Source organism: Taudactylus pleione, unplaced genomic scaffold (assembly GCF_031769625.1).
Source record: "Taudactylus pleione unplaced genomic scaffold, aTauple2 ptg000350l, whole genome shotgun sequence".
Lineage (NCBI taxonomy): Eukaryota > Metazoa > Chordata > Amphibia > Anura > Myobatrachidae > Taudactylus > Taudactylus pleione.
This window is the reverse complement of record NW_028284751.1, coordinates 1553700-1625788: the sequence shown is the minus strand read 5'-3', so window position 1 is coordinate 1625788 and position 72089 is coordinate 1553700. Positions and strand designations below refer to the sequence as shown.

At 45.7% G+C, this 72089-nt stretch overlaps 1 protein-coding gene across 1 annotated transcript; it reads right to left on the bottom strand.

Moving 5' to 3' along the window:
• Window positions 1-22822: 22822 nt before the first annotated feature.
• Window positions 22823-60783, bottom strand: PTGDR (prostaglandin D2 receptor). The gene is made up of 3 exons (XM_088444134.1): window positions 60700-60783; window positions 55127-56062; window positions 22823-23343 (listed from the first exon to the last, which is right to left on the bottom strand). Exons 2-3 carry the CDS (start codon window positions 55928-55930, stop codon window positions 23053-23055), a joined length of 1095 nt encoding a protein of 364 aa, XP_088300260.1. The 5' UTR covers window positions 55931-56062; window positions 60700-60783; the 3' UTR covers window positions 22823-23052.
• Window positions 60784-72089: the final 11306 nt, after the last annotated feature.

Sequence of the window (72089 nt, the reverse complement as noted above, 5' to 3'; positions counted from 1 at the left end):
TCTATACGCGTTTCCACGAAACATCCGAGCGGCTACTTTTCATCATTGTGACGGCCGGAACCTCATCAAATTTAAGGTGGGGACACTATCACCGACCATGGTTTCTCCCCGTCTGGCGGATTGAGTATACCACCACCTGGGGATAAGACGCTTTACATCTACTATAGCCAAACTTCTTCATAAGTTTGAGACGAGAGACTACAGTTAAACTATACGCTGAAAACTTTCTGATTTTATGTTACGGGCTTATCAGCCATTCAGTTTAATACTGACTTTAATAGAGACTGCAAGTTACTTTTTCCCTGGAAATAATTAAGCCCATAACACTGCAGCGATTTACATTCCGGGACTAGCTTACGAATGCTAATTTTAGCTATTTCTAATTTATGTATTAGTAACCCTTTTTTTATATGTAGGTTTGATGTCAGCTGCTAGTTGTTTAAATGTTTTATAATAAATGTTCACTTTATATATACTGATTTGAGTGTAATAAATTGGTACTTCCGAACTCTATGGTTGCTTTCTTTTTACATAGAATCTGGTAGCCTGGTTACTCTTATGAAAGCTGAACTGTTTAACCCATTATATCGTAAAGGAAAAACTGTTGGCGTGACTTGCATACATGGGGATACTCTGTATTATGTTACTGCGGAAGTGAACATAGAAATAGCGTGTGGTTCCGCTGTAGTCTCTGTGGGTTTGGTTCATGGCCTGATGTATGATGTGATATTGGGGAGAGACTTTGCCCACTACTGGAATTTGTGGGAAAGCTGATTTGTTACAGAAGTAAATAACCCCGACCCATTTGAGAAGGTTACTGATACAGTAGCAGTGGGGGTTTCTTCCAAGTCTGAGATGTTCTCTTTTTCTAGCATGATTGGTGAACCAGAGAATGCTGAGAGTGATGGTGGGTTCCCTGAATGATGAGCCTCCCACTGAGATAGGAAATGTTGTTCAACCAGTTGATCGTCTGCCTGATCTTGAAGTCAGAAAAGAGATCTTTGCCATTGAGCAGTTAAATGACCCTACTCTGGTAAAAGCCAGGGAGAATGTAAACGTGATTGATGGTAAACCCGTAGACCCTGATAGTCAGTTGTCATATCCTCACATGGCTGTACACCAGGATTTTTTTGTATCAGGTGACTAAGAAAGGGGAAGTTATTGTGGAACAATTAGTAGTTCCCAAGACATATAGAAGAACAGTGTTAGACCTGGCTCATGGTCACATAACTGCAGGTCACCTACTGACGTAGGGGTAGAAAAAAAACACTGAGTGAATTTTACAGAGGTTTTTCTGGCCTGGGGTCCATAAAGAGGTATCTGAATATTGTTCATCCTGCCCTGAATGTCAGTATCATGCTCCAAGGCCACATTTTAAAAGTCCACTTGTCCCATTACCCATTATTGAGGTTCTGTTTGAAAGAATAGCTATGGATTTGGTTGAACCTTTAATGAAATCTGCCCGGGTCCATCAATATAATTTGGTGATAATAGATTAATCTACCAGGTACCCGAGAGCGATAACATTGTGCAATACATCAACAAAAATCATTACTAGATAATTAGTCTTTAGCAGGTTGGGAACACCTAAGGAAATCCTCACTAACCAAGGTAGCCCCTATATGTTAAAAATCATGAAAGAGTTATGCCGCCTGTTTATAATTGAACAGTTAAGATCCTCTGCGTATCACCCCCAGACCGATGGGTTAGTGGAGAGGTTTAAAAAAAAAACTTTAAAACACATGCTAAGGAAAGTGATAGACAAAGATGGTAGAGATTGGGATTACTTATTGCTTTATTTGTTGTTGGCCATAAGAGAGGTTCCCTCCACAGGGTTTTCACCTTTTGATTTATTGCATGGAGACACCTAAGGGATTACTTGACATTGTCCGTATAAAACTGTTATTAAGCGTGTTTCCAAATGCAGGAAAGGATTGCTGCAGTGGTGCCGACAGTAAGAGAGCACTTGGAACATGCCCAGCAGCGGGTGTACAATCACAATGCCCAGTTACGTGTCTTTGCTCCTGGGGACAGAGTGCTGGTTCCCACAGTAGAAAATAAACTTTTGGCTAAGTGGCAAGGATCCTTTGAAATTCTAGAAAAAAGGGGGATGTTAATTATAAATGTACCACTTATTTACTATTGAGTAGGGAGATGGGGAAATGTGCGGTTGAAGGGAGAGTATCATATGTATGTAATATAAATGTACTATGTTATTCCACTGTCTGTATATTGTAGAGGTGCTGTTCTCACATAGGGCTCTATTTACTACAATCCGCATATTGAATATGGATTGTAGTGTGATATTACCGAGTGAATTCGCATTGCGAATTCAGGCAATATCACAGGGATTTACTATAAATCCCTTGCAGGGACAGAGCTTGCGATAAAGCTCTGTCCCTGCGGATCCCATCCGCACTCTAGTCGCGGTATTTTCGGAAAAAATACCGCGACTAAGAGCCCGCGCATGCGCCGACCCACCGTCACTGCTGCCCCCCCACCGGCGCTAAGCCCCGCGCCCATAGTATGATATTATTTTGGATAAATATATAATGGTGCCTTGATAACTAGAAATGTACTGAACTACAGTGGCACAAGCTCAGAAGGTGCCAGAAGGTTCTGGCTGCCTAAAACAGGTGAGGGCTAGTTCTGCCGACTGTGCAGAGGGACCGAGAGAAAGTGGCATTTGGAGCACAACTGAGCACAAACACTAAACGATATCATGAACGATATTGTTCAGCGCCGGTGTCCGTCCCTCATCCCCGAACATGGACGGGAGGTTCGGGCGATGAATGAAAATGGCCAGCGACAAACGGGAGCACGCATTGGTCGTTAGCGTTCATCGTTTTGGGGCAGATATTTTGGACGACTGAACAATATCGATATCGTTCCGTCGTCCAAAAATATCTCTGCGTGTGTACGCAGCTAGAACATTCTGACATAAATATAAGTATCTATCCTGATCAAACTCCCACAGATAATTTACAACATCAACCAGCCAGGCTGTGAAGCTTATCAGACTGTAGAGGAGAAGTACAACTGCATCAGTCAACTGCAGAGAGCAAAAGATTAATCCATCACTACTTTACCAGCTAAAACACACATTTTATATATATATATACCTCTACTTTCCATACTCTGCAATTATGATGCTAAACAACTACTTCGATGGGTGGAACATTATTGTGGTGACTTGGAAAACTTAAGGAATAATATAAAAGCTGCAAAATATATATATACTGTATTATCTCATTTCTGCCATCAGTTTAAAGGAACCAAACTGAGTATTGTGTTGACTGTTATGTAGTATGAAATTATATAATTCTGTATTGGAAACTACTGGTAGTGGTATAACATTGTCGCTAATGAGTTTAAGGTAGACTCATAAAGGACGTGATTTCCATAAACAATAATATTTCGATTTGTATATATTTATGTGGGATGTAGTCACTGTCAGGATTAGAACCGGCGGCTATTAAACCGTCTTTATTTCGGGGGGCGAGGCCTGGAAGCCGAGGAGGAAAGCTGCATGGCGTCGGGGCTCCGTTATGACTGAGCCTGCTGAACCAGTCCCTCCGGCCGTGCGCGGTGCTTCTTGGCTCTCCTACCGCCACAAACCATCTCTGCCCCCAAGGCGGGTGTTTCCATTGCCTAGCGGGATCCTGGTTCCCGGATTCGGGCTGCCGGACCTCGCGGCCTACTGAAGACGCGGTGCGTGGTGCTGGGTTCCGGCCCTCGCCTCCCGGCTCCTGCATCGCGCCTGGTCCACTGCCAAACCCCGCGACGCCGGCTCACAAACAGTCAGCTGGTGGGCGCGAGCAGCGAGGGGAACACACGGGGACACCGCTGGACGGGTCCCCGCGACCGCATAACACAATTGCAGAAGGCAGACGCTGGCTCCCTTCAAGGTCCTCTTACAGACGGCGCCATTTTGCAGACACTGCATATACAGGAGACAAGGTACTGTGTGTTACCAGTTAAAGCCCTATACTGGAGAACGTGCAGCTGCTTATAAACAGAAGTCTTGCAACTCTATACTTCTTTTGAAACCCCAGCTATAGCTGATGATAAATTTGGCAATATTTATATACATATCCTTTACTCTGGGGAATAGTTACAGTGCCAGCTTCTACCACCAGATGGTGCTCCAGCCCTATTCTTCAAGATACTTCACAATTATTTGAAATGTAAAGGATCTCCTGTCTATGATCACAGCCATTTCTAAGCAACACACTCCTCAGTATTATCATAACCTGGTGAAAATTAGGACCAATCTCTACATGGATAAGTTCATGGCTCCGCAACCCACCCCCAAGGCAAATCGAGCCAGGGGTAGTAACAAACGTACAGATCAACCTACAGACTCTGTGGAAAACATGCCACATACACATAGTTCCGAACCCGCTACTACTCATAACACAATGGGCCCGGTTCCTGCTCCTCTCTCATACGCAGAGATAGTTAGAGCCATTAAAGAAACAGTGGAACCACTACTGCAAAACCAAGCGGATAAATTCATGGGGGCACTGGCGGATATTAAGACGCAAATGTCTTCTGTCTCCCAACAAGTGCGTGAGAATGAAAACAGGATCGGAGTCAACTTTCATGAACTTTCGGAACTAAAACAACAAGTTGCTACCATGTCGACCACTCAACAACAATTACTATCCAAGGTAGACGATCTGGAAAATAGGTCCAGACGCAACAACCTGCGACTTCTGGGTCTTAAGGAAACGATTAAAGGCAACGATCTCACTAAATTTCTTCAAACCGATCTCCCTGAGCTACTCGGCATCTCGGCTGAACTGAATAATTTTGAGATAGAACGAGCACATAGATTAGGTCCTTTTCGCGATTCTAACACCTCACGCCCTAGAGCTGTTATCTTCAAGTGCTTAAATTTTCGTCACAAGGATCTAATATGGTCAACTGCTCGACAGAAGGGCCCTCTTCAGTGGGATGGCCAACGTATCCTCTTGTTCCAGGACTACTCCGCGGAGGTTGCCAGAGCACGCAGAAATATGTCCCCTGTCTGTTCTCAGCTCATCCAATCAGGGACTCACTTCGCGCTCTTATTCCCAGCTAGACTTCGCATTTTCTCATCTCAAGGCCCTAAAGATTTCACAGAAGTTGCTGACGCCCAGGCTTTCCTTAATGAAGTAAAAGAGTCCTCGGACCCCTCCACGATGGATCATAATGACTGATTACGGGAGGGTGTCCCATACCTATTTTGATGCCTTTACCAGGTTTTACCCTATTCTTCAAAAATATGTTTATAGTCTGATTTAGGATTATAATTACATATATACTTGTGACGTTGCTTTATAGTTATTATTAATACTATTGTTTTTTTTTTTCAATAGGCTGAGATCAATGACTATAGTTTTGGTTATATGTTTGCATTTGACTCGCAATCTCTGCATATAAGCGTCTATCTTTATTTTCTTTTTATGTCTATGTCCATTTGTCTATTTGTTTTTTTATACTGTATGAATCACGAAGCTCATGCCCTTCATAGCTTATTTATGACTTATACTAGAGCCGACATTCATATTATCATGAACCTGCCTAGCACCAACCGGTATTATGGGGAGTATATTAACATTTATACTACACTTTTTTACTATTTGCATTACCTAATTTCCAGACCTTGTGATGCCTTCCCACCTTAGGTTTTGCACCTGGAATGTCAGGGGGATTCACTCACCAGTGAAAAGAAAGCGCATATTGACATATCTTAATAAGCTTAAATCCGATATCACTTATTTGCAGGAGACTCATTTAACTCCCACAGAACACGCCAAGCTAAACACACTGCACCACCAGGTATTGGCGTCATCATCATTTGGTTCTAAGTCACGTGGAGTGGTAATCCTAATACGCAAGGGCATTCAATTCGATATTCATTCTTCTGATGTAGACCAAGAGGGCCGATACATTCTTATGGATGTCACGCTAGACGGCACTAGATATTGTTTGTGTAATGTCTATGGTCCCAATATATATGATAAATCTTTTTTCCTAGGATTGATTAACAAATTATATTCTTTTGCAGATTCTAAGATTATATTAGGGGGTGATTTCAATCTGGTCGCTTCCCCAACCTTAGATAGGAAAACTTTCTCTCATTCCTCCCCCAAACAACCAAAAATAGGTTTAAACTATATGGCCAAAGCATTGAATTTATTAGATGTGTGGAGAATGAGACACCCCACTGATCTGGAATATACGTACTACTCAGCCACCCATAACGCCTTTTCTAGGCTTGATTATTTTTACTTATCTAACTCAATATCCCCAATGATTATCGATACATCAATTGAAACTATAGCTATTTCGGATCATGCGCCGGTGTGGGTGGATGTACAGGGGAAATTCCTTTTGGGTTCATACTCCCAGTGGCGATTTCCAGCAAACTTAGCCTCATCCCTTAAATTTAAGTCAATGCTAGAGTCTGCTTGGGCCAGTTACGAAATGAACAACCAAATACATAAAGATAACCCAGGTTTATATTGGCAAACTGCTAAGGCGGTGATTAGGGGGGAAATTATCTCCTTTATGACAAAATATAAGGCTGAACAGGACGCCACTTATAGATCTGCACAGACGGCCTTAACATCCGCATTTCAAGCTCTAAGAGCTTCACCCTCACCACTGACTAGAGCCGCATATGGTGAGTGCAAGTTACACTTTGATCAAATCCTCACTCAAATGGATGATAAATATGTATACTCAGGTAAATTACATTTCTTTCGATACGGCAACAAACCTAGCCGACTCCTATCAAACATGCTGAGAGGTACCAAGCCACATAATAATATTGCAGCTCTCAAAGATGAAAGCTCTGCCATACAATTCAATGGCAAAAGATATTGCGAATATCTTTTTCCGTTACTACCAAAACCTCTATTCCCAAGACCCAATAGATATCACTAAAAGGGAGGCTTTTTGGGAATCACACACCCTGCCACAGATTTCATCTGTACAGGCTGATATATTGATTGGCAAAATTACACATGAAGAGGTAGATCAGGCTGTTAAATCTCTCAAGACGTTCAAGGCCCCAGGCCCAGATGGTCTGAGTGGGGAGTTTTTCAAAATATTACGTCCCCAAATCACAGAGACTTTAACTAATGTATTTAACGCCATAATGGATAGTAAAATAATCCCTCACTATTTTAATTCGGCCATTATAAAAGTTCTGCCGAAGTCAGGCAGGGACCCCCTTTTGCCTTCATCATGCAGACCCATTTCTCTACTTAACGTAGACTATAAATTATTGACAAAAATTTTAGCAGAGCGGTTGAAGTTGATTCTCCCGTCTATCATACACCCGGACCAAACCGGGTTTATTTGTGGCAGAAACTCTGTCACAAACATTAGGAAAGTCCTTACGGTGCTGCAGTCTCTGCATATGGGCGAGACGGGTGATCCCAGGTTCTTGTTGTCTTTAGACGCAGAAAAAGCGTTTGATCTGGTAACCTGGGATCACCTGTTTGAATCTCTGCGTCGGTTTGGTATGCCCGGCCTTTTTGTTGAGATCATACGATCCTTATATACTTCTCCCCTTACTCAGATTCTCACTAATAGATATTTGTCACCTGTATTCTGTACACAGAGAGGGACGAGACAGGGTTGCCCGCTTTCTCCACTTTTGTTTGCAATTGCGCTAGAGCCATTGGCGATAGCAATAAGACAGGAAACGGAGGTAAAGGGTATTACTATCAGAAACCAAACATGTAAATTGTCTTTATTTGCAGACGATATGATGCTTTTTATATCTGATCCCCTACGATCCATCCCTACACTTCTGGATCTAATTACCACATTTGGATCATTTGCAGGTTATCGCATCAATGTGAGTAAATCTGAGTTGCTCCCTATTGATGCAGCTACTTTTTTAGTTACACATCCCCACATAGCCTCTCTTTTCACAATTGCAACACATAAATTAAAATACTTAGGTATATTTATACCAGCTCAATTATCCTCTCTATATGCTTTTAATTTCTCTCCATTGCTAAATAGATTAAATTCCCAACTCCAGAATTGGAAAGATCTTAAACTCTCTCTACTCGGACGAGTAACTGTAATAAAGAGTGTGGTGTTCCCAAAACTAGCCTATCTTTTACAAACTTTACCCATTACTTTAACAAGGGCGGATGTACTAAAGTTTACGCAGATCTTTTTTAAATTCATTTGGCAGTACAAGAAACCCAGAATGCCGCGTTCCCGAGCTTATTTACTGAAAAAAAATGGAGGGCTGAGCATCCCAAGCATCTCTGCCTTTGCAAAAGCTGCCATATTCCGATATATAACTGATTGGTTATTACATACCGACCACTATACTAATCCTGACTTGGAGGAAACATTATTTCACCCATATGCCCCAGCAGCCTTGTTACACACCCCTAAAATACACATTCCTAAGATATTTCGTTCTAATATTTTATTCTGGGACACTTACACTACGTGGCTGAAGGTTAATACACATTTGGGGAAAAATCCTTTTTCATCCCCGTACATCCCCTTATGGGGTAACCCATGTTTTCCCCCTTCACTTGACATTCCTCTTTTTAAAATGTGGAATCAAAAGGGAATCATGTCCATCAAAGATGTATTTGATCCGGGTGGCAATTTGTTCTCTTTTGTACAACTACAGGATAAATATGACATCCCTCGTACACAATTTTTTATGTTTCTACAAGTACGTCATTTCATTCAATCCTTAGATAATCCTTTATGGATCTCAGTTAACACAGATACAATGGGTCGCATTCTACTCTTATGTCGCTCAACCAAATTCAGAATAGCTCATTTATATAAATACCTGATTGAAATTCCTATACATGCCTGGGCACCAGTTGCGGAAGCTTGGCACACAGAGATACCCGAATTATGTGACTTGGAGCCATTTATTGCGAATCTGGATTGTGTTTTACCCTGCCTTAAGTCAACGAGACTTCAAGAAATTCATCTTAGAATTTTAAATCGTACATATATGTCCCCGGCCCAACGGAGACATTTTGTGCCACTGGAGGAGGGAAATTGTGTGAAATGTGACTGCTCTAATGCCTCTCTCTCGCATAACCTCTGGTACTGCAGAAAGATCCATAGATTTTGGAATAAAATTTTGTGTTATCTAAATAATACAATACATCTTAAATTATCCAAAAATGCGGCAGCTCTTATTTTCGCAGAATTTTCAATATGGGAGTCTGAGTCCTCCTTGGACCCATGGAAACCTGCTCTGAGAGTCATGGTTACAGTAGCTAAACAACTTATCCTTAATTACTGGATCGCGAAATCAGCACCTACACTAATGGAATGGAAAACTGCGCTGCTGGAGGTCATTTATGCGGAGAGACGTATGGCTATCTTTAACATCGAAAGAGGGGTACGGATTTTTTCCAAAAAGTGGGAACCATACATACAATGTTTACCGGTCCAGATTCAGTATAACATATGGAAAGTCTTTGATCACACGGAATGGTTTATGCTAAGAAATATCACTTAAAATGCCCCTATTGTTGCTATTTATATGTCGCTCTCTGTGAATCCCCCCAGACAAGGTATCTCTCACCTTCTGTCAGTGATTCCCCCTCTATTTTACCTTTCTTTCTTCTTCTGTTTCTTTTATCACTTTAGTCTAACTCTCCCCCTTTTTCTAATATAATTCTGCATTGATGTAGATTATATTGACGCAACGATTGACTGATATACCGAAGTTGATGTGATAATTGGTTAACTCAAAATTCAATCGCTGCTTATACTGGCTCTATAAGTTGCATAGTTTGAGTGACATTGATTGTATATTTACTTGCATTTCTATACGGTGTACTATATCGATTTTTTATACAGTATTTGTAATTTTGTAATTTTCTACATTATATTATATTCAAGTACTTTGGGCCTGATTCAGAGCCGTTCGCTATTTGTGGTCGTTCGTTCAAAAACAAGGGGTGGCTATTCAAATGATCCGTTCGCAAATTGCAGTCTGTTCCCACCTCTAAGTCTGAACGAGCGAGCAAAACATACGCTCGTTTTTTTGATAAAAACGCCCCCTGGCCACACGCACCATACGTCATGTCCGCTATTTATTAGATTAATCGAGTACATCGTACAGCGTATGAACTGCTCGCTATTCTTGTGGTTGGTGTTTTCAACCGCTATTTTGCGAGCAGTTCTGAGTTAAAAAAAACCAAGTGACGTGGTCAATGACGCTGCTGTATTAATTATGCACTCCCTTAAAACACCCGTTTTGACCTTTAAGCACGCCTGCGTTCGGATCTCCACTCCCCGTTTTCAAGCACCTTCCCCTGTTACCACCCACATACGCCTCCTCCTGTCACTCAAAAAAGCAGGCACTCGCTATATAGCGTACCAACGATTTTCGGCCGCACTGACTGGTTCGCGCATGCGTACTAAAAACCGTACGCATGCGCAGATGTGCGAACATCGCTCGGAACGAGCGTACTGCCGCTAGCGAGTGGCTCTGAATGAGGGCCTTTGTTTCTTTGTACTTTGACATAATTTCAATCTATATTTGTACTATTTTCCAAAAAAGTTTGAAAAGATTAACAGTAGTTTGTATATTGTTTGTTCCAAGAAACAGACTAGTCGTTTATCAGATAATTTTATTTGATTTAATTCTTGGATTGTGCAATGTATAATTGTTTTATTGCTGTTCAATAAAAAGATATTTAAAAAAAAAAAAAACATCTTTATTTCAATCCCATTCCATTTATGTTATTGCCATTGCGACTAGGTCGTTGTCGCCGAGAAGGAGAGGAATAACATGTTGAGTGGTAACTCATTTAAAACTAAAATAAAAACGTTACTGTGGGTGACTTAAATAGGTCTTAGGGCCTGATTCAGAGGCGCTCGCTCTTTGCGAGCGCTTGCTCTGAATCAGGGTGGGTTTTTTTTTTTCGGCCTCCAGGGTGCTCACTAAGCTGTGGGTGACCACCCACAGCATTTGCGGGCGGCTTGGCGATGGTCTCGATTATCACGACCATCGGACTTGCGAGGAGACCCTGTGGTAGGGTCTCAGCACTTTAGTCGCCTACAAAACGGGGCGATCTGTCAATCAACATCAACAGCCGCCCCGTCTTGTAGCGAGACCGGTTGCGACGGAGCTGCCGTTGCAGTACGGGTCTCGCGCATGCGCACGCCGGAGGCACCGCATACGCAGTTGGGACCATAGACCCGCTTGCGAGCGCTGTGCGCTGGCGACCGGGTCTGAATCAGGCCCTTAGTCTGTAAAATTGTGCCAAATGTTTATTACTTCAAATTGTAACTAATGCAATAACTTTTCTGGTATGATTTATGCCTTATAAACGATTGCAAAATCTCTACATAAACTTTTTTTTATAGGAGTTACATTTTGAAGAGTTCCAGTAAAATAAAGTTTAAACTCTTTTGTGTCTGATACACTTGAACTGTGTGTTGTCTATAATTGTAGGGGTAGTAGAGGTTACCCATTATCACACACTTTCTACTAGAATTAGCGGGTTTCCCCAGCCAGCCACTGGTACTTTGCTGTCTAATAATTAAAGCTTGGGTGAAGGCACTTAGGGCCTGATTCAGAGCCTCTCGCGAGCGCACAGCGCTCGCAAGCGGCTCGATGTTTGGCCAGTGCGCATGCGCCGCATCCGGCGTGCGTATGCGCAAGCCCTGCCGAGCGACTGAACTTCAGTCGCTGCGGGGCTCACTACAAGATGGGGCGGCTGTCGGTGGTGAGTGACAGCTCGCCCCATTTTGTAGGCGGGTAGGGGGTTGGCTACACAAACGCAGGCGTTCCTTTAGGAATTATTAGAGCAGGGAGTCCACTCAGGCTTGCGGCCACCGAGATCCTACCCAGGGTCTCGTCGCAAGCCCGATGGTCGTGATAATCGCACAGCTTTGCGAGCGGCCTGGAGACCAAAAAAAAAATACGCCCACAGACCCTGCGAGCTGCCTGCGGCAGCGAGCAGGTCTAAATCAGGGCCTTAGTGTGAAAAGTGATACATTAATTAATTAATCAGTAACCGGAAATGACACATAAGTGCCAGTTACAAATGCTTTTGTATGAATTAAGTGTCAGGGCTATTCATCAAGTTCCGAGAAAGCATTTTATTTTGGAACTTGATGGTGTTACTGAACGGTATCCTGAGATGGCATTCAGCCCCTGAGATGGCATTCAGCCCCTGAGATGGCAACCGCTGCAGCCAGCAAAAGCATCTAATCCTAGACAGGCGAGAAGGAGCGGGAAGGGACGGGGGGACGGGTGGGGGAGGGGGAGAGACGACAGAGTGCAAACTGGAGAAAACATGTGGGGGTCAGGAGACAGCAGCAGGGGGAGGAGAGATGGGACAGAAGTGCACACCGGGGCAGGGATGCAGGGGCAGGAGGGATTACTCCGGGGGAGAAACAGCAGCAGGGAGAGAAGAGATTGGGGGAGAGACAACAGAGAGGCCATCGGGGAAAGGGGGAAGGAAAGACAATACAGAGGGCAGTGGGGTTAGCGAGGGGCACAGACATCAACAGCTGCAGGGTAGGGTCTGCAACCGTGGGCGCGGGGGGCACAGACAATTGGCAGCAGCGGGGAAATACATAGGAGCATAGCAGGTGTAGGAGGGAAGGTATAACTTATCCGAAAAGATAACTCCTCAAAATGAGCAGCTTTTGGGAAGTGAGTCTATGGGCAGTGAAGCATGATGATGCCTCCGGACAGTTTTTTAAATTTGCAGCGAGTTTAAAGCATAATTATCACACAAGTGATAATTATGTCATGATGAATAGACCCCACTGAGTACGTCCTCTTAGGATTATCCTCAATAGTGCTCTTTCCTTCAGGGAGTTTCCATCCATATTCCCCACATGTGGTGGTGGTGGTGGATTATTTTGTGTGGTTTACCAAAAAGAGAAGTACTACACAGTGTTGGTTCTCATTTCTTCCGTTTCATGTCCCCATATTGCTGAGGATAAGAATATCTATGTACTGTAAGAAGATTAAAATTTACTTGACTGCTTTTATCTGTTATCTCAGCGCCTTCGACCCTCACTTATATCATTTTATTGAATGCACGGATCTAGCTGCGCTGCTGAAAGAGGGAAGTTAATTTGAATACTTTTTTCCACAGGGACTGTGTTTTTTTAAATAAAGTTTATTTTACAGGTGGCCTACATGTCTCAATGGGGCCTAGATGCCAGGCTAACGCAGGGATATCACTGTCAATGGCAGAATGCCGCACCCACAATGTATGACTACATGGGACTAGGGCCAGATTAAGGGGGGGGACAGGTGGACTAGGGGCACAGGTCCACTGATGCCTGTGCTGCTGCATGATCAGCAGGGCGCAGGCAGATACCTGTATGGGGACAGTCCGGGGAGCCACTCATACCCCTTTCAGACATCTCGAGAATCCCGGGAATTTGGCCTGCCTCGGCCAAATTCCCGGGTACCCGAGTCTGTCTGAAAGGTGCCTACCCGGGAACATGTTCCCGGGTAGCCGCCCCTGCAATCGACCAGGGTTTTTCCCGGGACTTAAGTCCCGGGAAATTACCCTGCTTCTGTCTGAATGGTGCTACCCGGGAATTTACTACTCCCGGGCAGCACCAAGCAGCTTTTGCATGTAGCTGACAACGCAGAGCGTCCTGTAGGACGCTCAGCGCTGCTGCTTTGAGCTGACAGTGCAGGGCGTCCTATAGGATGCTCAGCGCTGCTGCTTTGTTTGAGCTGACAGCGCAGAGCGTCCTATAGGACACTCAGCGCTGCTGCTCACCACCCCCAGCACTGGCCGGCTGTGCCACATCGGGCCGCCCGCACTCCCGCTGGACCACCAGGGAATTAAAATAAATGTTAAAAAAACTATAATAAAAAAAAAAACTGCATTACGATTGGCCGGCTTTTTCCTGGGAGGAGCAGACGGCAGAGAAGAGGCAGGTAAGCAGAAAACCCTGCTCTTGTCTGAAAGGGGTCTACATGGGAATTTCCCGGGTAGACACTGTAGTGTGAAAGGGGGGTCTCGACCAAATACCCGGGAATTTGCACAGGAGAAATTCCCGGGTCTGAGCAGGAAATTTCCCGGGTTGTATGTCTGAAAGGGTATCAGTAACGTTATTGCACCGGCGGTGGCCGGTGGAATAAAGTTTCTTTTGTTTAATCAGCGCAGCACGTGTGATGTCATGATGTCACACAGTGCTGCACTATTTGAAAGTGTTGTTGCTGGGCGCTGGGAAGACACCAGAGTGGGAGAGACTGAAGGGGACGGTGAGGGGCCACCAGGGGAGGCACTGTGGCCATATTGGAGGGGGACAAGTTGAGGGGCCAATTTATTGGAGGGGGCCCCCACAACTTAGTTGCTCCAGGGCCCCCCACAAGCTTTAATTCAGCCCTGCATGAGACTACATTACCCAGCAGTCACTGAGAGGAGTTTGCCGTGCAGTTGAGAAGTGAAATCGAGAGCGCTATGGCCAGGCAAGAATGAGACTGCTGAGATGTCATGAGGTGAGCAGCAGGATGGCTGTCAATAGATGCGAGATGCTGAGCCGCCATTAGAGGTGACACTGATCAGGGGGTGCACACTAAGATGGTGGGGGTGCTGAGGAAGTGTGCCAGTAATCCCGTACGGCGGTGGCAAAGCGGAGCTGCCGTGACCAGTGAGATAAAAAGGCTCCACAGCGCTACAGTCCATCGAGACCCTGAGGTATTTTTATTTAGTGCCTGCATATAGGCGCTAACGGCGGAGATGGAACTTGTAGTTTACCAGCATTGATCCGATGACCAGAGTTCAGAAACCTATTTACCAATCAGGTGTGGATGTTGTCCCAAGCACCCACCCTTACATAATTAGGGGCATTTTTCCTACTTTCCACCAGGTAGCATCTTCACGGGCTCTAAAATATTTTTAAACATCAATTATAACTTGAATTGTGCTAATTCTGTTGAATACTTCTCAGGGGCTGCTGCTAACATTTAGTTATATTAGAGATGTGCGCGGACCGCCGTGTTTTTGTTTCGGTAGAACCACCCTCAAGTGTTTGGGTTTCCTTAAAAAAAAATTAAAAACCGCTAAAATCATTTACAGTACCTTGGACCTGTTTTTGTTCCTATAGTATTATTAACATCAATAACATTCATTTCCAGTCAATACTTACAAATTGTGGCGCCTGAAATCACAAGCTCTGTTTTTTAGATCCGAGATTCCATTTGCAGGATGATCTGAGCCGGGACACAATTCTACTGAAACCCCAAAAGTGATCAGAGTCGGGATGCACTGCGACTCGGAACCCCAAAGTTCGGGTGTGTTCATTTTTTACAGCAAAACCAAACCACTCATCTTTAAGCTATATAGCGCCAGCATATTCTGTGGCGCTTTGCATGAAAGCGAGATCTCATTTGTTCCTCTAAAAAAGTCTAAAATAATGACCCGTCGGATTATTATCAGTAACAATAATAACGACGTGCCTGTGTGATGCTGCCGAGTGGACTTGAAATAGTGCTGACTGAGCTATGACTGAGCTCCATAGAAATGAGATAGCTCAACAAAGGTTCATCTGGCCTTGACTACAGATGGTTGGTACTTTCTGAGAAGAAAAAGTAAAATGTGCAGGATCTGAATACAAATAGCATCGGCCAGGATGTAAAGTAGACTTTGATTTTTGCCTTTGATTTTTGAGGCTGTGGGGGAGATGTACTAAGTCATACATGCCTTCTCTCCCAGGAGTCATGGGAGGCTCCCGATTTTTTGGCTAACCCCCCGCGCCCCCAAAGAGTAGGCAAATCTCCCACATCCAGCCCACTTCCTAGTGAAGGGGGCGGGACCTAAAGATGGCTATAGTCTGTCCCCGCCTCCCAAAGATGAGAGCAGCAGGTCCTCTCCGGTGGCTCCCAGAACGGTGCCCTGCAAAGTAGGCAAGTATGTACTAAGTATTGGAGAGAAGTAAAGTGGACAGAGAAAAAGTACCAACCAATCAGCTCCTGTTACTTTTCAGGCTGTGTTTGAAAAATAACAGTTAGGAGCTGATTGGTTGGTACTTTATCTCTGTCCACTTTATCTCTCTCATTCAGACCCGCTCTCAAGCGCTTGAGCGCTCGCAAGCGGGTTGATGTTGGGCTCTGCGCATGCGCAGCAGCCGCACTGCGCGTGCGCAAGCCTCGGAGCAAGAGAGAAATTCTCTCACTCCGGGACTCACTACAAAAGGGGCGGCTGTCAATGGTGATTGACAGCTCGCACCGTTTTGTAGGCGGGCGGGGGGTGCCCACACAAACGGAGGCGTTCTGTCGTTTGGGGTCAGCCCCACTGCCATCACTCGTGATGTCAGTGGTGAGCTTCCTGCTCTAATAGAGCCGAAAGCTCTCTGGGGCTTGCGGCAGACGAGATCCTACCACAAGGGACTCGTCGCAAGCCCCGATGGTCGCGATGGTCTTGACCATCGCAACCATCAACCTGGCCGCTCGCTAAAGCTGTGGGTTGTCACCCACAGCCTAGCGAGCGGCCAGGAGGCTGGCTCAGAAAATAGATGCGGCCGCACTCATTCAGAGCGAGCATTTTGCGGGCGCCTCTGAATGAGGTCCATAGACCCCTGTGGGTGCTCTGCCGGCTGCCTGACACTTCCTGGGTGTACATACAGGGAGGGACTGGGATCTCCTTTCTCTTCTCTGCTACTAACAGGTCAGGTAAGTGTTTTGTTGGGGGGCTAGGGCAATAATTAATGTGTGTATGTTTGTTTTATCTGCGGGGGCCAATGAGTCCATGTTTTTTTTCCATTGGTGCCAATGTGAGTGTGTATTTTTCCCATGGGTGCCAATGTATGTATTTTTCCCATGGGTGCCAATGTGAGTGTGTATTTTTCCCATGGGTGCTAATGTGAGTGTGTATTTTTCCCATGGGTGCCAGTGTGAGTATGTATTTTTCCCATGGGTGCCAATGTGAGTGTATATTTTTCCCATGGGTGCCAGTGTGAGTATGTATTATTCCCATGGGTGCCAACATGAGTGTGTATTTTTCCCATGGGTGCCAATGTGAGTGTGTATTTTTCCCATGGGTGCCAATGTGAGTGTGTATTTTTCCCATGGGTGCCAATGTGAGTGTGTATTTTTCCCATGGGTGCCAATTTGAGTGTGTATTTTTCCCATGGGGGCCAGTGTGAGTGTGTATTTTTCCCATGGGTGCCAATGTAAGTGTGTATTTTGCCCATGGGTGTCAATGTGAGTGTGTATTTTCTCATGGGTGCCAATGTGAGTGTGTATTTTTCCCATGGGTGCCAATGTGAGTGTGTATTTTTCCTTTGGGGGCCAATGTGTGTGTTATAATGGCTGGCCACTACTCTCTGGTCAGCTGGCCACACCCCTTCCAGCCAATGTCCCTGTGATTGTATTTCCCTGGTGGTCCCTTCATGCGCCAGTCTGACACTGTTGTACCTTGAGGTTTGATTTGTTATGTTAAATATTTTAAACAAGAAGCCTCCTCTGTGTATATATCAGGCCTGGCCAACCTGTGGCTCTCCAGCAGTTGCGAAACTACAAGCCCCAGCATGCCCTGCCACTGTTTTATCATTGTCTAATTGCAAAACTGTGGCAGGGCATGCTAGGACTTCACAACAGCTTGAGAGCTAAGGTTTGTCCAGGCCTGGTCTATATGATAAAACACAGACACTAATGTACTTACTCTTATATCAGTGCAGTGTAAGCAATTTCTTTTGTGTTTTGAGGTGTTCTAACAGGAAAAATCCTACTTACACAGCCACTACAGACAGAAAATGCTAAAAGGCCAGGAATGGAGGAAGGATACTAAACTTGCCCTATCTCTGCCATCCTTTCCCTCAGACAATCATGGTATTCCTCACTGCTGCATGGCTCTCCCCCCTCCCTCACCCTCTATCCCCTCACTGAGTCTCACCTCCTCCCCACCGCAGTGCCTCCAATGTCCAATCTACGCGGGTATCCAATGGGTGTCCAATGCCCCATCTTCCGTCGGTGTCTTCGGCCAGTGAGTGTGGCCACATGTCTGCGATGTGGACTCAGCAGTGCAGACACAGCAGGGAGGGATCTTCATAGAACCCTCTGCTGTGGCTGGCAGGTATTTCTTCACAGGCTGCCACGTAAACAGCAGCCTGTGAAGGTTATCGGGGGCTGAACGCCATCTCAAAGTGGAGTTCAGTAACACCATCAAGTTCCGAAAAAAATTATATTTCAGAACTTGATGAATGGCCTTGGCACTTATTTTTTACAAAATTATGTGAAAGTGCTAATTTTCATCTGCTTTTGTGAAAAATAAGTGATGATGAATAGGCCCCTCAAGGGCCTATTCATCATTACCTCCATCAATTTTTTTAATTAGGTTTAGAACTCATCAGTATCTATTCTGAAAAGTTGTCATTTTCGCGATGACAGCTTTTCAAAAAATAGATGCTTTTCCCTCTCTACACTAACTTACCACAGCTGTAATCAGTGCTACGCATGCACCGTTACGTTCACAAAAGCGGCGCATGCGCAGCACTGATTACACCTGCGGTAATTCTGTATCTGTCTGTCTACCTCAACGCTCAACAGGCTCTTCCTTTCCCATAGCTACATCATTCTACCACAACACTCACCGGGCTCTCCCTTTCCCATAGGTACCTCCATCTACCACAACACTGACCAGGCTCTCCCTTTCCCATAGGTAACTCCATCTACCACAACACTCACCGGGCTCTTTCTTTCCCATAGCTACAGCCATCTACCACAACACTCATCAGGCTCTTTCCCATAGCTACATCCATCTACCACAATGCTCATCGGGCTCTCGCTTTCCCATAGCTACCTCCATCTACCACAACACTCACCGGGCTCTCCCTTTCCCATAGCTACCTCCATCTAACACAACACTCACCGCGCTCTAGCTTTTCCATAGCTACATCCATCTACAACAACACTCACCGGGCTGTCCCTTTCCCATAGCTACATCCATCTACCACAACAGTCACCGGGCTCTTTCTTTCCCATAACTACCTCCAACTACCACAATGCTCACCGGGCTCTCCCTTTCCCATAGCTACATCCATCTACAACAACGCTCACGGGCTCTTCCTTTCCCATAGCTACATCCATCTACCACAACACTCACCGGGCTCTCCCTTTCACAAAGCTACATCCATCTAACACAACACTCACCGGGCTCTCCCTTTCCTATAGCTACATCCGTCTACCACAACACTCACCGGGCTCTCCCTTTCCCATAGCTACATCCATCTACCGCAACACTCACTGGGCTCTTTCTTTCCCATAGCTGCATCCATCTACGACAACACTCACCGGGCTCTCCCTTTCCCATAGCTACCTCCATCTACCACAACGTTCACCGGGCTCTTCCTTTCCCATAGCTACATCCATCTACCACAACACTCACCGGGCTCTCCCTTTCCCATAGCTACATCCATCTACCACAACACTCACTGGGCTCTCCCTTTCCCATAGCTACCTCCATCTACCACAATGTTAACCAGGCTCTCCCTTTGCCATAGCTACATCCATCTACCACAACACTCACTGGGCTCTCCATTTCCCATAGCTACATCCATCTACCACAACACTCACCGGGCTCTTTCTTTCCCATAGCTACAGCCATCTACCACAACACTCATCGGGCTCTTTTCCATAGCTACATCCATCTACCACAATGCTCATTCTCCATCTACCACAACACTCACTGGGCTCTCCCTTTCCCATAGCTACCTCCATCTAACACAACACTCACCGCGCTCTAGTTTTTCCATAGCTACACCCATTTACAACAACACTCATTGGGCTGTCCCTTTCCCATAGCTACATCCATCTACCACAACACTCACTGGGCTCTTTCTTTCCCATAGCTACATCCATCTACCACAACACTCACCAGGCTCTCCCTTTCACAAAGCTACATCCATCTAACACAACACTCACCGGGCTCTCCCTTTCCTATAGCTACATCCGTCTACAACAACGCTCACGGGCTCTTCCTTTCCCATAGCTACATCCATCTACCACAACACTCACCAGGCTCTCCCTTTCACAAAGCTACATCCATCTAACACAACACTCACCGGGCTCTCCCTTTCCTATAGCTACATCCGTCTACCACAACACTCACCGGGCTCTCCCTTTCCCGTAGCTACATCCATCTACCACAACACTCACTGGGCTCTTTCTTTCCCATAGCTACATCCATCTACCACAACACTCGCCGGGCTATCCCTTTCCCATAGCTACCTCCATCTACCACAACGTTCACCGGGCTCTTCCTTTCCCATAGCTACATCCATCTACCACAACACTCACCGGGCTCTCACTTTCCCATAGCTACATCCATCTACCACAACACTCACTGGGCTCTCCCTTTCCCATAGCTATCTCCATCTACCACAATGCTAACCAGGCTCTCCCTTTGCCATAGCTACCTCCATCTACCACAACACTCACTGGGCTCTCCCTTTCCCATAGCTACATCCATCTACCACAACATTCACCGGGCTCTTCCTTTCCCATAGCTCCATCCATCTACCACAACACTCACTGGGCTCTCCCTTTCTCATAGCTACCTCCATCTACCACAATGCTAACCAGGCTCTCCCTTTGCCATAGCTACCTCCATCTACCACAACACTCACTGGGCTCTCCCTTTCCCATAGCCACATCCATCTACCACAACACTCACCGGGCTCTTCCTTTCCCATAGCTACATCCATCTGCAATAGCACTCTCCAGACTCTTTCTTTCCTGTAGTTATACCTAGAGATGTGCACCACCCCCCATGTTTTGGTTTTGGATCTGTGGGCCTGATTCAGACCCACTCGCGAGCGGCTGTCCGCTCGCAAGTGGGTCGATGTTCTGCACTGAGCATGCACACGACGGAGGGAGCTCCGTCGTGCGCATGCGCCAGACGCGACGAGCGAAGGACTTTCCTTCGCTCGTTGTGTCTGATCAAAGGGGGCGTGCTATCGATGTTGATTGACAGCACGCCCCCTTTGGTGGGCGTGTCGGGGGCGTGCCTGCCAGACGGAGGCGTTCCCAAGGGAACACCTACCGTCAGAAGCCGGCCCACTGACATCACTAGTGATGTCAGTGGGAGTGATTTTGGCTCTGATAGAGCCAAAATCACTCCGGGCCTTGCGGTTGAAAACCTCAACCGCAGGCTCTGGCTCGCAGTTTCGATGGTCGCGATGGTCAAGACCATCGCGGCCATCAAACTGCACGCTCGTATAGGCTGTGGGTGGTGACCCACAGCTATACGAGCGTCCAGGAGGACGCTCCATAGTTATGGAGGACGGCCCTCATTCAGAGCGTGCGCTCTGCTCAGAGCGTACGGCTCTGAATGAGGGCCTGTATCTCCTCGTGTTTTGGATCCAGATTGGTTTTGCCAAAAACAACTTTGCATGTTTTGTTTTTGGTTTTGGATCTGTATTTTCTGTAAAAAAATCATAAAAACAGCTAAAATCAGATAATGTGGGCCTGTTTTTGTTCCTACAGTATTATTAACCTCAATAACATTTATTTCTAGTAATTTCCAATAAATTTTGACCACCTCACAACATTGATTTTTTTTATCTAGTTTAGGGCCAAAAGGTTGCAACCAGCTAGCTGGTTGACTAAGCAAAGCGACAGCAGTGGGCGCACACTAACATGTAGCAGTTCAGCTTCCAACACGGATACAGTGAGTTATACAGTGTGGGTTGGATACACCAATAGTGCACTTATTGTGACAGGAGTGCCGGCAGTGCGGGGTGCTGGCGTTGTCCTCAATGTGAGAGTGCCAGTTGTGTCCTCAATGCGGAAGTGCCGGCGGTATTGGCAGTGTGGTGGTGTTGGCAGAGTGGGGGTCCTGGCAGTGTCCTTAGTGCAGGGTGCCGGTGGTGTCGGCAAAGCAGGGGTGCCAGCAGGGTCCTCAGTGCATGTGTGCTGACAGTGTCGGCAGTAAGGGGTGTTGGTAATGTCCTCAGTGTGGGAGTGTCGGCAGTGTGGGGTTGCTGACGGTGTTCTTAGTACGTGAGGAGTTCGAGGGTGCTAGCAGTGTCCACAGTGCATGTGTGCTGACAGTATCGGCAGTGCAGGGGTGCCGGTGGTGTCCTCAGTGTGGGAGTGCCGGCAGTGTGGGGTCGCTGACTGTGTCCTCAGTACGTGGGGCAGCAGTGCAGGGGTGCTGGCAGTGTCCTCAGTGCAGGGTGCCGGCTATGTCGGCAGAGCGGGGGTGCCAGCGGTGTCCTCTGTGTGGGGGTCCTGATGGTGTTGGCAGTGCATGGGTGCCGGTGGTGTCCTCAATGCAGGGTGCAGGCAGTGTCGGCAGCAGGGCTGTCGGCAGCGGGGGATGCTGCCAGTGGGGGTCGGCAGCAGGGGGTGCCGGCGGTGTCAGGCAAGGGGGATGGTCGGCATCTTCGTAACTTCCTATACCCATATTCAATGGGCTTAACGTTGATCAGCTGAGAGCTGTAACAGACGGCTCTCTCAGCCAATAAGCGTTAAGCCTGCTCGAGGCAAAACCTCATGATCCGACAGTGGGATTGCAAGGTTTTGCCTTGCTTAGGGATCCGCGGCAGGCAGGAAGATCCGAGCTGTGTCTCGGATCCTCCCGGATCCCCGAAATTCGTGTGTGTCCGGTTCCCAGAGAACCGGACCCGCTCATCTCTAGTTCTACCTATCTACCACATTTCTTACGGCATGTTTTCTTCCCACACACCTAAACATCTACCACACCCAGAGCTGTCCTCTTCACTTCCCATGTTCATGTCTCTCTACTACAGTAAACCTGATTCCACAACTGTATTTATATCAAATATATAAATGTTTTATTTGCATCAAATATATACATTTTATTTACAATGTACTTATATTTTACAGTGAAACTATTTACTATTATACTTCTCCATATGTCTTAAGATATTTTTATCGATATTTTATAACTTGACCAGACCTATTATTCTCGAGAACCAATACTGTGCCCTGTCCATAACCTATGTCTAGAAAGAATCGCTTAGGATGCATTGTATATACAATCATTATAAACTGAATGCTACCATTGCACGAATAGTTTAAGCTTGTAATCCGTACAATCATCCATTTTCACAGTCTGTACAAGGAACACTGGTTACTGACAGTAATTCTTTGTAAGGAACTTGGAAATCCGATTTAATTTTAGTGTTCGTATCTCGCAGCTCAGTCTGTGCCATGGTGGAAGAATTCGTTCTGCTGCAAAGTCTGTGGATATGGGTGTGAAATATTGATGTCCTGAAGATGATGAAAATCCACGGATCCACTATGGAATTCATTGAAATAAACCTAATGACTGTAAGGTCGGCATATTCGTTAAACTCATTTGTAAATGCTGCCATGTAGACTCGTACCTGCGGGATAGAGGTAAAGGCCAGTTAGTGGTGACAGTGTACACAAGAGTGTTTTTATATCCACTATAGTGAGGGTCACATTGTGAATGCAGGCCCTGATTCAGAGCCGGACAATCTGACAGAGCGCTCGTTCTGAATCAGGGCCGTCCTTCTTTTTTTTAAGAGCGGCCTCCTGGCCGCTCCCATAGCTCTGGGTGACCACCCACAGCTATAGCGAGCAGCCAAAAAGATGGTCGCGATGGTCAAGACCATCGCGACCATCAGGCTTGCGACGAGACCCTTGTGGTAGGGTCTCGTCTGCCGCAAGCCCTGGAGTGCTTTCGGCTCAAACAGAGCCGAAAGCTCTCCCACTGACATCACTTGTGATGTCAGTGGGGCCGGCCCCAGACGGTAGGCGTTCCCAGGGAAACGCCTCTGTCTGGCCGGCACGCCCACCAAAGGGGGCATGCTGTCACTCACCATCGACAGCACGCCCCCTTTGGTGCGAGACCCGGAGCGACGGCTTGCCCGTTGCTATCCGGATCTCTTGCATGTGTACGACGGAGCCGGGTCCGTCGTGCGCATGCGTACTGGCCCAACATCGACCCGCTCGCGAGCTGGTCTGAATCAGGCCCGCAGTTCCCTATAAATCCTTCCAATACAGACACATATGGGAGACTGGTGAAGAGAAACACTAAAGGGGGCTGCACAGAGAAACTATCATTTATTCTATAATTATGGGTAATAATGTGTCGCTCCTCCTCCCAGTTATTTATATGAGCTGTCATTCTTTCTTTTTTACTTTCGTTATAAATATTATTTTGTTTTTCGCGTCTTAAATCGTGGTAACGTATTGTTCAATATCATCGATAATTATGGGGTGCAGCCAATCTCACAAAAAAATACAGAAGGGGGAGTCTATCAGGCGCACTAGAGGAGGTCCCAAAATAATTGTATTTTACAACAGAAAAACTACTTAAGATTGTTCATATATAATATAAAAAAATGCTTTGAAAACCGTTACATTTATTCAAATAGCGAAATACAAATAAAGTATAGATTAGATGTATACAAAGAATAAGAAATTGTGAATGAAAAATGTACTTGTTTTGTGTGTACTTTGTTTGTTGGTCCTTATGTGCCAGTATACTGAGTATTCTAGTGTCAACACAACACTACTTTGGAATACACATTATTGCTTTATCTCAGAGAGGACCAGTGGCAAACGCAGTATTTTTGGAGGGGGGTTTCCAAATTCTTGATTTTAGAGGGCATAATCCAGCTTTAATATGCATCATACAAAGTGTATTGTGTCTCATAATTCCAGCATATACAGGATCAGTGATCACACTAAGGCCCTCATTCAGAGCCGTACGCTCTGAGCAGAGCGCACGATCTGAATGAGGGCCGTCCTCCATAACTATGGAGCGTCCTCCTGGACGCTCATATAGTTGTGGGTCACCACCCACAGCCTATACGAGCGTGCAGTTTGATGGCCGCGATGGTCGTGACCATCGCGACCATCAAAACTGCGTACAAAAGCCTGTGGTTGAGTTTTTCAATCACAAGGCTCGGAGTGATTTTGGCTCTATCAGAGCCAAAATCACTCCCACTGACATCACTAGTGATGTCAGTGGGCCGGCTTCTGACGGGAGGCGTTCCCGTGGGAACGCCCCCGTCAGGGAGGCACGCCCCCGGCACGCCCACCAAAGGGGGCGTGCTGTCAGTCAACATCGACAGCACGCCCCCTTTGAAGAGACACTACGAGAGAAGGAAAATCCTTCGCTCGTCGCGTCTGGCGCATGCGCACGGCAGAGCTCCCTCCGTCGTGCGCATGCTCAGTGCAGAACATCGACCCACTTGCGAGCGGACAGCCGCTCGCGAGTGGGTCTGAATCAGGCCCTAGATGCATTAGTAGGGTAGGGCCATGGGAGTATGGGAGCAAGTCCGGGAGTCTGGGGGAGTAGCAGAAGAACCTAGCTCTGCCTTGGACATATATGTACATATTGGTTTCATTATGCACTAGATAGTGTATTATTATATGGTATTAATAATTGACCCTATTGATGGTCTATAGCAGTGCACCCCTAACAGTGCATGTTTTCTAGATCTCCTAGTTGATGCACAAGTGTATTTATTACTGGATGATATATGTTAAAAGATCCACAGGTAGTGCTAATTATTTCATATTGAAGAACATGCAGCATTAGTAATATTCTATTATATTACTATTTTTATTGTGGTATTGGTGTGGGCTAGGGAGGGGGGTTTCCAGGCACCTGGAAACCCCCCCTGTGTTTGCCTATGGAGGACTGACCACCAAATAAGTCTTTTTCCTAATATTAGTAGAGGATTTAATTGTGATGAAGTATGTTATTACTTATCCCCTATTATCAGACCTAAATTGATACAGAGAGTAGGGGGCTTATGTCATTGGGTGCGATCTTCAGCAGCTGCGGGAACTCCTGCGAGTCTTCCAGCCATTTTAAAGCACCAATCAATTTTAAAGGTAAAACCAAGCTGGTTTTCAAAATATGATCAGGATCAGCAAATTCAGGAATTTTTAACATGAAGAATTACACCGATTCCTCAACGGATCGGCAATCATCGATGGACGGGGCGGGAACTGGGCGGTGACAATGTGGTCGCGTAGAATTGTCCCATCCTTTACGAGTGTCAGGGGGCTAGAGCTCTGTGGTACTAGTGCATAGCGGAAGGGAAGCTCACAGCAGATGGATCTACCACACCCAGCATAGAGTCTCATTCAGACACGCTCGCAAGCGCCTATGCGCTCGCAAGCGGGTCGATGTTGAGGCCCTGCGCACGCGCAGCGGCCGCACTGCGCGTGCGCAAGCCCCGGAGCGAGAGAGAAATTCTCTCGCTCCGGGACTCACTACAAAAGGGGCGGCTGTCAGTGGTGATCAACAGCTTGCCACGTTTTGTAGGCGGGGCAGGGAGGTGGCCTGCCGTTTGGGGGCGGCCCCACTGACGACACTCGTGATGTCAGTGGTGAGCTTCCGGCTCTAATAGAGCCGAAAGCTCACTGGGGCTTGTGGTAGACAAGACCCTACCACAAGGGTCTCATCGCAAGCCCCGATGGTCGCGATGGTCTTGACCATCGCGACCATCAACCTGGCCGCTCGCTAAAGCTGTGGGTGGTCACCCACAGCCTAGCGAGCGGCCAGGAGGCCGGCTCAGAACATAGAAGCGGCCGCCCTCATTCAGAGCGAGCGCTCGCATTTTATGAGGTCCATAGTGCCGTGGCACGTGCTGATACTAATGTGCTGTAGGATGGAAATCCATTGGACGGAGGGTCTTCTTGCTTGAAGCCACTGGGTTCCGCACAGTAGGTCTACAAAAACTCACATTAGCATAAGGTACTATTCAGGCTTCCGCTTTATCACGTAGACAGACATTTTGCGTCCAGCACCAGAATCAGCGCCATAATCTTAGAGACAGTATAGAGAAGACTGTCGACAAACTACAGATTCCTTCACATCAAATACAGCAATACGGGTTCTCTATCATCACGGCAAAATCACTTACAGAATGGGTTTTACACATCTATAGCATTATCCATGGTTTTCTTTTCATTCCAATAAGAAAATAAAATAGTGTCCTCTGCCAAACACATGTATCATGTTCTTCCAGGAAACACGGAACGGAACATAGGCATAAGCACTGCTGGAACCGACTTCAATAAAGAGTTGTGTAACATAAGCCCATGGGGAAACATCATTATGTTACAAAATTGTGCAGAGATAGATGAGAAGACAGCAAATACAGCGCCACAAGGAAACGGAGAAATACAGATTAATTAACACAACAAATGTCGGAAATGCCGCTCCAGGGCCCTAAAGGGGCGTATCCACTTGCCGATATAAATGAGCGCTTGAACGATTATGACATCATAATCATTCAATCGCTCATTAATCGTGCATTAATCGTGCAGTATAATGTCGTAAACGACCAGCGATGCGCGCTCCCGCTGGTCGTTTTCGACATCAGTCATCGCCTGAACATGCAACGACAGATTAAGCATGTTCGGGGGAGGGTGGCACAGCACAGGATGAGGAAGACTGTATGATTACAATGTTGTAATCGTACTGTCGTTCCTCTATCGGCAAATGGATACGCGGCTTTAGACAGTATATTTAAATGTTCAGGGTTAATATTCTCTCTTGTGTCTCAGCTTTTTTATTTGATTTCAGTTTTCAATAAATGTATTGGCCGTTATATTTTCATCCTACATTACTGTATATTTTTTCTATTCATTTTCAAATTACTTTTGTAATAGTAATAGTTTTTAATTATTTTATTTTTTTCCTTGTTCGTGCCCTTCTGAAACCTTTTACAAATGACTTTGGGCCTGATTCAGAGCCGGACGCAATTAGCGCTCGCTCGTCCAGAAAATAGGGGTGGATATTCAAATGAACCGTTCGGTCTGTTCACGCCTCTAGGTCTGAACGAGCGTACAAAACTTGCCGTCATTTTTTGGGAAACTACGCCCCCTGGCCGCTCGCATCCTACGTCATGTCCGCTATTTATTAGATTAATCGAGTACATCGACCAGGGTATGAACTGCTCGCTATTCTTGTGGTTGGTTTTTGCTACCACAATTTTGCGAGCAGTTCTGGCTATAAAATAACCCAGTGACGTGGTCAATGACGCTGCTGTTTTAATTATGCACACCCATAAAACGCCCGTTTTGACCTTTTAGCACGCCTGCGATCGGATCTCCACTCCCCGTTTTCAAGCACCTTCCCCTGTTACCACCCACATACGCCTCATTCTGTCACTCAAATTATCAGGCATTCGCTATTTTGCAAGCACATGAATTTCGACCGCACTGACTGGTTCGCGCATGCGTATAACGATCCGTACACATGCGCAGTTGGGCAAACATCGCTCGGAGCGAACGAGAGGCCGCTTACGAGTGGCTCTGAATCAGGCCCATTGTTTTTTCACTCCAAAGGGCTGTACTAAGGGCCTGATTCAGACCCGCTCGCAGGCGGGTCGATGGCCGGACAGTGCGCACTGCGCATGCGTGAACCCCGGAGCGAGCGAGAAATCACTTGCTCCGGGGCTCGCAGCAAAATGGGGCGGCTGTCGATGTTGATCGACAGCTCGCCCCATTTTGTAGGCGGGGAAGGAACGCCTGTCGTTTGAGGGCGGCCCTACTGACATCACTCGTGACGTCAGTAGTGAGCTTCCTGCTCTATCAGAGCAGGAAGCTCACTGGGGCTTGCGGGAACGAGACCCTGCCCTACCATCACCTGGCTGCTCACAAAAGTTGTGGGTGGTCACCCACAGCTTAGCAGGAGGCCGGTTTTAAAAAAAAAAGCGGCAGCCCTGATTCAGAGCGAGCGCTCGCTTTTTCCGAGCGCCTCTGAATCAGGGCCTAAGCTCTGGAAAGTGATAAATTGAAGAGTGATAAATATCCAACCAATCAGCTCTTGTCATTTTTCAAACACAGCGCCTGATACAGCAAAGATCGCTATTGCGATCGCAGCTCTGTAATCGCACGCAGGTCTGCTGTGAAAATATGCAAATTAATGCAATCGCAATGCCGTTGCACTGCCAGCATAGAGACGCCAACTGCCACCCACTACCACTATCTCACATCCGTAATACTTTGCCAACCTTCACAAACATCTGTAATATTGAGTACCATAGGTCCCTCACGCGGAATTACAGCAGCCCTGACATAACTTACAAATTGCTAACTTCGTTGCACGCAGTGAGTACACAAGCTGCGTATGTAATCGCAATGGCTAATTTATGCACACGGCGCTCAAACGGTCAGGCACGCCTGTGTTTCTACAACCACCCCCCCCCCACGTCCCCAAATGCTCACTGACTGTCAATCACTCTGCGGTTGCTCTGCGTGGTCTCCGTGATCGCAGTGCCATCGCAGTGGTGCTATGCGCAGTGCCCTCTGGTTTGGTGATAAAACTCGTTAATAAATGGGGGCCTGTGTGCTTTTTAGACATTCCCTTCTTCAATTAGGCAATTACCTATTTTCATAGCAGGAGATACATGGCAAAACGACTTTCAGAATACGGACATCAGTTTCCGGTTTACAGAGCACAGCAGAGACGTTCTGTGGACCACCTACACAACAAAATAAGGCCCCCTCTCTGATCTGTTGAGGGAGGGGCCTGAGTAGGAGGTGCGGGGACCATTTTGAGAAGCAACCCATCATTTCACAGCCCTCTAGCCTCCAGGCCCTCCCTGATGCTGTGCCTGTTGCCACAGTGATAGTTCTTGTCCTTTGGCAGTCACTAAGGGGCCTATTCATATTCATCAACACTAAATTAACGTTTTTAAGGACATTTTCCTTAAATAACGTTATTTTAGTATCCATGAAGCCACTTAGCACAGGAGATAACACTGATCTCTCCTTGCTAAGTCCCCCTGCGTTAATTTCCACACTCCCCATACATTAGTACATTAGTATGGGGATGTGGAAATTATGGTATTCATCAAATTCCGAAAATTATGAATTTTCGGAATTTGATGGAGGTACTATCCACCACTGTGAGGTGGCGAATAGCAGGTAACACTTACCTGCTTCCAGCTGGACAGGTCCCCCGGCGTCTTCCTCCGGCGGTCTGGTTCGTCCTCTGGCTCCGGAGGGTGGTCGGACACTGTGTTCTCCCAGCAGAACACAATAAAGATTAGAAAAAAAAAATAAACTTTTTTTTTCTTTTTCTAATCTGTACTGTGGTCTGCTGGGAGACCATGTGATAGACCAGCAGAACGGAGCCGGAGGCTGCTGCGCGGACAGGGGGGGACACAAACTTACCGCATGTGTAGGCAGTGCTGCGCATGCGCTGGGTTGACGAATATCAGTGCGTAGCACTGATTACAGATACGATAAGGTAGTGTAGGCAGGGAAAAGTATCTATTTCCCGAAAAGCTGTCATTGCAAAAATGACAGCTTTTCGGAATAGATAGTGATGGAGAGGAGGAATGATGGATTCCTCTGGTAATTAGGTAGAACTCCATGCCAGTTCTAACCTAATTACCTCCAGGGAAAGTTTAGTAATGATGAATAGGCCCCTAATATATATTTTACTAAGCATATCCCAAACACGATATATTTTTCTGAAATTCACTTTGATCAATACAGCGGAGCAGCTAAAGCGAGGCAGCTGGTGAAGATAGGGACAACGCTCGTTCCTAGGGAATTAATAGCCCGGTTATTGTCTCGGCACACAAAATATGACATGTAACCTGTGTAGGTGCCAGGTACAATATTAAAATGTGTGAGCAGCCGCACAGAGTAGGAGGTGGATATCGATCTCCGATCTTTTAAAAAGATTGATGTTCAGGTCTGTCACATTTGGATCGCTTCTGGAGAGATGATGTATTGATAGAATTGATCCAGAAATCCTGATGCTGCGATAAACGTACCTGTCCCCTGGCACCACCAGCTCCACTGTCGGTTATTTATTTTGTTTAACTGTGCACGTGCAATTGTACCGTATCTGCTGACCGAGCATCCTAAAGAAGATCGATATTATTTAACCGATTATTGCCTGAAATAAATACAAACATGGCGATTCTGCATAGATCTGAAAGGTCGGTACGGGAATTCCGATTGGCCATTCCAGCACAGATTTCATGACAAAATAGATAACATTGATAAGCGGCATCTGATCCGATACATATCGGCCTATAGGAGGAAAAGGGGGAGAGGGGGAGGAATAGGGGAGACTTGAGGAATAATCATGGGAGAATGGAGGAATAAGGGTAGACGTGAAAAACTGAGGGAAGAATAGCGGGGAAACGTAAGGACTATGGCCCTCATTCAGAGGCGGTTGCAAGAAGCGAGCGCTCGTTCTGAATGAGGGCGGCCACTTGACTTTTCAAGTGCGGCCTCCTGGTCGCCAGCTAAGCTGTGGGTTACCACCCACAGCCTTAGCGACCGACCAGGTTGATGGTCGCAATGGTCAAGACCAACGCGACCATCGGGGCTTGCGACGAGACCCTAAGGTTGGGTCTCAGCAACTGCAAGCCCCAGGGAGCTTCCTGCTCTGATCAAGCAGGAAGCTCCCCACTGACATCACTGCTGATGTCAGTGCGGCCGCCCACAAAACGGCAGGCGTTCCTTAGGGAACGCCTCCGTTTGTGAAACCACCCCCCCACCACGCCTACAAAATGGGGCGAGCTGTCGATCAACATCGACAGCCGGCCCTTTTGTAGTGAGCTCCGGAGCGAGAGAATTTCTCTCTTGCTCCGGGGCTTGCCAAACCATCAACCAGATTGCGAGCGCTAAGCGCTTGCGAACGGGTCTGAATGAGTTCCAATATGTGTGTGTATATATATATATATATATATATATATATATATATATATATATAGTTATGTACTGTATTTTGGACCTATCTTTGGCCAGGTCTCTGGCTATTGTGCTCGCTGTTGGAGGTGTTTTTTCCTCTGTCTTCCCTCACCTTCCTATCTGTGTCCTGCTCTCCCCTTTACCCCTCCGTCTCTCATTATTGTCCCTCCATTTTTGTGTCACTGTTCCCCTCCCTCTTCTGTCCGTCATCTCTGAGCCACTTTTACTGCGTGGCGAGTGGCGACACGTCTGCATTTCAGTCACCACCCCCCTAGATGCCGCCTACAAACGGTCCCTGTCTAAGTGCCTGTCAATCACAAATAAATCCTCACTGCAAGCGACGACGATAATAAAACTTGACGCATGCGCAGTGTTGACTCAGACGCACACTCAGACCACCGATAGCTGCATAAACATCAGCATCGCGTCCTTCTGAGAATCAGGCCCAAAGCCTTCTGCCAGGTGCGGAAACCAGTCTATACCCGACAAAATACAGGGGCACGCATAAACAGTATCACACCATACTTGCCGACATTCAGCCTGCAAACAGTGGGGGGCGTGGCCGGGCAATGGGTCCGTGTTGGGGGTGGGGCCACACAATTGCATCATCGTGGCCTTGCCCCCTCCTCACAATGCCGAAAATAAAGGCATTGTGAAGCAGGGGGCGGAGCCACGATGATGCAATTCAGCGCGAATCGCGTCATTGGGCACCCCCACAGTGGAGGTTTCTAGTAGGTAGTCGGGGGGCAGGCGGCAACCGGGAGGCTTACCTGCCTTTCCGGAGGGGGGGTCGGGAGTGGCACCCGATATTCGGGAGGGTAGGCAAGCCTGTATTACACCCCAGTGAAAATTGTGCATGATTTCAAAGTGGGGTCAGAGAGGAGATGGGTGCTGGGCCAGGACGAGCTGTTTTCTCAGCTTATCCCAGAGGTAAATAGCCCAGATGGGACAGTACGACCTGAGACAGGTCTGAGATTCCTCGGAAACAAGAATAGGAAAAAAAAAACCTTCCTGGGAGTATATTTACTAAAGTGAGAGTTTTTAGAAATGGAGGTGTTGCCCAGAGCAACCAATCAGATTATACTTAACATTTAACTGGCACCTTCTAGAAGATAATAGCTAGAATCTGATTGGTTGCTATGGGCAACATCTCCACTTTTAATAACTCTCACTTTAGTAAATACGCTGGGCCCTTAGTCTCTGGATAAGGTGGTTTCAAGATCCACTCACTTTAACCTGGTGCCACATGCCACGAAAAAAGGTGGCTCAAATCAGTAGCCCAGCAATAGTTTTCAAAATTAGGGAGACTGAAACCACCGTTACCAGCTGACCTGGCTCTAATCCCCAGCCACACAAATGTGCCACGGATGGATTTCAGTAGAAAACAAAAACAAGCGATGGGACCTTCACCGGTAAGTACTGGAACAAGTACAGTGCACAGAATAAATGAAAGCGCTGTGTTTGTGTGAAATCCTATGCCCCCCTTGCAACACTGCATGGTCTGTGCATTTACACCCTTTACAGCTTCTCCTAACTGTGACAGCCATCGTTGCAATTTGATTTCTACATTTCTGTGGTTATAAACCAAATAACAGGATGAAGTCACTTTTTGTACTTTCCCATGCAGGCGCTCCTGTGGTTGGCACGGTGTTGTTTTGTCTTTCACAACATCTGTTCTATACTGGTCTGTGAAGTGATATTTGCATGTGGTCTACATTACGTCTCGTTACTTTCCCAGCAGAACAGAGACGAGCCGGGATAGAGCTGGTGTGTGTCGTCGAAGTGCTCCCACATACAGTATATGCTGATGGGAGCCGGGCTCTCTGTATGTGTGAGGGCAGCTCCTGAGCAGGTGGACAATCAGTTCAGGTTCATCTCCAGTGAATAGGCCCAGTAATGTGGTAGGGAACCCTCGTTCTGTCGGCTGCGTGGGATGAACAACTCCTTTCAATATACAGTATGAAGTTGGAAAATGTTACATGTAATTGTTGGATTGGCCAAACTACCAATTACATACACGGTGGTTTAGAAAGTAGGGGGCGCTATAGTGGGTGCAGAAGGGGCCATTGCCATGAGGCCTGGAGGCTTAGTGGGCCCATGTCTCTTGCACCTCATCTAAAGCAGCAGCAGTCTAAGGGCAGTAGAGACGAGTTCCTCAACTAATTCTTCAAAGTTTTTTTCACTGACGCCCCTCTACTTCCAATGGGGGTGCAGTCAGGAAGCCGACGGTAAAAATGCCAGCCACCGGCTTCCCGACTGTCTAATCCCGGCAGGGGTCTAATGATAGGCGTCGAAATCCCAACGCCTATCATTATCCCTACCCTGGGAGCCCGACACCCGGCATACTGAATGAAGGTAAGCTAGGCAGCGGGCGCGGACAGCCGCGGGGGGGAGGGTTAAGTTTGGGGCTCCCGGGGGGGACTTAGGGTTAGGCACCCCCCCCCCGAGAGGGTTAGCCTAGGGGAAGGGGAGAGGTTAGGGTTAGGCACCCTCCCAGGAGGTTTAGGGTTTAGCACCCCCCGGGGGAGGTTAGGGTTAGGCACCCCCCCGGGAGACTTAGGTTTAGGCTGCGGGAACGGGGGGGTGGGTTTAGGCACTCAGGAGGGGGGGTTATGGTTAGGCACTAGGGAGGGAGGTTAGGGTTAGGCATCCCTAAGGGAGGGTTAGGGTTAGGGGGGGTAGGGTTAGTATTACTTACCGAAATCCACTGTCAGGATCTTCACTTCTGCCGGGCTTCTGGCGTCGGGATTTGAACCGCCAGCCATGCGGCCGGAGGTAATACATACCGATTCCTTCCAATGTATGAGGATGAACTCTGAGACGTTAGTGATTGGCCTGATTCGTAATTGGGTGTAACCCCATGTGCTTCTGCTAGACGGAGCTCAGCAGCACTCTGCTCTGTCTCCTCCTTGTTTGCCTGAGCACTAGGACATGGCTATGCCACACGTCTATCTTCATGTTTCTCCTGGCTGTATGGATGTGCCCCACATGCTCTTGATCCTGCCACAGCCACTAGGACTGTAGCACCACCCTGTTCCACCACCACCACCATCACCGCTTAAGTGCTCTAGCACCCGGTGGCCCCCAAAGTCAGTAAAGTACCCACAGGTGCATTCCACACCTGTCGCAGTACAAGACCCAGCAACCCCTGCTGGCTCCGGGCTATTACTGCATACTCCACTGTTGAATGGTTCCACCACTGAGGCATCTGTTAACACCTGCTTTAACTAATAAACCTGCAAGGAGACTTCCCTGTTGAGCATGCGTAAAACACTGGGAAAATGGCAGCTGCACCATTTTCCCAATGATTTCTCTACTGTTCTGCAGCGCCAGTCGATGCAGGACTTCAGAGAGGTACGTATAATTATGGGTACAGGGTGTGCAGTGTGGGCCCCTCTGACACCATGGTCCGTGTGCAGCACACACCCTGAACCCATTATAGATATGCCAATGCACTAGTGGCTATTGTTGTACACCAATAGGACATATCAACAGATTATGGGTCCAGGCACCACAGACACCAAAGTACCCTGTGTGTTAAGCCTACAGTGAGTCCTGCAAGATGCAGCTAAGGCTGGAAAAGCTGTGGAAGGTCACCATTAATCCAGGTAATAATCCAAACCCTGATGAAGTAGATAGGGCCATGAGGAGCATAATTTAATGGAGAGCGTCAGCACATGACATGTGGATCTCCCTGGAGACAACACATGAGGACAAAGGTCTTATGAAAATAATGAATCTGAGGTGAATACTGTATAATACTAAATTGAGTGAATGCACAAGAATGAGTGACTACATTGATAAGATGATGTTGATAACTCAGCAATTAATGTCTGTAGGAGTCCAAGTCGGTGATGAGGAGATCGCTGTGGCGATGCTACAGAACTTAATGTCTGATTTCGATTACCTAGAGGCAGCTCAAGAAGCTAATACAGCCAAGATATCAACAGAGATCACCAAGACAAAACTGCTGTAGTTCCAAGATCGTGTGCCAGTTGAATTGAATGCTGAGAATACTGCACACTACACATTACACACTAAAGATGTAAAGCCCAGGCAATTAAAGTACAAGTACTATGTATGTCATAAGACAGGACACAAAGCACCTGAATGCAAGCTGAAATATGGAAATGATGCGCAGAAAAAGAAGTGTGACAGGGACATTGAGTCAGCACTAAATGTAAGAAGTGGTCACAGAGAGGATAGTCGGTACTTGGACTCTGGAGCTACAAGCCATTTCAGTTGCAAGAAGGAGTGGTTCATATCACTGAGAGCCTGTAAACCCTTAATGGTCGAAGGAGTTGGATACAAAACCCTTACAGCCAGGAAAGTCGGGACTGTCATGATGCACCTGAAGATAAAAGGTTACACCAAAGTTACTGAAGTCCAAATTGTGTTATTTGCACCAGATTTGGGGACAAACCTCATTGCTATAAGTGTGCTTGACAAGAAGGAATACAGAATCAACTTCACAGAAGGCCAGGGGATTATACAGAATAAAAGAGGAACTGTGATTGCAACAGTAACACTTTGCCGGGGACTTAGGGCCTCATTCAGAGGCGGTCGGAGGATGCAAGCGGTCGCTCAGAAACTGGGCTGCCACTTGCATCTTTACCGCCCGCCTTTGTTGCGGTCGTTAGGCTGTGGGTTAACACCCACAGCTCTAACAACCGCTCCGGTGATGGTCGCGATGGTCAGTGACCATCGGGGCTTACGACGAGACCCTAGGGTAGGGTCTCACTTGTCGTAAGCCCCGGAGAGATTCTGGCTATGTCTGAGCCGGAAACTCTCCACTGACATCACTAGTGATGTCAGTGGGGCCTCCCCCAAACGGCAGGCGTTCCCATGGGAATGCCTCCGTTTGGGCTACCACCCCCCCGGCCCGCCTTCCAAACGGGGCGAGCTGTCAATCAACATCGACAGCTCGCCCCCTTTGGATCGAGACACGCTACGACCGGCGCTGTCGGTCGTAGCGGGTTTCACGCATGTGCGCGATGGCGCCGTCGTGCGCATGCTCTGTGGGGGGCCATCGACCCGATCCAAGCGCATCGGCGCTAATGACCGGGTCTGAATGACCCCCTTAGACACAGAGGATTGTTGCGCGATGATGGCCTCTGAGAGCCAAAGAGCACAGACTGTGCAACTGTAAAAACAAAAAGTTTGTTTCATTGGATATGCCAGCAGCTGGCAATGTGTCTAAACTAGAGACGGCCAGTATGACTACCAAATCGCAGAACAGGAGTCCTATGGAAACCATCGGAAGAAACCCCCCTGGGAAATATTGCAAGGAGTTTGCAGGTGTTATTTTCTGTGATCCGCAAGATGCTCAAGGGAAGATTTCAACAAATGAACTGTCTTCTACCAAGACGGAGTGTGTGACATTTGCAGAGACTACTAGAGAGATCTCATGCTTAGTGACACAAGTTATCTTTGCAGGGATGAGACCATCAACCTTGTGTGTGATAAGAAAGAAGAAATGGGTGTGACTTCTTGTATAGTATGCTATGATAAATCTGAGTATGTCGCTTATTCAGTCAGTGAACCAATAGATAGCGCTACAATAGCAAATGCATATGACTAGCAATAGCATCATTGTTGATTTGCCTGCCAAGCTTGTTACATTTAACCGGAGATGGCCTTGAGCAAGGGGTGGAAGGGGTAAGAAAGAGATCAGCAGCACCCTGCACTGTCTCTTCCATGTTTGCCTGAGCCAGCAGATGCTAGGAACCATCAAGGCTCCCTCTGGAGCTCTCTCCTCCAGTATGTGCTACTGTACATGCACAACTATGCCTCGCGTCTTCCATCATGTTCCTCCTGGGTACACGAATGTGCCCCACATCATGCTCCTGATCCCGCCACAGCCACTAGGGCTGTAGAACCACGGTGCACCACCACCGCTTAAGAGCTCTAGCACCCCGCTGGTCCCCAGGGTGAGTGAAGTACCCAAAGGTGCATTCCGCCCCTGGTACACTACAAACCCCAGCAACACCTGCTTACTCCAGGCTATTACTGCACCTACCACTGTTGCATGATTGCAACACTGCTGCATCCGGCATCTGGTGTTACTAATAAACCTGCAAGCTGGTTATGTCTCACTGTCTGCCCTATACTCCGTTCCAGGGCCGTAACTAGGGTAGTGTGACCAGTGCCAGGGTACCGCTGGGCAGGGGGGGCTGTTTGGGCCTGTAAATTTTCTGTTTATTATCAGTCTCACTTGTAGCTTCCTCTTCTTTTATCCCCAGCATCTCCTGGCCTCCCCTATCTCTTCCCTAACCCTTCCCCATGAGGCCATGGCCCTTTTTCAGGTGCACTATATTGTGCCCCTATTTAAAAAATGGGGGGGGGGGGGGGTGATGCTCTCTCTGGCACAGGGCACCAAAAAGTCTAGTTACGGCTCTGCTCTGTTCACATTGCGCTGGTGCCTATTGTTCGATGCCAATAGGTCATACCATCAGCTGCCCCTCCTAGTGACTATAATAAGAGTGCAACAGTAGAGTTACTGAGGAGGACAGCTCAGTATTCAGCAGGGAGCCAAAGCCCACTGCATAATTTTGGAGGGTGGGTATACATGTCCATACCCACTACGGGCCCTCGCTCTGCCATCCTGAGTATGCACAGGCCCAGAACATGCACAGTGAACATGCACAGTGAAACCCGTCACCTCCACCAGATGATTTCCATTGACTATAATGTGCTAGGGAGAGATTCACCAACCATCAGTAAGTACCATAAGAGCCAGAGGGCATCCTGAGGCATTAGGGAAGCCCATGTGCAGCGGAACCCCAGATGCCCGCTGTTGATGGTGACATCTAACCACTGATCTCTCCGGCAAAATGGTGCAGCTGCCATCTTTCTGAAGACGTTGCTGGAATGGTGACTCAGCTGGGAGCAGGTATTGGGGAGGGGGCATGCTGCATAGCACATGGAGAGTCTAGATGTAGGGTGTGTGGTGTTGGGCCAGTGTGCCCCACACACCGTATACCCATTATATACATGCCACTGATGGGAGCCCTGGGCCACGGCTGAAGTAATCTCATTTACACACAGTAAGCTTCAGCTTTGAATTCTTTCCCCAGGTTTCTAAATGACTTTGGTGCCCTAAAAGAATAACAGAAACTCTTAAAATAAACCTAATCATAACCCGCATCTGTTTGGGTTTTTTATTCATTTCCTGCTGCCATCTTTTTCCTGTGCTAAGTCGCAAATGGAAGTTTTAAAAGGTCATTGAAATATGGCTGCATTAATGTCACACAAATGCAAACCACCGGAACACGCACACAATACACCTTCTACACAGTGACTCATGTTACTGCTATTTCACATATTCTCTGTAAGAACCAGCAATACCCACTATAGAAATGAATGGTTTCACTTTGTAGATGAGTTTGATGTCTGATAATATTGTGTTCATCAAACAGATCAGTCTGTAACAAGTTATAATTGTTTTTCAATGTGTATGAAGAAGCTATGTACAGCAAGAAATGTGGTCATAATGTCAATATTCCTAATGGGGACACCCAGTGACGTGCGGTAAGGTCAATGGCTGGGAAGGCAGACATGGAGATGGGTCTGAGTTCTGGGAGCCTGTCTCACCCCCTACTCACTGTAACTCTCCTCTAACTCAGAGCAGTAACTAGACTTTTTAGTGCCCTGAGCATTGGTGCCCCCCCGCCATTTTTTAAATAGGAACATAAGATAAAGCACCTGAAAAAGGGCCATGGCCTCATGGGGAAGGGCCAGGGAGGAGATAGGGGAGGCCAGGAGATGCTGGGGATAAGTAGGGACATAATATAGTGCACCTGAGAGAGGGCCATGGCCTCATGGGGAAGGGCCAGGGAAGAGATAGGAGAGGCCAGGAGATGCTGGGGATAAATAGGGACATAATATAGTGCACCTGAGAGAGTGCCATGGCCTCATGGGGAAGGGCCAGGGAAGAGATAGGGGAGGCCAGGAGATGCTGGGGATAAATAGGGACATAATATAGTGCACCTGAGAGAGGGCCATGGCCTCATGGGGAAGGGCCAGGGAAGAGATAGGAGAGGCCAGGAAATGCTGGGGATAAATAGGGACATAATATAGTGCACCTGAGAGAGGGCCATGGCCTCATGGGGAAGGGCCAGGGAAGAGATAGGAGAGGCCAGGAGATACTGGGGATAAATAGGGACATAATATAGTGCACCTGAGAGAGGGCCATGGCCTCATGGGGAAGGGCCAGGGAAGAGATAGGGAAGGCCAGGAGATACTGGGGATAAATAGGGACATAATATAGTGCACCTGAGAGAGGCCCATGGCCTCATGGGGAAGGGCCAGGGAAGAGATAGGGGAGGCCAGGAGATGGTGGGGATAAAAGAAGAGGAAGCTACAAGTGAGAATTATAATAAACAGGAAAATTGACAGGTCCAAACAGCGCCCCCTGCCCTGCGTTGCCCTGTGCCATGGCACTGGTCACACTACCCTAGTTACGGCCCTGTTCTCACTACACTAAGCTTTTTTATCCATTTATTCTCCTACCTGCATCACTGTGTCTTGGGATCAGTATGGAATACCGCCGGACGCATGAGGGTTAGGGTTAGGCTCTAGGGGGAGGATTAGGATGCGGCAGAAGGTTAGGCACTAGTAAGTGTTTTAGGCACTGGGGGAGAGTTAGGCTGCAGCGGAGGGTTAGGTTGCAGAGGAGGGTTAGGCTGTGGCGGAGGGTTATTCACTAGGGAGAGGGTTAGGTACTAGGCAGAGGGTTAAGCTACAGTGGAGGGTTAGGCATTGGGGAGAGTTATGCTGCGGTGGAGGGTTAGGCACTAGGTGAAGCATTAGGTTGCAGCAGAGAGTTAGGCTGCGGCCAAGGGTTAGGCACTAGGGAGAGGGTTAGGTACTAGGCAGAGGGTTAGGCTTCAGCGGAGGGTTAGGCACTAGGGAGAGTGTTAGGTTGCAGCAGAGGGTTAGGCTGCAGCCGAGGGTTATGCACTAGGAAGAGGGTTAGGCACTAGGCAGAGAGTTAGGTACTAGGCAGAGGGTTAGGCATTGGGGAGAGTTATGCTGCGGCGGAGAGTTAGGCACTAGGTGAAGGGTTAGGTTGCAGCAGAGGGTTAGGCTGCGGCCAAGGGTTAGGCACTAGGGAGAGGGTTAGATCATAGCGTAGGGTTAGGCTGCGGTGGAGGGTTAGGCAGTAGGGAGAGGGTAAGGTACTAGGCAAGGGGTTAGGCTGCACTGGAGGGTTAGGCACTAGGGAGAGGGTTAGGTTGCAGCAGAGGGTTAGGCTGCGGCCGAGGGTTAGGCACTGGGCAGGGGGTTAGGTACTAGACAGAAGGTTAGGTTTCGGTGGAGGGTTAGGCCCCTGGGGAAAGGGTTAAGGTTAGGCATCCTGAGGGAGGGTTAGGCTGCTGGAGGGGAGGGTTAAGGTTAGGCGATAGGGAGAGGGTCAGCAATACTCACCACCGGAAGCGCCACTGGATTCGCCGGAAGCCATCAGGACCCAGAAGACTTTGCTGGACTAGCTGTACCAGGTATTGCTCAACTAGACCATCAAGGACGTTTTGTCGACATTCTAAACATGATCTTTCTCATGTCAACAAAATATACCACACCCGTACAGCAGCATTAGGGCTTATTGATTCTTTTGCATATTCTTTTGGTTTATATGTTATTTGCACAACTGGCGCCCACAAAATGCTTTCTATATGCACCTCTCATAGGAACAGGTGAAGAGCACTCTGGGCAGGTAAGGGACAAACTCCCGTTTTCTGGGACGCTCTATGTCACCACCCCTTCCCCGCCACAAAATGGCCTCAGCACTTATAAGTCGGCATAAACCAGCGGCACTCAAATGAAAGAATTTAAATCACAACTACAGTAGGAATATGATTCTTTTATTTCAGTGCCGCTGGTTTATGCTTTGCCTTTACTTGGTTCCTGTCCTGGACATCTGGGTTCGGAGGGCGCCGCAAGCCCTGAGGAAATCCAGGATGAGACACGTTGGTTAAACCTACATCTCACTACCTCCTGCTCTTGTAATGTGGACTTTTAAACTTACATTGAGGTTCTTTGTGGAAGCGGTTTCCTTTGGACTACAAACCCCATTGGGCTGTGGGCCTGATTCAGAGCCGGACGCTCTGACACAGCGCTCGCTCTGAATCAGGGCCGTCCCTCTGAATTTTAGAGCGGCCAGGAAGATGGTCGCGATGGTCAAGACCATCGAGACCATTGGGCTTGCGACGAGACCCTTGTGGTAGGGTCTCGTTGCCGCAAGCCACAGAGAGCTTTCGGCTCTAACAGAGCCGAAAGCTCTCCCACTGACATCACTTGTGATGTCAGTGGGGCCGGCCCCAGACGGTAGGCGTTCCCATGGGAACGCCTCCGTCTGGGCAGCCACGCCCCCGGCCCGCCCACCAAAGGGGGCATGCTGTCACTCAACATCGACCACGCCCCTTTTGGTATGAGACCCGGAGCGACGGTTTGCCCGTCGCTATCCGGGTCTCGCACATGCGCGCGACAGAGCCGGCTCCGTCATACGCATGCGCACTGGGCCACCATCGACCCGCTTGCAACTGCATAGCGCTCGCGAGCGGGTCTGAATCATGCCCAGTGTACACAATAAAATGAAGTCCGGGGCGAGATTGGGCCACGAGGGGGGTGAGTTCAGTTGCCATTGCTGGCATTTCCGTGCCTTTGCAGTGGCAATTTGCCCCACTCGCAGTTAACTGAATTGACTAGTAAGCATTATAGTCTATGTAATACTGGTATTGTGTCAGCTCACTACTAAAAATGAATGTAATACAGTATATGTAAAAAAGTTCACTCAGCACCTGATTCAGACCTGTTCGCTATCTGTGTACGCTCACTGGATGCGTATGCAAATTTGTCAAAGTGACGCCACGGGAAGCGATCGCTCGCCAAGGCATAAGCACGCCCACCATGTCTTAGCGAGCGGCCACTTTGTCTTAGTGTACGCCCAATCGCACAGGCAGAGCCGCCCACCAGCACACGTCATCTCCAGGAAGTGTATCAAAACATTGGTACATCGAGCACCATCGGATGCTAACGCAGTGCTTGCGGTTGCTTCACCCTACCGCAAGCATTGCGAGGATATCAGTGTAAAGAAAAGGCAGGTGACGTGTACTATGACGCTGCCTGTTAATCATGCACGCCTCTAAAACGGCGTTGAAACACTCAGGCACGCCTGCGTTCGCATCTCCAACCCCCCGTTATTAGTGTCCTGCCCCTGTTACCACCCACAAATGGCCTCTCCTGTCACTCATTACCCTGGGCTGCCTTTGCTGGGCGAGCGAGAGGGATGCGATCGCATTGTGTAGTTCGCGCACGCGCAGAACGAAGCGTGCGCATGCGTGTATGCAGAACATCGGGTCGCTTGCGAACGCACAGAGTGAGCGAGCGGCTCTGAATCAGGCTCTCAGGTTTTTAAAAACAGCACATTTTTTAAACAACAACAGTTGAAGGAAAACGTTAAACACGATAAAACATTGACAGATAAATAAAAATGAATCTTTGGCGAAAACAGCATCACACAATCGTATATTCTGCCAACACCATGTCTCATGGCAGTGTGGTCTTTGGATGTCAACAAGATATCCGATTTGGTGGCTGGTGGGAACGTGCTCCTGTGCTGCGAGAGACAGTTGTTCCTTTGCGTGTCCAGCACCAGCAGCGTCACAAGGTGGATGCGGCCGCACCCGTATGTCACCCGCCCAGTGCCGATTCCTCCACAGTGACAGGAGCCGGGTGCTGCACTGTAGCATTATGTGCAGCACTCGGCTCCTGACACACAGGCTGGTCCCTGGTGTGATTAAAATGAGGGTACAGCTCGCCCCCTAACCGTGAGGCCATGTCCCCTTTTAACCAGCGTGCGGCTTTGCCACTCGCTCTACTATCTTCTCTCATGGGTCTGCACCGGGTGTCACCAGGGTGAGTGATGCCCAGGGACGTTTCAAGAGTGGAGGGGGCCTATGTTCATTCCCCGTCCGGGGCCCCTTCCACTCTGCCTGGTGGCCGGCAGCTGACTGGCGTGTCTGACCGCCGACCGAAGCATCAGTAGACTCTGGGCACCACCTTCCATATCTTCCTCTGTCTACTCTTCCTCCGCCATCTTTATATAAAGCGGTCCAACAGCCGCCGTCCTTACCCCATTATCGTGTCCTGACTGCCTGTAATCTGTGTTTGAACCCTTGCTTAAACAACACTTAGAAGTTGGACAACAAAGCTCAGTCCAGCTCCAACTCTAAGCAAAGTGAATAAAAATAAATAATAATTTTACAAAAAAAAAAAAGATGGAAATCTTAATTGTAAACATTCTTCTACATTGTTGTAATGGAGCAGAGGGACAGAGGATCTGCGGCTGCCAAGCTGGACCCGGGGCCGAACATTACATCCAAAACAAACACTGATGCATCAGTTACTAGAAGCATCGAAGAAAACTAAAAGTGCTGGGAAGTCATCAACAGAAGACTTCAAGATAAGCATCAAGAATACCACAACCTGTCAGGGCAACAGATGGCCGAGCAGGGCTGGACCTCACACCTTTTGAAATCTCTGCCCTGGACTGCATCGGTGTTGGCCAAATTGAGGGAGTGGGTGGAATAGGCAGTGAGAGGCAGGCTGCATCTGCTGCAGCCACATTTGAGTCGCCAACCCGTGACGCAGGTGGTTCATATTTATTATAAAGTTAAATTCTCACTACCAGGGTCGCCGCTCCTGCTGCTATTCAAAACAGTGAATCCCTGGTGGATGGAGATGGCTAAAAGGTGCAAACTACTATTACATACAACACTGAATATAAAATCACAACCCAGGGCAAAGGATCCACTATCAGACCAGGCTGAGAACATAGATGCATCTGAAAAGGTTGAGACTGAGCTAACTCAGGAGGCAGCAGAGGTGATGTTACCTTCCACCGATGCAACAGCCGCCATAGCTAGTGCTATCGTACCCAGACGAGCCCCCAATTGGAGGGCTCACCTGGCTACGGTATAAATAAAACGTGTGTCAAAATAACAAATGTGTTTTGATCAGCTGTAAAATTTATGGTGTACATTTAGAATCTCAAATAGACAAAACGTTAAATAATGTAAAGGTAAAAAATGTGTAGGCTCCCCCCTCTATGGGTTCAATCCAATTGTCTGCGAAGTTGCCATTGCCATGACATTAAAATGCCGGCTACGGCACCCCTTGCGGCCCACTCTGAGCCCAAATTCACACAATTTTGCACGCAGCCCTATGGGACTGCAAGCACTTTTGTGCCAGTTTGGGCTGACGTACCCGCGAGTACATTGTGGATATTTCTATTGACCTCTAAACCTAACCAGCTCTAGTGCTTCTGCCTAGGTTGGCAGTGGCAAAATGGGCTTGCTGAGACGACAAAGACCATGGGTTCTACAACAATTTTCCATTACTAGCACTAGGCTTGACCAGCCTAGCCAAGTAGAATTATATAGTGGAGACACACAGTGTCGGTCCCCCCACCATGATTCCACCAACACTAGGTCACTTGGAACCAGGGCTGGTTTCCCTAGGGGAGTGAGGTCTACTCTCCTCTGTACCATCAGAGCTTTGGGTGTCGAAGTAATAAGTAAATAATTGTGTAAATAATATTGTTCTTTACAGGTGGACTACTGTCCCCAGCAAGGCTGCCAGGGCAGGAGAGCACTTGAAGAACCACAAGTGCCAGCATGCCTAGGCATCAAGGGCTTGCTGGCACTTGTAGTTAATCTGTAAAAAAATATTAAAATAAAAACACTCTCCCACATCCCTCATTTGCCCATTTTTTACTCACTCAGTCCAATTGGATAGGGCCTCTTTGGTCTATGCAGGGATTCAGGGTACTTGGTCAATAAAACCCACACAAGACATCGCTACTTGATCCCGCTGCTAATGACAGGTGCAGGCACTTGTAGACACTCTCCACAGGAATGAATAGGATTGCAGTGGTTGTTCAGAGTATGGGAACTAAACAACCAGAGCCCTGGGGGTACAGAGAATATCCCTAGTGCTATTGGCACTTTTTTTAGTGGGCCTCAGGCTCTTGGGGAAAAAAATCCATTATGGCGACTCGCCTAGGGCTGGTGTAATCATGGTGGTGGGACCACCACACTGCTGGTTTACTTCTATGGTTCCACTAGCACTGGCAGGCCAAGACTAGTGCTGGTAATGTCAAAATTGCGGGGAACCCACCCTCTTTGTGCCCTAAGTTTTCCAATACCAGCCTCGGCAGAAGTTCTAGTGCTGGCTATACTTAGAGGGGGGGACTCCATACATTCTATGGGGCCTATTCATCATCGAAGGCTGTATGGCCTCCGATGATGAAGTTTAGAACTCACTGAGAGGGATTCTTTAGTGTCCAACTCACAGCAGGGGAAGCGTCACACCGGAGCAATTCATCATTGAATTCATCATTGCTCAGAAAAGCAGTTGTCCCCGTGGAAAGTATCGCAGCTACATTTGTAGCTGTGTTACTTAGCTGCTGCCCGTCGTCCCAGCAACGCATGCGTGACCACGGGTCACACATGCGCAAAGCCGCCGGGAGGGAGTGAGGCAGCAGAGGGATCCTCTCGGATCCCTCTTCGCATCCCCGTATCTACTTCCCATTGGAAGGAGTGGAGATCCGAGAACAAGCGCCGTCTGAAGATGGCGCTTGTTCTCTGCAGCATACTCCAAAAACTTTCAGTTTTCGGAGTTTGCTGAATACCGGTGGGGTCCTATCGGACCCTTAATGATGAATGGCCCAGTAACTTAAAAATGCGTTCCCGCATGGTTACTGGGCCATTTATCGGTTGATGAATAGGCCCCTGTAGCTTTACATTACTCATTGAAAACAGATGGAGCACAGTGAGGTATCTGCTATCTCGCTGCCCTCAGGAGAGCTTATAGCACACTCCCCATTAAATCTGGCGAGTTATATGTTATTTTTTTGTAGAAATTGGGGAGTTGAGATTGATATAGTGGGCAGTTTCTGGCGGGTTTGCCCGTATTCTCATCCTATTACATACAACGACTTGAAAATAGCTGGAAACGTGCCGGAAACACGACAGATTTGCAAACTTGGACACTATTACAATGACCTCTATTTGTTTAGCATCCACTGTCCCCATGGTGGGAATGCATATATGACTAAATGCAGGTTATGATATGACAACTAATGTGTTCTGGAATGACGCATACGCACAGAAATACAGCAGCCAATGATACAGCAGCAGTATTGCCATAGGGACACTTATTAGAGGCTCAAGGTCTCCCTGCTCCAGAGTATCTAGGATGACTGGAGGTCATGGCCTGAAGCAGCTTATGTAGTTATCAGCACTGTATCAGCCATCCCAAAGAGACTGGTGCGTGACCTGTACATGGAGCCTGAGTATCACTGCGGATCTTCTACTTCCCCTCTTTCCACTATAAATTGCAACAAGGGAACCTATTTCTCATATGACACAAGGAACGGAAGAGTTATGTTGTGTGGGGACATTAAATTAAAAATAGGCATTACTAAATCTTAAGTGTGAATATAATCTACAGTAACTGTCATGCAGAGAGCGTGAAAACACTTTTCTTCATATTATTTATTTATTACCAGTTATTTATATAGCACACACATATTCCGCAGCGCTTTACAGAGAATATCTTACCATTCGTATCTGTCCCTGCCCCAATCTATAATCCCTATGATATGCACACACACACTATGGTCAATTTTTTTTTTTTTTGGTGGGGAGCCAATTAACCTACCAGTATATTTTTTGGAGTGTGGGAGGAAACCGGAGCACCCGGAGGAAACCCACGCAAGCACAGGGAGAATATACAAACTCTGCACAGTTAGGGCCATGGCGGGAATCGAACCCATGACCTCATTGCTGTGAGGCAGTAACGCTAACCATTACACCGTCTGTGCTGCCCGTATTGCACAAGACGTTTTGAAACTAGTGTATATAAACCAGCAATGGTACTATAATATACCATAATATGTTTACGGTAAATGAGGGCATATTAATGAATTAATGATTGAAGCACATCCATGCTGGGACTTGTAGTCCCACACGTTTGTAATATAATTTGTGCATCTATCATTAACACAGTCCCCACAAGTGGAGGATGGTGATCACAGGCAGTGGGAGAGAATACAATGGGTTGGGAACTGGCTCATTAGTTTGTGCTCAGAGGAGGAGGTTTGTTCAGCCAAAGAAGAGGATACATTTAGAGTAAAGGACTTTACTTACCCTGCACCGAAATCTGAGTAAACCCAGGCAGCAAGCACCTGTCAATCTCCAGCATGGTGCAGAGCCCACTTGTATCTATGCAATTCAAAGATGGAGTGGCAGCATGGAAAGCCTGGCAGATGACTAGGATGCAATGGCCAACGCTCTGGTGAGCTGCTTTCTATCCCCTTATCCCCGGCTCCATCACCTCCCTCTTTCTACTGGGCCCGACACCCGCTTACAGAGCCGGCTACCAAACCCACTACCTCGCTTGGGATTTACATTACAGGCCCTCACAAGCCAGTAGTGCAAGACAACCTGCCACACCCCCACTGCCATGCATCACCAGTCCCACTCCCACACTATGTGATAGGGGTGTCCATCAAGGGTCCATCGGTGGTTACCATCAATCACACACATACCATCTATGGTGAACCATTAATGGTTTACACCCCTCAATAGCCGAGGGGAACGGGGGCAGCGGTCCAATAAAAAATGGGGTGGGTGGAAAAAAAAATTCAGCTCCTACTAGTACATCGATGGCAAAGAACCATTGTCTCTCTATCATCGATGGTAAAACTATTCTACATCGGCCATAAACCATCAATGATTTTGAATCATTGATGTTCGATGGCCATCCGTACTATGTGACATGCAGCATAAATCCTGTACCCCAGGTTCGTCATCTCAGTGAATTGAAAAGTAACAGGCCTTCAGTAACACTACTGAATGGAGCAGGCCATCAGTGGGGAACCTTCTCTGGGTCCGGCACTGGCGGGTCCCCAATGGTGTGTTTACATAGGCAACTGGCATAGGGCTGCTAAGAGGAGGTGGGTACTGATTACTCAGGTCAGTGCCTGTTTGAAGGGCTGGGCAGGGACCTCGGCCTGATGCTGATGAGGACAAATGTCCCCCAGCCACTACTACGAAATTATACTAATGCTGCAGCCAGAATTCTTGCTCAGAATGTCCGGTGTAATTTGGCCACCGGGGTAAGAGATAGGGGTGGCCATCGTCCATCGTTGATTCAAAATCATCGATGGTTTATGGATGATGTCGAATGCTTTTGACATCGATGGGGGAGAACCAGATGGTTTCCTTCCATCGATGTCTAAGCATAACCGAACGTTTTATTTTTTAGAAGGTGCCGTGACACATAGCATAGCTCCGTCCCCAGGTTCCGATTGGCCTAAGGGCCAAGGGCCCTAAGGGGGGGGGGGGGTGTTAGGTCTAGGGTGCGGGGAGGAGGAGGTTAGATTTTAGGCACTAGGGGGGCTTTAGGTTCAGGGAGGTAGGGTTAGGGTAGAGAGAGGATGGGTTAGGATACCTTCCGAAAGGTGTCAGTATCCTGACCCTGTCGGGATTCCGGGAACCTGAGCACCAGCATCCGGTACCAATCCCATGTATGTATATAGAAAACAAGTGCCATATCGGTTCTACGGTGGAAGCTCTTACATCACCAATATAAATACTATTATGTGTCGGTATGACATTTGTTATCTTAAAATAACACATTGCAGCCTAATTCTCCCATAACTGCCAAGGTATTTACACGCTAACAGTGGTTAGAATAATTTCATGTGATCCAAGGGGCACAGGGGGAAACCTAATGTAACAAGCAGAGAAAGCAGCTCTAATTTCCATGGATGTCAGGCATAGAATTTCCCCCGATCAGAGCAGGCTGGGCTTTGCGTGATGTCATGTTCTGCGTCACATATATGTCCTAATTACCTAGACTTGCCTAATATTCAGTATTTAGGTAAACTGCAAATCTGATTAGCATGATTAATATAACGAAGCAAGAAAAGAAAGATTAGTAAAAACAATAACCCAATAACCTCCCCTATATACAGCTCACACAAAACTTACATGTGTTGTTTTTCTATTTTCGCATAACCCCCTGACCCCAGCCCAACATTGCTGTGTGGCTGGACCAATATACGATATGTAGCGCTTATCCTCAAATGCCTATTTCTCTATAGAGTGTTAGCTTGCGAGCAGGGCCCTCTTACCTCTTTGTCGGTCTGTTATTACCCAGTCTCGTTTTATTACTGTTCTGTTCCCAGTTGCAAAGTGCAACGGAAAATGCTGGCGCTATAAGTAACTGGTAATTAATAATAAATCAGCGATCACTTACTCTTCACATGAAGCCTTATTACCAGGCAGAGATTACATGTCTCAAACACAAATGGAAGCTGCAGTATTAAAGCTGCAATCCCAAGTGGGATGAAAAATTACTCTTCTTCCGAAAACTTGTGGGAAGATGCAGAACGAGTGAGGATGTGACCCCTGCCCCTCCCCAGTCACCCACATCCCAGGGGTGCTGGAAAGTTCCCCAGCCGTGTTTACTGATTGTTTTTATGTAATACACATACCAGACAGGATCCAAACCCCTACAAGCTAAGGGTCTGGTCCACAGTATAACAGGGTACCTCATGCTGTGGCTTACATTGTTATACTGGGTCTAGCTTTTAGCTGGTTCCACTTGATACAGTGATCCACAATACTAGTCCTGTCTTATGCTGGGTACATACTATTAGATATAACATTTGATGAATGATTCCCACTACGGCCCTAACTGTGTGGAGTTTGTATGTTCTCCCTGTGCTTGTGTGGGTTTCCTCTGGGCGCTCCGGTTTCCTCCCACACTCCAAATATATACTGTTAGGTTAATTGGCTCCCATCAAGAAATTAACCCTAGTGTGTAATGTGTGTGAGCATGTGATAGGGAACATAGGGCCTGATTCAGAGGCGCTTGCAAAAAGCGAGCGCTCGCTCTGAATCAGGGTGGGTGCTGGTTTTTTTAGGAGTGGCCTCCTGGCCACTCGCATAGCTGTAGGTGACCACCCATGATGATGGTCGCACGGGTTAAGACCATCGTGACCATCGGGCTTGCGACGAGACCCTTGTGGTAGGGTCTCGTGGCTGTAAGCCCCAGAAAGCTTCTGACTCAAATAGAGCCGAAAGCTCTCCCACTGACATCACTGGTGATGTCAGTGGGGCCACCCACAAACGGCAGGCGTTCGCCACCCCCCCCGCCACGCCTACAAAATGGCGCGAGCTGTCGATCACATCGACAGCCGCCCCTTTTGTAGTGAGTCCCGGAGCGAGTGCTTTTTGCGCTCGTTCCAGGGCTCACGCATGCGCAGTTGACCCTGTTGCCACCATTGACCCTGTTGCGAGCGTTCAGCGCTTGTGACCGGGTCTGAATCAGGCCCATAGAGTGTAAGCTCCACTGGGACAGGGACTGATGTGAATGGCCAAAAACATTCTCTGTAAAGCGCTGCGGAATATGTGCGCTCTATATAAATAACTGGTAATAAATAAATAAATCCAATAGAATGACAAACATTACATTGGTAGCGGATTGGCGTGAGTGTACACCCGATACATCTGTGAAGGACATCATTCATAGACATTTCAGGTTGGCACTGCCGATGCTGTGCGCATGTGTGTACGGGCGACTCGTACAGTGGCTGCAGGAGCCGCCAACACTGACATCATTACTGGGCGCCCATATGTGATGTTTGGCCAGACATATCGAGCTGCCGATTGGTAAGTGTGTATAGCTTACCAAATCGTTCGATCGCTCAGACGGCATCACGTCCGGTGGGCAGCAATGCCTTTTAAGTGTGTACTCAGCTTTAGTAGGAACCTGCTTAGGCAAGCACTGCTGGTGGATTTAGACCAAGGGGAACATGTTGCAGTTTTTATTAACCAATTAGAGAGTTTTCCCATTGATTTCAGTGGTGTTTCCCTCACAACATAACATCTGGCGATAGGAAACGGTTCCACATTTTGCCAATATCACTTTTGTGAGTTTGGGTATAAATTCTCCTCATAAAACTCTCAATATAACAGTGCCACTCACTAGCCGAATTGTCATGAGAATAGCAGAAATTAAAAAAAATAGAATTTGGAAACAATTATTTAGTACATATGCTAGACTCAGTGTACTTTAAAATATAAGGTAGGGTAGCATCACTAATAAAATCCCATAGTAAAAATGATATTTTAGTATTTGCAAACAGGAAGACATAAAAAAAAATACTTTAGAGGACATTGGGGACACTAAGGGTAATTCACTAATGTGCAAAAACACCCCCGCACAATATATTACCGCTTGCACAAATGCCACATTTTGTCCATATCGCATACATATCTGTAGGGGCACATCAACATTCTGGGTTTTAAAACCACGCCCTTTAATCAGTATGTACTTACAGTGGAGGTGCACATGGTGAAAAGAGTAATAAAAGTAATTTTAGAGTCCAGCATTCTGGTACAATTACTGATCCAACAGGTAGTTAATGACCACACACAGAAATACATACACTAACTGACCTCACAAGCAAAGCCAGAGACGATAGTGGGTACCACCAGGGCCGGTGCTAGACTTCTAGGCACCCTAGGCAAAACTCTTGCGTGCATCCCTCCCCCCCCACCTCGGTACTCATTTAGCTCCTCAGATGAAAATGACTTTGCACAGGTGGAGTGGCGGATGAGTTTTGTGTTAAAAAAATAAATAAATATATATATATAATATATATATATATATATATAAAACGCAAAACTTATCCGCCACTTCACCTGTCATTTTCACCTGAGGGGCTAAATTAGTACGAAGAGGGAGGCGCAGGCAGAAGTATGTATATATACACACACATATATACATACATACATACACACACGCACAGTATCAGGGGTGTAACTAGAACTTTTTGGGCCCCATAGCAACATTTTTAAGGGTCCCTCCCTAACTTAGGTCTTACACAATGCCCACAGTAGTAGTTCCCATAAAACACTAAATGCCCACTTGTAATGGTGCCCCTTATGCAATGCCCACTGTAATGGTGCCCCTAACGCAGTGCCCCCAGCAGTAATAATGCCCCTAAAAGTAATGCCCCCTGTAGTAGTGCCCCCAGTAGTAATGCCCCCTGCAGTGCCCCCAGTAGTAAAGGCCCCTGTAGTGCCCCCAGTAGTAAGGCCCCTGTAGTAAGGCCCCTGTAGTGCCCCCATATGATGCCCCAAGTAGTAACACCCCTGTAGTGCCCCCAATAGTAAGGCCCCTATAGTGCCCCCATATGATGCCCCCAGTAGTAAGGCCCCTGTAGTGCCCCCAGTCGTAAGGCCCCTGCAGTGCCCCCATATGATGCCCCCAGTAGTAAGGCCCCTGTAGTGCCCCCATATGATGCCCTCAGTAGTAAGGCCCCTGTAGTGCCCCCAATAGTAAGGCCCCTGTAGTGCCCCTAGTAGTGTGGCCCCTGTAATGCCCCCTTTAGTGCCCCCAGTAGTGCAGCCCCTGTAATGCCCCCTGTAGTGCCCCCAGTAATGCGGCCCCTGTAATAAGCCCCCCCGCGCACACATACATACACACATAAGAAAAAAAAACAATACTTACCTTAAACACCGCTCCAGTGCTTGCTGCCGTGCGCCCGCTCCTTGGAACTATGGGAGTGACGTCATGACATCACTCCCATAGTGCACTTTGGGACCCGGAAGACGGAGCTCAGGAGTGAGCTCCGTCCTCTGGCGTCGGGGAGCGGGGGAGTGGGGGGGGGGAGGTAGAGGTAGAGGTAAAGAAGGAGCCGGGTGCCCGCTGGTAACACAATCTCAGCAGGCACCCGGCAAATGGGGGGGTGATCGGAGGGCCGGGTGCCCTCTAGTGACCGGCGCCCCTAGGAAGCTGCCTAAGCTTGCCTAGTGGAAGTGAAGGCCCTGGGTACCACAGCCAGAGCACTCTGGGCCTTATTCTGAGCCGCTCGCAAAAAGCGAGCATTCGCTCTGAATCAGGGCAGCCGCTTTTTTTTTTTAAACCGCCCTCCTGGCCGCTCGCATAGCTGTGAGTGACCACCCACAGCTTTTGAGAGCGGCCAGGTGATGGTCGCGATGGTCACGACCATCGGGGTTGCGACGAGACCTTTGTGGTAGGGTCTCATTCCCGCAAGCCCCAGTGAGCTTCTGGCTCTAATAATAGTGATTTCGAGTGATTTCTCGCTCGCTCCGGAGCTCGCGCGTGCGCACTGCCCGGCCATCGACCCGCTTCAATACAATTCACTCACTTAAACTTCATTTGTCTACTAAAGTGCTGCTTACTGGAACCGTATTTATGTCTTAACTTAACTCACTCACTCATTAAATGGAGGGAAAGTCAGAGGCTTTATAAAGTGTTACTTCTGCTTGTTTGAGTATTTGTACCACATGGGTATATCGCTACATACTGTATATAAATGTGCTTATCCGCACCAACTGTAAAACGCAAACACATCTATGCAAAATTAGACATGTGATGTCACTAAAGAGGCGCTTGCACGTTCGTAAATAATCCTTACTGGGAATCTTTTGTTTTGTTTTTTTCAGTTTTTGTTTTGTTTTGTTTTTTTTCAGTATATTACATTTATGTTATTTTTTTTCTTTTACCACACAACATGTCTCTGACCTCATACTGTTTACTCTCTACTGTAGAACATCTGAAACCAATTTGTTACATAAAAGGGTTTTCCACTTTCAGATGACTGTGTATCGCTCTGTATATACCACAGTGCAACTTTTACTATCTTTCTAGCTTCTTTCTGTGCTTTTGAGCCATGACTACATATCGTCAAGTTGATTTATCTCTTTTTATTCAACAGTCTGACTGCCATCTCTGCACTGGGTACAATTATAGCCACAAGGTGGGTTTGTTTTGTGTCCCAGGACAACGACTAATAAACACCATGTGACATAAAGGTATAGCTGAAAGGCACAGAAACATGTTAGCTTAACTTCATTAAGATAGTAAAAGTTGATAGAAGACACATAAGTCTATGAAAGAAAGTAATCTGAATGTTAATAACGCTTATTGTATGTTTTCGCTCCATTACATTTGGTTGATATTTACCTTATTGCCTTTTTTATATATATATATATATATATATATATATATATATAATATATAAAATATTTATATATATAAAAATATATATAATTCTATTGAAACAAACTAAATTATTTTCGAAACTATACTGTATATTGCTTGACTCCGCTGAATAAATGGCTTTGCACTTTTTAAAAATAAAAAAAAAAAGAGAAATTTTTTTATTATTACGTGAAAATGTAAAAGTGAGTATCTAGTGGGGAGAACCAATATATGAAAAAAAAAGCTAAATTATATTCTATATCAAAGAAATAATATAAAACACCTTTCATGGCACAAGCTGTATTTTACAATAAAAAAGTAGCAGACCTGAAAATAGCAGAGGGTTCGGTAAGTGGAGTGAATACGTACAGTTAAAGGAAATGAGCACACCGCAAAAATGAATGTCATAACCGCAAGGAGGATTAGGTGATCTAGTTCCTCCATCCTGGCTTGCTTGGCACATTCTACCTTGGAACCGGCTTTAGGACCAACAACACTCCGCTGGTTTTGAATTTGGTACATCTTATAAAGGCGTCTCATGATAGCCACGTTGCATATAATGATGGCTATTACAAATATTCCCATGACCGTGCCATATAGTACAGAATAAGCCAAGACATCAGGCTTCCAGTCCTCCGTAGTCATTTGAATAAAGCACCAGGTTCCAGGACAGTACTGTTGAAATTTCCCGATGCCCATGAAAGGCATAGAACAGAAGCCGGCGCTGAAGACATAGACACCAAGAGGTACCAACAAACCAATTCTCTTGGTGATGTAGTTGCAGTAGAAGAACGGGTGCGCAAGAGCGATCCAGCAGTCTAGTGCCATAGCAAAGAGAATAAGCATCGGTGCCAAGCCAAAGAAAATCATGATGAAGCCGAAAATATTACACAGGTTTCGATTTTCAGCCATGTGCACCAGGGTCTGATTTTTGGAATAAGCAGCCAGTACCATTGGGCTCAGCAGACATTTCCCCAGCAGATTGGTGACTGTCAGGCCAGTAACAAAAATGTAAAAAATTGAGGTTTTGTTCTTGACACGTAACTTGTGTTGCCATAGGATGTAGATTGCAATGATATTTCCTAGGAGACCGGTAGAAAACAGCAATGAGCTGGGTATGACAGAGTAATCACCTTGAATGGCTCTGCTATTAGAGCATGGATAAAACTCCATGGGAACATTCAACTGTACAACTGTCCAACGACCAAGGAGAGGTTCATGCCAGTGTCTGTTAGTTCTGTGCGGCTCATCTGTCTGAAACTTGCTTTTCTCTGCGACTGCAAATGATTCGAGCTCCTTGGATGTCTGAAGGAGGTGGGGAGAAGCAATTGACATGTAAATTAATAATAAGAAAAAAAAAAACCCTTCAGCAAGGCGTATCCTACACAGCTGTAACTCTGGAATAAGGCCAAAAAAGTGAAGTTGGCAAAGAGGAAGTGTTGTAAATATAATAAAAAAACATGCTATTGTATAAACTTTCTACAGCTCTTTTTAGACGACTTGACTTGTATATAATAAATATTCAGTAATAAATAATTATAATAATATAATAAAAATGTAAAAATAATTTATGGTAGATGAAAAATAAAAAAAAGTGTATATATGCACTAGTCCCTTTCTCTCTCTTTTTTACTTTTGATTCTTTTCTTATGCCACCCTGCGGGCACCACTGTGCTCAGAGACATTGTTTAGCAACGTGCACTCGGTGCCATCGCTCTTCTGCCATTCAGTACAGATTGCTACGCAGACTGCCTTTTGGACTTTGCTTTTGTTGTGCGGCCCTGACGTTGGATTATTTACCGCCCTTTGCCTTGCCCGCTACTTGCCTTAACCTCAGGTTTTTTTTTACTGGACTTTGCCTTGCCCACTACCTCCATTGACCTCAGAATGTTTGCTAGATTTTGTCTTGTTTGCTGAATGCCGTGACCTTGAAATTTTTTTATGGACTATTGTAAGCTCCACTGGGGCAGGGACTGATGTTAATTTTTTCTTCTTTTTTGCCCTAGCAAAAAAAATTTTTTGAGACTGATGTGAATAGCCAAAACATTCTCTGTAGACATCTTTTTAGATAACTTGATTGTTATTCAGGTGTATATAATAAAAATGCAATAATAAATATGTATAATAATATAATAAAAATTTAAAAATAATATCTGGTAGATAAAAAAAAAAAAAAAAAAGTTGATTCGGCCTACCAGCCAACGGGCTATGGACAAATATTTTTCCCAAAACTTCCTCGTCCTCATCCTCTGACATATCTCCCACAGTCACTATGGGCAAGTCAAGCAAGAATTCAGGTAAAAATGCTCCCTCCCCATCCCCTCAAGAGCCACAGGACATTCTTGATGCCCCTGGCTCCTCTGTCTCAGGTGCTCTCCTCTTCTCCTCTTTACCTATGCTCGAAATGGCTGAGACCATTTCCAAAGTGCTAATGCCCCAGTTTGATAAAAGGTTAGAGAGCACCGAAATGAAGATAGAGTCGGCTCTGACTAGCATTGATGCACATGCTGCTCGCTTAACCACACTGGAGACGAGGGTTAGTGACGTGGGAAACAGAGTCCAAAACATTCAAGATGATACGTCCTCCCATTCCTCCATCATTCAATCTCTCATGGAGAAAGTTGATGATTTGGAAAACTGTCACCGTAGAAACAATCTGCAGTTCATTGGAATCCCTGAGTCCTTCAAGGGTCCACAACTTCTTGCCAAAGATTTGCCCCTAGTCTTAGACATAGCTGACGCATTGGCATAGGCAAACGCAGGGGGGGTTTCCGTCTGGAAACCCCCCTCCCCAGCCCACACTATGACCACAATAGAAATAGTAATATGATAGATTGTTACTAGTGCTGTATGTTCTTCTCAGTATCACAATGAAATAATTAGCACCACCTGTGGATCTTTTAACATGTATCAGCCAGTAATAAATAACCTGTGCACCAACTAGAAGATCTGGAAAACATGCACTGTTAGAGATGCACTACTATAGAGCCCAATATGTACATATATGTCCAGGGCAGTGCTAGGTTCTGTTGCTGCTCCTCCAGGCTCCCGGGCTTGCTCCAATAGTCTGGAATGGTGCCCACATCTAAAATAAATACGTTCAGCTCAGGCAGGATGGTGCTACTGCAGCATCTAATGGCTTACTGTGATAGCTGGTCCTGTATATGGTGGAATTATGACACACAATACACTATGTATGACGCTTATTAAACCTGGTTAAGTACTAATTCTGCCCTCTTCATTGACAGGCCACACTCGCTCTAAACTTAAGCATTTGGAAACCCCCTTCTGGAAATCGTGCGTTTGCCACTGATTGGGCACCCCCCAAATTGAGAGAGCCCATCGCCTGGGCCCAGAACGTCAGGGAGACAATAACAGGTCTCACCCTGTTATAGTAAAATTTTTAGACTATCGGGCCAAAGAACAAATTTTAACTGCTTACAGCAGATCTAATCCTTTCAAATTACTATGGCGACAACACCTCATCAGTAGGGTAAAACTAACCTGTCTCACAACGGTCTAATCCCAGCTCACGTTCCCTATTAGTGGGTGAACAATCCAACGCTTGGTGAATTCTGCTTCACAATGATAGGAAGAGCCGACATCGAAGCCGACAATCCCACAAAATTATGATTTTTAAGGATTTCTCTGTGTTGGTTGCCCAAAAATGCAAAGCCTTTTCTGAAGTTTGTAATTACCTCCACTCCCACAACCATAGATTTACCCTTTTATATCTGGCAAAAATATTTAAGGATGGCCCAATAATAGTTTTTGATGATCCTGCACAAGCGAAACGCCATATTCTCCCCAGGCCCGCTGAGAGCCGCGGCGGGCCCGGGTAATAGGGGGCGTGGCCTAATCACGGGAGGCGTGGCCACGCCCCCTTCCCAGAAAAAAAAAGATTTGCCACGAAGCGGCGCTGCGCGCTGGGGAGGGGGAGCGCTCTGGCCCCCCTCAGCCCTGCTCAAAGCCAGGGGGATCGCTCCCCCGCACAGGCATAGGAGACTGCTGTGGCTGCTCCTCAGCAGCCACGAGCAGTCTCCACTGCAGCTCAGCACACGCTGTGTGCTGGGCTGCTGTGAGGGAGGGAGGGGGAGCGGCGCCGGACCCGAGCCCCCGCTGGGCCCCGGAAATCTGTACCCACTCCCCCCCTCTCGGCGCCCCTGATTCTCCCCCCTCATTCACCTCCTCGGTCACCTCCGCCACCTTGAATATCACCAGTCCTCCTTTGATGGGTTTTAATTCCTACATTAATATGATGTGGTGTTTAACCTAGACATGTTCACTTACATCTGATTAGAGCCGAGATAATTTTGCTTTTAGTTATTTTGATCTGGGAGCTACTGATATATTTACACCTTATTATTACGTTTTTTATCTTGTTACATGTTTGACAGGGCGAGTATACTCCACACAGTTTTCTTTAGTTAGGTTTACTTTATCCCAGTAATATAATTGGGTTACATAGTAATATCTGTTTACATTTCTGATACTCCTAGCTATTAGGATACTCAAATTATGTTATTTTTGTTTTATTGGTTGTTTACTTGGTTATGTGCCGCCTACCCCAGGCGACACCTGTCCCCTTTTTTTGTTGGAAGGAAAATTGAAAATTGGAGTTTTGTGAAGCAAAGCACTGTATATTTTTTTACTGTATCTTTTTATTGTATTTTTCTAACATGTATTTCAACATTTGTTTTGTTATTTGTCTGGCGATCACCTGCGTGTTCATATTCATTTTATTCCTTTTTTTTTTTCCTCCTCTCACTGGGCACTATTCTCTGGAGGGCATTGCTCAACATTTCCTTAGATGGCACTGAGGGATAGCATACCCATACCTGTTGTGGATCCGTCCTCCTTCCATAGTCTGCTTAGGTTAAGCATGGTCTTGTGGAACGTTGGGGATCTAAACTCACCCATAAAACGCAGACGGGTGATCACTCATTTTAAGAAGTTGCATCCAACATAATGTTCTTGCAGGAGACCCCCATGGCGCACGGGACATGAGGCTACCCTTCATGCCCCTTGGCTAGATTCATGCATTGCAGCTCCATACCAAACTAAATCCAGGTGTGTTGCCACTCTGTTCAAACGGGGTCTACCATTTACTATTTTAAATCAGGTTGTGGATAGGCACGGCAGATTTCTTGTGCTGGATGTTGAAATTCTGCATTCTCGGTTTGGAATGGTTAATATCTATGTTCCGGGAAAATTACGCTTTAATCATAGGTGGAGATTTCAATACAGTGTTAGATCCCCCAATTGATAAGGCCGCTCCAACATCTAGACCGGCCTCTACCATGAGGCGGGCACTCCCATCTCTACTGACCGCGTTACACCTCTCAGATCCATGGCATCTATTAAATCCCAATAATCGCTCCTATACACCTCTTTCAGCAGCACACGGCTCCTTGTCCTGCATAGACTACCTTTTATTGTCTGATGTCCTAATGTCTCGTCTCCATAGTGCCCATGTGGTACCCCCAATCCTTGCAGCACCACTTATAATACCCCTGTATTACATAAAAAGTGTATATATGCTTTACTGTATACTGTACTGTATGTAATGGTGTTATTATAAAATGCACACTGTATTATGCTCTGTATGCCCCCGGGGACTGTGGTCTCTCCTCCTGGCCTAGACTGATGGTTATGGTGGGGGCACAAGGCAGGGACTCCCTCACTGGACCTTAGAGGGGAGCCCTGCATGATCGCACGGCAGTGGCCAGCTGCTATTGAAAATACAGAGCAGCGAAACACGCGAGCCCGGCGGGAAGGGAGCCGGTACGCGCAAGAGGTCCCGGATAGAGGTCCTGAGGCAGCGGTGAGCGACGCAGGGTCTGCGCACTCACCTGGGAGTCCTGTGGAGACAATTGGCAGGAGCCGCTGGGAGAGAGTTCTGCGGCAACAGAAACAGGAGATGGACCTGTGCAGGGGCTTACATGAGGGACGGCAGAGTTGAGCCTGAGGCGATCATCGGCCCCTGGAGGTGTCAGGCAGCGGCAGCCTATCCGGATACTGTGTGCTCTGGCCAGGAGTGACGTCGGAGGCGGGCAGAGAGGCGGAGCTGACTGGCTGGAAGTGGCGGTGATTGCCCTAAGCAGAGAGACTGTCCTGTCGCTTGAATACTGGACAGGTCTGTAAATAAACCGACATCATCCAGCGTTACTACAGTACATCCCTCATCAGCTGTCAGTTTTATAGACTAACAGGGGTATTCAATATGAAATGTAAACTTCGCCGTCTATGCGGGTCGAAGTTTTCACCGCACATTGGAGCTTTTGCCGGCGAAAAAGTATCGCGCGCGCCCCCGATTATACCCATATTCAATATGAAATCGTCGAAAACGGCACCCGGCGAATGTGAAATCAGCGAAAACTTCGCTGATTTTTGGGGAAATGACCCAAGTACCCCCAAAAAGATGCTGTGACATGGGGGATCACTCTGGATACCCCCGATTAGCCCTGCTGAAGGTTTTTGGGGTCTTTAAACAGCCTCAATAGCTGCTATTTTGGGGATTTGGGAAGGTGCTGAAGAATAGTATTTAGAAGTTTTTTTGCAGAAAATAAGTAGTCACAGTAAATTTGGGGTACTTGAAAGTGGGGGTGAGCATATTTAAAAGTTGCTAAAGTGAAGTTTTAAAAAACATGAAAAATCCACCTGCCGCAAACACCTGCAATGATAAAAACACCTGGGGTATACTTTGGGACCCCCCTAGATTGTAGTTCGCTAGTTTTTAACTTTGTACCCCCCATTTTTTTTTTTCGCCCCCAAAATGAAAGTGCTTTTTTGGGGTCTTCTGAGGATTTTTTTTTTACATTTTTTAACACAGTTTACCTCTGGGGACTGTCTGAAGGTTGCAGGGTGGTTTCCGAAATGTTGCACCCCAAAACCCCAATTCTGCACTTTTTTTCGTCACCATTCCTTGGTGATACTTTTTTCGCAGGGTCGGATGTAATATACTTTTCGCACCGGCGAAAAGTTTTCAAATTCAATACGGTGTCAAAGTAAAAGCGACTAAACTTACGTCATCTGAGCGAAAACCTCGCAGAAACGGCGTTTTCGCTCCATATTGAATACCCCTGTAAATCGCTGCCTCTTCAAGATATGTAGTGACTCTTGCAGCATTGTAGTAGTTATAGTCAGGTGAGTTATTGCAGTACGCAGCTGACAGTTATCAGGCTCAGACGTTACCCTCACATAGTCACAGACTGCTGTTAATCCATTGCAAGTATAGAAAGCATTTGTAACAAAGGGAAAAGGGACGGGAGGATTTGTCGCACAGGCAAGGATGAACAATTGTTAATGTAATTAACGGTTAAACAGTACCTATATGTACAAATGTTTGCACATATACACGAGAACCACTAATTTCATCTATTTATACTGCAAATTAAGCGAATCAAATAAAGGAGAAGTGGCGGTGCTCACTAGAGTCATGTAGTAGTCAATTAAAAAGGAAACAGAAAAAGAAACTCTGTTGTGCGAGCACTCTTATGTATGATTATTGAAGACAGGACGTACAAGTAAGTCCCTAAAATGTAACTTTTATTACATCTATCTAAAAAAGAGAAAAATCATTAGAATATCTGATAGATATCCAAATAGGAGAAAACATATACATATACAAAATACAAAGTACACAGGACAATATATATAATTTTAATCACAATTAAAATAGATAACACCCTGAGGCTGGCGAAGTATTCGAACGAAGTGTATAATATAATAAGAATAAATTCAGTAGTATATATATAATCTTATAGCAGTAGTACCCGTTAATACTTAATTTCAATATGGATCGTGGGTATAAGAAAATTCTAGTAAAGTCCAGGCATAGAGTTGTCACTCCTCATTCTGCTGCTCCTTACCTATGCAATGAGCTATCTATAAGGAGTGAGAGATTACCGGAGGACAAATTGCCTGTGGAAACAACAGACTAACAGGAACGTTGCTCATATTTCGTTTCTGCTTTTGAGTGTCATACATGAAGCATCGGACACACAATGAGAGAATTACTTTAATGAGATAGCCCGCAGTTAATAGAAAATTCAGAGGAACAGATGAAGTGAGTAGAATGTCACAGTAAATCACCACATGGTTAATAATTGATAAGATGATACCAATCACAACCATCTGTTTGCACAGTTAACTAATTATTCCTATAATTAGGGAGGGCCTTCCTCTTTTGTTGTATGTTTTAATCCACAGGTCTATTGAATGTAAATTTATCTTAGATAAACAGATGCGGTAAATAGTCAGTTGCCACTGTTAATTCCAAGGGCACATGCTCACATCTAGAACGTATAACATATAATGAGAATGTCTCTTTAGGCGTCTCATATAATTGACATATAACAATCACAGGTACTGTATATAATCATTTGTCACTGTAACTTTCAAGGACAAATACTTACAAACAGAGTATAAATATATAGCATATAATGAGAGTATCTCTATAGGCATCTCCAGTTTACACTCTTCTAAAAGACGACAATTATAGTGTATATATTGAAAAACACTGTGAGTCACTTGTAGCAACAGGATACAGTCCTGATACAGATGATTAGATACAAATATCCTATCTAAACATATAATATCTTCATATGTCTGTTTATCAGCAGACACAATAATATAGAAAATAAGTATGTATACATATACTTTCCACTCTGTGTGGTCTGTATTGTTAGGTGATAGTGCTCTAATGTCACATGCTAAATAGGGGTATCACATATGCTACATGAGTATGAGAAACATAATAGATAGATCTGCCCCATATCATTTTCAATATATATTAAACATGTTATGAAGAGTAAGACACGGCTCATAGGGATGAAAGATGCCTATGGTAATGTCACACTCTATAAACAGGTAAACATGCCTGGGTATAATCCACTAATCCTATGTAATAACGGTGCCCTTTGCAGCGCTGGCTCATACCATCACTCCATATCGATTGGAGCTGGGTGAGTGAAGCCACATAGACAGGTACAGTGCGGCACACTGATGTCTCTGGGAACAGAGAAAAAAACAGTGACCACCTATAAGAGCATACGTCGCTAAGCAATGCAGACTGCTATGCGCTAAGTGCGCGGGCTCCGGAGTAGTAGAGTGATAGAATAAGTAGATAAATATATCCCACTGGATACAATACTTGCTTGGAGGGTGCTGCGTGCTGCACAGCTACGAGCACCCGTCTCTGCCAACGCGCGTTTCACCGGTAGCTTGGTCACGGGGGTAACCACAGGAAGAAACTTCCTGTATCATATAGTGCTGGGGAGAGGAACTGACCAATCATAGAGGAATAGAGTCTAGATTGACATTCCATTCAGCCAATCAGTGTGATCACACATTATTGAGGGCTGTAAAGACTGAGATCTGTTTGGAAATTAACCACACGTGTGCCTGCTGTTTGCTTATATTATCCACTTATCATGACATAGGGAAAATACTACAAATGATGTACCTATTTATTATTTACAGCTAGAAATAAGTTCAGAAGTACTAAAAATGTTAGAAAGAAGAAGGGAGATTCCTACTCATAGGGGATTAGGTGTCCAATAGTAGTAGAGACTGAATAAGAAGATTGCAGTGTTCTCAAAGGAAGTATTGCTAGAAATAGGAACTGAGATATAGTCTGGTATAATTAATATAGAATGATGAAAAAAAATTATATTATTAATCAGTCAAAACTGAATAGCACAAAGATTTATCCAAAAAGTATATAAGATGAAAAATGGACAAGATAAAGAATAATAAATAATAAAAAATACCATCACTCCATATCGATTGGAGCTGGGTGAGTGAAGCCACATGGACAGGTACAGTGCGGCACACTGATGTCTCTGGGAACAGAGAAAAAAAAAAACTGCGGGCTATCTCAATAAAGTAATTCTCTCATTGTGTGTCCGATGCTTCATGTATGACACTCAAAAGCAGAAACGAAATATGAGCAACGTTCCTGTTAGTCTGTTGTTTCCACAGGCAATTTGTCCTCCGGTAATCTCTCACTCCTTATAGATAGCTCATTGCATAGGTAAGGAGCAGCAGAATGAGGAGTGACAACTCTATGCCTGGACTTTACTAGAATTTTCTTATACCCACGATCCATATTGAAATTAAGTATTAACGGGTACTACTGCTATAAGATTATATATATACTACTGAATTTATTCTTATTATATTATACACTTCGTTCGAATACTTCGCCAGCCTCAGGGTGTTATCTATTTTAATTGTGATTAAAATTATATATATTGTCCTGTGTACTTTGTATTTTGTATATGTATATGTTTTCTCCTATTTGGATATCTATCAGATATTCTAATGATTTTTCTCTTTTTTAGATAGATGTAATAAAAGTTACATTTTAGGGACTTACTTGTCTTCAATAATCATACATAAGAGTGCTCGCACAAGAGTTTCTTTTTCTGTTTCCTTTTTAATTGACTACTACATGACTCTAGTGAGCACCGCCACTTCTCCTTTATTTGATTCGCTTAATTTGCAGTATAAATAGATGAAATTAGTGGTTCTCGTGTATATGTGCAAACATTTGTACATATAGGTACTGTTTAACCGTTAATTACATTAACAATTGTTCATCCTTGCCTGTGCGACAAATCCTCCCGTCCCTTTTTCCCTTTGTTACAAATCACTGCTCTACCGAGGTTACTCGGTTTCTTGATATTGTCAGCACGGCATTTGGTATTTTTTCTTCATATTAGGATTAGTACTGATATTTATACGGACTCTCTTTTTTTACATCTAACTCTTACATTGTACATAGAATGTCTAATTTCAATTTGAAAGAGGAACTGATGACCAAAAGAAGGACTCATGATGATCTTGATAGTATCTTCTCATTATCTGGAGATAACGGCAGTGCCGATAACAACTGGGATGAAGATTTTTCACAGCTTAAGTTCTTATTACATAAACAACTAAGGGTGAATTGGGATCTCACCACCCTTGAAAATTATCAAAAACAGAAGCTATCACAACGGGGTCTAAGACCTAAGATTTTTCCCTCCTTTAACCTCATTACTACTAATCTTCAAAAAGAATGGGAATCATGTCTCCTTAAGTGTGCTCAAGATCTTATGACAGTCCTCATTAAACACGACCTTTTAGTATTAGAAGAAGTAGAGAAAGGAATAGAGGATTATGGGAAAAAACTCCAAAAATGGGAACTAGACCAGCACTTCCAAAAATGTTTTGACCAACATAAAAAAGATTTAGGGCCTGATTCAGACCCACTCGCGAGCGGCTGTCCGCTCGCAAGTGGGTCGATGTTATGGACTGAGCATGCGCACGACGGAGGGAGCTCCGTCGTGCGCATGCGCCAGACGCGACGAGCGAAGGAAAGTCCTTCGCTCGTTGTGTCCGATCAAAGGGGGCGTGCTGTCAATGTTGATTGACAGCACGCCCCCTTTGGTGGGCGTGCCGGGGGCGTGCCTCCCTGATGGGGGCGTTCCCATGGGAACGCCTCCTGTCAGAAGCCGGTCCACTGACATCACTAGTGATGTCAGTGGGAGTGATTTTGGCTCTGATAGAGCCAAAATCACTCCGGAGCTTGCGGTTGAAAACCTCAACCGCAGGCTCCGGCTCGCAATTTCGATGGTCGCGATGGTCTCGACCATCGCGGCCATCACAAAGCACGCTCGTATAGCCTGTGGGTGGTGACCCACAGCTATACGAGCGTCCAGGAGGACGCTCCATGAAAATGGAGCCCGGCCCTCATTCAGAGCGTGCGCTCTGCTCAGAGCGTACAGCTCTGAATGAGGGCCTTAGATAGCTATGAAAAGGTGATCATTGAAAGAAAACGAAAGAAGTTTTTCAGAGATAAAAAAGATTTTTCGACGGGTAAAATCTTTAAATGGAATCTGAGAACTGAACAAAGGCATAATAGAAATGACAGTTTCAACTACTCTTCCTCTGAAGCGGAGTCCTCAGGCACTGATGAATACTCGGATGTGAGAATGGATGCCAGATCCCACTCACTCAACTCTGCGGTTCCTTTTTTAGAGGATCTGACAGGCCCAAGAGGCAGGTATCATATAGGAGGCCAACGAGGAGGGGGAGGAAGAAAAGTCAGAGCTGCCCAAAAATGGGACTCCCCGCTTCCACCCAGACAGTCGTCCAGAACCAACAGACGGAGGTAATGGAGACATCTCAAGAAGACGAACTGAAGATCATTAATTTATCAGATGAAATTTTATCATCAGCACAAATTTCTTTACTTAAAAAAGGACTTTCCTTTTCTCCACTATCTACCTTCCATCGCTTCTCATGGGAGAAGGATCTGCATTTGTTCGGGAGGAAATTATTGCTGAAGAAATTTTTCACGAATCAACAGAAGACCAAGGAAACGAAAAATCTCTTTACCCCTCAAATTGAAGGTAACCTTACTCCTTTACCTGTAAATTTGGGTGTAACCAACTTAAATAGCATAATGGATTTGGAAGCCCTAGCCATATTGGAAGAACTGGCGGAGGAATCCGGGGTTACCCCAGAAACACGGAAGCTGAGACCTTTCTGCAGAGGTAAATCAACCTTTTTTCCCCCCGAAAATACATGTGCACAAATTCAGATCTTCATGGAATTAGTATCCAAGGATCTTGACGCTTTACGAGAAAGACAACAACCCTCCAACACTTAGAGGCATAATCTAACGGAATCTGAAAGGTTAGCATTAAAGACCATGCAAAATTGGAAACACATCATCATCAAACCCTCTGATAAGGGAGGCAATGTTGTACTATGGCCTGTGGACATGTATGTGGAGGAGATTTCCAAACAGTTGAATGATCCCTCCTGCTATACAAGATTATTGCTCAACCCGACTGAAAATTTGCAATCTCTTTATCAAAGACTGATACAGGAAGCTTTCCAAAAGGGGACTATTACTAAGAATGAATTTGATTTCTTACAAGTTAAATCTCCCAAAATACCAACATTTTATGCATTACCGAAAGTCCACAAAAACATCAACAAACCACCTGGCAGACCCATAGTGTCAGGTATAGGTAGTCTGACTGAACAAGGTAGCAAATTTGTGGACATGCATTTGAGGGATCATGTACTCGCCTTACCCTCCTACCTCCAAGATACTAGAGATGTCCTTCAGAAGTTACAAGACGTCAAATTAGAGGAGGACCATTTACTTGCCTCTATAGATGTGGAATCACTCTACACGTCCATTAGGCATCAAGATGGCCTACATGCGGTTAGGTATTTTCTAGAGATGGACAACAAAAGTGATTTTAATGAATTCCTGATCAAACTGTTATCCTTCATCCTACATAGAAGCTACTTTACATTTGAGAATAAGTTTTACCTACAAATCAGGGGAACGGCCATGGGTTCCACATGTGCCCCCACATACGCCAATCTATTCCTAGGTTGGTGGGCGCGGGAGGTGGTGTTCACTGAAACCAACGACAAATACACCCAGAATGTCATACAATGGCTTAGATATATTGACGACATCTTTGTTATATGGGGAGGAGGGGAACATGAATTCTTGGAATTTATGAAAACCCTCAACACGAATGATTTAAACTTGAAATTTACCTGGGAGATCAGTAAACAAACCATTTAATTTTTGGATTTAAAAATAGGCAAGGATACAGTTGGTGAGATAACAACAAATCTGTTTCGAAAACCAACCGCAACCAATAGCCTATTGCATGAAAGGAGCTGCCATTTCCCACCAACCATTACTAATTTCCCCAAAGGAGAGTTCCTTCGCTTGAGACACAACTGCTCAAACGAATTGGAATACATTGCCCAATGCGAGGCTCTCTCCTTGAGATTGAAAGCTAGAGGATATAGTAATCGAGCCATAAAGAAAGCCAGATATTTAGTGTCCCAGATTAACAGAGATACCTTGGTCTTTCCAGAACCTAAAAAACATCACAGAACTGAACTTAAAGAACTAAGGTTTGTCGGAGACTTCTGTCAAGAGTGGAAGATACTCAAAGGCATCATGGAAAAACATTGGCCAGTCCTCTTATTAGATGCAGATCTAAGGTCACATCTTGGTGAAGATGTCTCAATGAGTTGGAGAAGAGCCAGGAATTTGGGAGATCTCCTTACTCACAGTCACTTTGAACAGTCCCCCAGAATGAAGTCGAAAGCTGTAGGTACTTTTCCCTGTGGAGGCTGTAAAGCCTGCACACATATGACTAAAATTATCCAGATTCAAGACAAATTCGGGAAGAATATTCACATATGGGACTACTTCAACTGCAACACCACGGCGGTCGTCTATTGCCTGCAATGCGAATGTAATCAAAGATACGTGGGGGTGACAACACGAGCATTGAAATCACGCATACTTGAACACGCAGGCAACATACGTAATGCCCGGATGGATGTGGATAGAATGAAGAAGATCACCTCAGTGGCCAAACATTTTTTACATCGACACAACAGTGATCCCAGGAAACTGAGAGCTTTTTGTCTGGAGAAAGTGAGGATGGGCATAAGAGGAGGTGATGTCAACACGATCTTATTGAGAAAAGAAACTGAATGGATATTTAGACTGGGTATCATCACACCTGGAGGTCTCAATGAGTACAATAGTTATGCCCCCTTCTTATAATTACTAGAATCTGATAGGATGCAATGGCCAACAGCGCAGATCTTGCAAACACTTTAAACTTCTCTCACATTAGCCTGTGAGTATCCCCAGACATCATAACTCTCACTATATTGATTCAGATTATATTTATATATATTATTTTTGTTTTATTCCCTTCCCATATTTTCACGTTTTCACCAGTCTCACATGCATGGTAGTTCACTTACATCTGTTCATATTACCCACTATGATATTCATAGTGGGACACTCACTACAGACTTATTTCCTCACTTTAGCTATGACTATCACTTCAGTGAAAAAATGAAATTTTTTCCAAATAGAGTAATCACTCCTTTACTATCAATATCACATCACATTTACTTTATGTGATTTACATAATTTTATTTTCCCTTTCCCTCCCCATTTCACCTTCACTATTTCACTCAGCACTATATCACTACACACATCATGCAAGCATCACAGTCATTTACTTATTTGATATATTTTTTTATATTTTTTTATGGTTATACCTATATTTATCCTAATATATTTATTCTTATTTTTAAATATATATATTATTTCTTTTATATTTATTTTTAATAATTTTTATTATTTTCCAATATTTATATTCTTTTTATTTTATTATTTATTATTCTTTATCTTGTCCATTTTTCATCTTATATACTTTTTGGATAAATCTTTGTGCTATTCAGTTTTGACTGATTAATAATATAATATTTATTCATCATTCTATATTAATTATACCAGACTATATCTCAGTTCCTATTTCTAGCAATACTTCCTTTGAGAACACTGCAATCTTCTTATTCAGTCTCTACTACTATTGGACACCTAATCCCCTATGAGTAGGAATCTCCCTTCTTCTTTCTAACATTTTTAGTACTTCTGAACTTATTTCTAGCTGTAAATAATAAATAGGTACATCATTTGTAGTATTTTCCCTATGTCATGATAAGTGGATAATATAAGCAAACAGCAGGCACACGTGTGGTTAATTTCCAAACAGATCTCAGTCTTTACAGCCCTCAATAATGTGTGATCACACTGATTGGCTGAATGGAATGTCAATCTAGACTCTATTCCTCTATGATTGGTCAGTTCCTCTCCCCAGCACTATATGATACAGGAAGTTTCTTCCTGTGGTTACCCCCGTGACCAAGCTACCGGCGAAACGCGCGTTGGGAGAGACGGGTGCTCGTAGCTGTGCAGCACGCAGCACCCTCCAAGCAAGTATTGTACCCAGTGGGATATATTTATCTACTTATTCTATCACTCTACTACTCCGGAGCCCGTGCACTTAGCGCATAGCAGTCTGCATTGCTTAGTGACGTATGCTCTTATAGGTGGTCACTGTTTTTTTCTCTGTTCCCAGAGACATCAGTGTGTCGCACTGTACCTGTCTATGTGGCTTCACTCACCCAGCTCCAATCGATATGGAGTGATGGTATGAGCCAGCGCTGCAAAGGGCACCGTTATTACATAGGATTAGTGGATTATACCCAGGCATGTTTACCTGTTTATAGAGTGTGACATTACCATAGGCATCTTTCATCCCTATGAGCCATGTCTTACTTTTCATAACATGTTTAATATATATTGAAAATGATATGGGGCAGATCTATCTATTATGTTTCTCATACTCATGTAGCATATGTGATACCCCTATTTAGCATGTGACATTAGAGCACTATCACCTAACAATACAGACCACACAGAGTGGAAAGTATATGTATACATACTTATTTTCTATATTATTGTGTCTGCTGATAAACAGACATATGAAGATATTATATGTTTAGATAGGATATTTGTATCTAATCATCTGTATCAGGACTGTATCCTGTTGCTACAAGTGACTCACAGTGTTTTTCAATATATACACTATAATTGTCGTCTTTTAGAAGAGTGTAAACTGGAGACGCCTATAGAGATACTCTCATTATATGCTATATATTTATACTCTGTTTGTAAGTATTTGTCCTTGAAAGTTACAGTGACAAATGATTATATACAGTACCTGTGATTGTTATATGTCAATTATATGAGACGCCTAAAGAGACATTCTCATTATATGTTATACGTTCTAGATGTGAGCATGTGCCCTTGGAATTAACAGTGGCAACTGACTATTTACCGCATCTGTTTATCTAAGATAAATTTACATTCAATAGACCTGTGGATTAAAACATACAACAAAAGAGGAAGGCCCTCCCTAATTATAGGAATAATTAGTTAACTGTGCAAACAGATGGTTGTGATTGGTATCATCTTATCAATTATTAACCATGTGGTGATTTACTGTGACATTCTACTCACTTCATCTGTTCCTCTGAATTTTCTATTAACTGCGGGCTATCTCATTAAAGTAATTCTCTCATTGTGTGTCCGATGCTTCATGTATGACACTCAAAAGCAGAAACGAAATATGAGCAACGTTCCTGTTAGTCTGTTGTTTCCACAGGCAATTTGTCCTCCGGTAATCTCTCACTCCTTATAGATAGCTCATTGCATAGGTAAGGAGCAGCAGAATGAGGAGTAACAACTCTATGCCTGGACTTTACTAGAATTTTCTTATACCCACGATCCATATTGAAATTAAGTATTAACGGGTACTACTGCTATAAGATTATATATATACTACTGAATTTATTCTTATTATATTATACACTTCGTTCGAATACTTCGCCAGCCTCAGGGTGTTATCTATTTTAATTGTGATTAAAA

What these genes read in the sequence shown, in the direction of transcription:
- PTGDR (XM_088444134.1), bottom strand. Translation starts at nt 55,930, where the DNA reads ATGGAGTTTTATCCATGCTCTAATAGCAGAGCCATTCAAGGTGATTAC. An exon ending in TGTGCTCATTTCCTTTAACT is followed by an intron (nt 23,344 to 55,126) that starts GTACGTATTCAC and finishes TCTATCCCGCAG; the next exon opens with GTACGAGTCTACATGGCAGC.